Source organism: Oncorhynchus gorbuscha, linkage group LG19, assembly GCF_021184085.1.
Source record: "Oncorhynchus gorbuscha isolate QuinsamMale2020 ecotype Even-year linkage group LG19, OgorEven_v1.0, whole genome shotgun sequence".
In the NCBI taxonomy this organism is placed as follows: domain Eukaryota; kingdom Metazoa; phylum Chordata; class Actinopteri; order Salmoniformes; family Salmonidae; genus Oncorhynchus; species Oncorhynchus gorbuscha.
In genome coordinates this window covers 42315155-42387243 of record NC_060191.1, presented here as the reverse complement: position 1 = coordinate 42387243, position 72089 = coordinate 42315155, and the positions used below count along the sequence as shown (strand labels likewise).

Below are 72089 nucleotides of genomic sequence, written 5' to 3'. Positions count from 1 at the left end.
GCTCTTGTTAACTGACTGCTATTATCTCATATAACAAAACGTATCAAATCTCCTAAACTAGTGTTACCCTCGGACCTTATTTTTGGGCGTTTATACCAAAACCCCATTCTTTTGCCATGAATTTTTCCCATAGGGATGGCTGAATATATAGCTAATTTCCAGGTTTTAGGACTTCAAGCTGGCGAGCTCTATTGCAGCCGACTTTAAAGGCGAGTCGAGACTGACTGATCTACAAATCACCTGGCTTGCATCCTAAATACCTACTCAATATTATTTGTAGATCAGTCAGTCAGTCACAATTTACCCATGCTACATAATGGTCTTGATGCTCTTGAACACGGCCACTGTCTGTGGAGTATGCAGATGGCACTCTAGACCTTTTGAATATTTTATTTTATCGGGATATGTCATCAAAATAATAAAGATATTATACTGTAACAGCATGTGGATAGCAGCTTCTGACATGCTGTAAAATTCCATCAGCCACTGTAAATCATGTATCTACAGTGTAAGTACCATAATCAGGATTTGAATAGAATACCACAGTATGTCATAATACTCATAAAACCTAACGGTCAAACTTAGAAATGGTTCCAATTGATTTTCAACCATTAATTTTCCCCATGGGGGATTTTAGAAACACTTGAAATAAGGGCTGTGTTTCGTGTAGGCTTACTCTGATGTGACGCTTTGATAACGTGTGTAAATCTCTCAGACAAGGTGACTATTATCAAAGAGGAAGAGAGAGGCCCAACTCAGCCGAAAATCTGTCTAAGCCGTTGGTTGTTTTTTCATTGTTTTTGCCCACCAAGTAAGGAGTTTTTGTATGGAGGTCAATAACAGAGTGTCAAATTAGCGCAACAACAAAAATAATGGTTATTTGCTACGTGAGATGTATTTTATCTAATAAAAGTTTTGTAATGCTTAAGTTGTTGCGAGTGTACTGATATAAGTAGGACACGTGACATCCCGGCATATTTGAGAAAAAAAACACTTTCTATTGTAGTTGTCTCGAGATGGCTATGCATATTCATGTCATGAGGCTAGTGGCATAATATTTCTCTCCATTGAATACTGGCGGCTGACGTCAACAATCCTCATCGAATATTTAAAGAAATATTACAATAATAAGATGTATACACCAATCCAAAGAAAGGATAGGCGGGACCTAGACAGCCCGCCATGCCGCTTTGTGGACAACGACTCCCATTGTTAGGACGGAGACACCTGTATCTTGTCAGTATATCCATAATCTTTGATTTGATCAATATATAAACCTGTAGTTAACTAACTAGCTAACTTAGATAGTGAAGCTAGGTGTTCTGGATAATGTTTATTTGTGAATGTGTGTGAGGGATGGGTAGCCTACTTCAAGTACTTATTGACTTGTAGCAGCCCTAGCTAGCAGTATTATTTTGGTCTGGCTTTTTGTGAGGTTTCAGAGATGGACTCATTGATTATCATTCTCTCTTGAGTCAACAGTGTGCTTACTTTACTACAGGAATACATTGATCTGTTTGCTGTTACCCTCTGGACAGCAGATCATTAGTATAGCTAGTAGGCATGGTTATGTAACCTTATTTAGTCCTACCTGCTATGGTGGGTTTTAAATAAATTGGTATTCACACGTCTGTTTGTTTTTTTGGTCAAATTACTGTCATGTTATTGATGCCAAATTGCAAACCTTATTTGAACCTTTTCTATTCCAGAACCAATGTGTGTGCCTGAGTCTTATCACCTCTCAACTAGGTAATCTGTTTCAACCTGGAACACTGTGTTCCTGCTTTGGTCTGTTTTGGTCATTGCAGGAAGTGGTGAAGAGCAGGAGTGTGTGAACGGTTTTGTCCCAGCCCAGCTCTAACACCAGACTTAAATCATCATCATAACGAATCACCGCGATAGGTCTTGATTTGTAATATGGTATAAACTGAACAAAAGTGTATACTGTACAAGCTCCTGCTATTCATATCTGGACCCGCCCACCCCTTTAAGTCATTATTCTGTACTATGGGTACAGCTGAACTTGTTGACTGATACCAAGGAGGCGGATGTTAAGAAGAAGGGAGTAGCTGCGGACCAGAAGACTGCAGTAAAGGCAGCACTGGTCCACACCTGCCCTGTCTTGTCAGATGAGTAGTATTGGTTGGTATTGTATGTGCTTTTAGGTTACTCTTTATGTGTAGGCTATTGTACTGGCCTGTGTGGTACAGTCTTTCATTTTTTTAGTAGTTTGTTGGATCTTATTGCTTAGTTTATAATTTGTGTTAACTTTGAATAAAATATAAGCCACAGATTGTTAACTTCCTCCATTTTGTACTTCACCTTTATACAGTAGATGCAGACCCGAAGACATTCAAGCAGCACTTTGAGAGCAAGCATTCCAAGTCTCCAATGGTCCCAGTACTGGTTGATGTGTAGGTCTAAGTGACCACACACACTGAAATGGACCTACAGCTGAGGTAATATTCTTCCATCATTCACACATAGACATAGTGTAAACCACCAGGTTGTTAACAAAACGCTGTCCTCAATGCCCCCACAGTTCCCCAACCAATAGCTGTCCCTCAACCATTCAAGACCCCTCCCACAGTCTCCCCACCCCCAAATAAAAATTAAAAATACAATTAATTCCATTCCCCACCCCCAATAACCTCTCAATATACCAACAACCAAGAGAATGAACTAAAGAGACAAAGGAAAAAGACAGAAGAAAACAGCAAATAACAATGCAAAAAATATATAATTAAAACAAAATAATACATTTAAAACAAAGGACATCAAGGACAACTAAAATCATAACAGCAATGCCAACTGTATATGTTTGTGTGCATGTGGCACTATTACATGTATGTATGTATGTATGTAATATGTTACATGTTACATGTACATGTATGTGTGTGTTCTTGTATGCGTTTATTTTAATCAGTGTGTGTATATACAGTGGGGCAAAAAAGTATTTAGTCAGCCACCAATTGTGCAAGTTCTCCTTCTTAAAAAGATGAGAGAGGCCTATAATTTTCATCATAGGTACACTTCAACTATGACAGACAAAATGAGGGGGAAAAAACAGAATTAATGATTTAATGATTTTATTTGCAAATTGTTGTGTAAAATAAGTATTTGGTCAGCTACAAACAAGCAAGATTTCTGGCTCTCACAGACCTGTAACTTCTTCTTTAAGAGGCTCCTCTGTCCTCCACTCGTTACCTGTATTAAAGGCACCTGTTTGAACTTGTTGTCAGTATAAAAGACACCTGTCCACAACCTCAAACAGTCACACTCCAAACTCCACTATGGCCAAGACCAAAGAGCTGTCAAAGGACACCAGAAACAAAATTGTAAACCTGCACCAGGTTGGGAAGACTGAATCTGCAATAGGTAAGCAGCTTGGTTTGAAGAAATCAACTGTGGGAGCAATTATTAGGAAATGGAAGACATACAAGACCACTGATAATCTCCCTCGATGTGGGGCTCCACGCAAGATCTCACCCCGTGGGGTCAAAATAATCACAAGAACGGTGAGCAAAAATCCCAGAACCACACGGGGGGACCTAGTGAATGACCTGCAGAGAGCTGGGACCAAAGTAACAAAGCCTACCATCAGTAACACACTACGCCGCCAGGGACTCAAATCCTGCAGTGCCAGACGTGTCCCCCTGCTTAAGCCAGTACATGTCCAGGCCCGTCTGAAGTTTGCTAGCGAGCATTTGGATGATCCAGAAGAAGATTGGGAGAATGTCATATGGTCAGATGAAACCAAAATATAACTTTTTGGTACAAACTCAACTCGTCGTGTATGGAGGACAAAGAATGCTGAGTTGCATCCAAAGAACACCATACCTACTGTGAAGCATGGGGGTGGAAACATCATGCTTTGGGGCTGTTTTTCTGCAAAGGGACCAGGACGACTGATCCATGTAAAGGAAAGAATGAATGGAGCCATGTATCGTGAGATTTTGAGTGAAAACCTCCTTCCATCAGCAAGGGCATTGAAGATGAAACGTGGCTGCGTCTTTCAGCATGACAATGATCCCAAACACACCGCAACGAAGGAGTGGCTTCGTAAAAAGCATTCCAAGGTCCTGGAGTGGCCTAGCCAGTCTCCAGATCTCAACCCCATAGAAAATCTTTGGAGGGAGTTGAACGTCTGTGTTGCCCAGCAACAGCCCCAAAACATCACTGCTCTAGAGGAGATCTGCATGGAGGAATGGGCCAAAATACCAGCAACAGTGTGTGAAAACCTTGTGAAGACTTACAGAAAACATTTGACCTCTGTCATTGCCAACAAAGGGTATATAACAAAGTATTGAGATAAACTTTTGTTTTTGAACAAATACTTATTTTCCACCATAATTTGCGAATAAATTCATTAAAAATCCTACGATGTGATTTTTCTGGATTTTGTTTTCTAATTTTGTCTGTCATAGTTGAAGTGTACTTGTGATGAAAATTACAGGCCTCTCTCATCTTTTTAAGTGGGAGAACCTGCACAATTGGTGGCTGATTAAATACTTTTTTGCCCCACTGTACATGTGTACAAACACCTTCATGGCATCAGCCTCAGGCAAACCGGCATTAGTTGCTTCCTTAACCTGTTCTTCTTCTGATTTGATAGTATCTAGACTCAGTAACACATTTAAAAGTTTTGTGGTGTACTGTTTTTGCGACTTTTTTTCACCTGTGTAGAGCTGTCCTGTCTATTCTGGGGTTCAGTCTGAATGCAGTGGTAAATTGACAGCAGCAACATTCAATCGACAAGATGGGTGTTGATATAGCTGTGTTTAGGCATGGATTCCTTGTTTTGTTTCTCATTCTGCTGGAGTTGACCTAGTATTTTATAATAAACCTACCTTACACATCCAGTTGTTTTTCCATTTGTAACTCACCCACCAAAAATCACAATATGCTGTTTTACATGTTGTGTTATTTGTGCTGGTCTAATTCCTAAAATGGAAAATCAGAAGAATCTGTGGCTCTCTGACTGTAATAACAGTTCATATGGTGCTCTGCGACGTACCAAGATTGTAGCATTGATTAATAAAAAATGTCATCTTTACTTCAAGTCGGATATTTATACAGTATGTTATGTATGAAAGGCATACTGTATGTATGCATTGTTTACCATTTTGATTTCTTTAAAACAATGTCATTGTTGGAGTTCAGGTGTTTGACGTGATCGATGGGAGACTAGGAGCATTCCTGTCAAATAAATATGAATTCCTGATTATGTTTAAATTCTGTAAAAAGTCGGCAAAACTTAACGGAACATGTCCACAAGTTAGTTCTGAATTGCTTTAATACAGACGTGCATTCTGACACCATGAATTTAAATAGATCTCCTCATTCATTTAGTTGGCAGAAATGATAAAGGATTAAATATAGACCTCCACTGGCTGAAGGAGAAAAGGATCTGGTAAAATAAGGGTATGTTGCTAGCATCATTTAGGTAGCTAGCTAGCTAGCTTCTTTGCAAAAGAAATAGTCTAGTATTCATGGCACATTGTAAATATCTGACTGCTACTAGGATACTATTCTGTACAAGACCATATGCATAAATAAGACAACAAATATTAGTTATATAAAATATCTAACAGTAAATGAAAATGTTTGGAACCATTTCCATGTTTGACCGCTAGGTTTTATGGGTATTATGATGCATCCACTGTGGGGCTCTGTTGCTTGAGTGGGCTGGGTACCCCCATAACTATCAAATATATTGACATCGTTGTGCCCCTCCAGAAAAAGAAAGAAACATGTTTTTTTATACATAATTTCCCTTTACATTTAGTATCCCTGTCTGAAGACACATTGTATGCATTAGAATTTTGAAAACTCACCTTATTCCCCTATAATCCACATTTGGTTATATTTTGAGTGAACTATTTCTTTACATTCAATTACAAGCAATTAAATATGTCCTATGATGAAAATGTGTAGTATGACAGGGAAATTGAATTATTTACCAATAATGAAAACACTACAATCGCGTTTAAAAAAAAATTATACTGAAATTAAATTATTCCTATGCAGGTATTCCCAAAACATTTATTTCTTCTTCACCTTTTCAAACAGTCCATTTAGATTTTCCAATGGGTGAGGTTTTTTTTCTCGCCTGAGTAGCCTCGTTTCACTGCCAAAAATAAAATTAAACTATCGAGTGTTCAGCAAAATAACAACACAATGTCAGATACAGGTAGCCTCGTCAAATAATTAACATCCAATCACATTAACCATTACTCTCTCGCGGGAATTCCACTAACAGTCTGTATGTAGCCAAACGTAGCTGCTGCTCATTTCGTTTGCTCGAAAATGGATTGTTAAAATGTTTTTTTTTTTTTGTGTAAAAGGTAAGGCCCTCGTCCATAGAGACACATACCAGCTCCACTGGTAGTACTGCTACTACCAGCAGTACTACACCTGCATCTGTCGACGACACAAGTTGGTCTGCTTCCACGAGCACATCCAATGCTAGCATCAGTAATTCTACATTTGTTGTTAGCCCAGCTAGCATGGACACTGACAGATGTGAATCTGATGTAGCTGAAGAGCTACTGCCCCCTTACCCGGGAAGCACCGAACAACAGACAGGGACGTTGGACCATCAAAGAGGTGCAAATATGATGAGAACTACATTGATTTGGGGTTCACTTATATTGGGAGTAGTGCCTTTCCTCAGCCACAGTGTGTTGCACATGTGCAAAGGCACTATCTCACAACTGAATGAAACCTTCACCCTTGCAAAAACAACAAAGTAACAGATACCATTAATAAGAAGGGTCTAGAAGCGTCTTATAAGCTACCAAGTGGCTATGACAAGCAAGCCCCATACTATTGTGGAGGACTTAATTATTCCTGCTGCTGCGGATATGGCTGTGACAATGCTAGGGGAAAAGGCAACAACAAAAACGATACAGACAATGCCTCTATCAAACAACACCGTTTCACGACACATCAGTGACATGGCAGGAGATGTTTTGAAACAATTGCTGCTTTGCATACAAGCCAGTGAATTCTATGCATTACAGCTGGATGAGTCAACAGGGCCTGGTACAGCTCCTGGTATATGTCCTTTACGTTTATGGGGGGTCAATTAAGGAAGACATCCTCTTCTGCAAACCACTGAAAAACAAGCACAACAGGAGAGGATATTTTTAAAGTACTGGACAGCTTTGTAACATCAAATGAGCTTCGGTGGTCAAGATGTGTTGGTATCAGTACTGATGGCGCAAAAGCCATGACAGGGAGACATAGTGGAGTGGTAATGCATGTGCAAGCAGTTGCTCCCGATGCTACTTGGGTACACTGCAGCATCCACCGAGAGGCTCTTGCTGCCAAGGGAATGCCTGACAGCTTGAAAGATGTTTTGGAAACTACAGTGAAAATGATTAACTTTATTAAAGCAAGGCCCCTGAGCATAAAGTTTTCTTTACTGACCATAATTTTCACTTGTCTGACCGCTTGCATGATGACAAGTTTCTCACACGACTGGCCTTTCTGGGTGATGTTCTCTCTTGCCTGAATGATCTGAATCTAGGATTATAGGGACTCTCCGCAACTACACTGCTCAAAAAAATAAAGGGAACACTTAAACAACACAATGTAACTCCAAGTCAATCACACTTCTGTGAAATCAAACTGTCTACTTAGGAAGCAACACTGATTGACAATAAATTTCACATGCTGTTGTGCAAATGGAATAGACAACAGGTGGAAATTATAGGCAATCAGCAAGACACCCCCAATAAAGGAGTGGTTCTGCAGGTGGTGACCACAGACCACTTCTCAGTTCCTATGCTTCCTGGCTGATGTTTTGGTCACTTTTGAATGCTGGCGGTGCTTTCACTCTAGTGGTAGCATGAGACGGAGTCTACAACCCACACAAGTGGCTCAGGTAGTGCAGCTCATCCAGGATGGCACATCATTGCGAGCTGTGGCAAGGTTTGCTGTGTCTGTCAGCGTAGTGTCCAGAGCATGGAGGTGCTACCAGGAGACAGGCCAGTACATCAGGAGACGTGGAGGAGGCCGTAGGAGGGCAACAACCCAGCAGCAGGACCGCTACCTCCACCTTTGTGCAAGGAGGAGCACTGCCAGAGCCCTGCAAAATGACCTTCAGCAGGCCACAAATGTGCATGTGTCTGCTCAAAAGGTCAGAAACCGACTCCATGAGGGTGGTATGAGGGCCCGATGTCCACAGGTGGGGGTTGTGCTTACAGCCCAACACCTTGCAGGACGTTTGGCATTTGCCAGAGAACACCAAGATTGGCAAATTCTCTACTGGCGCCCTGTGCTCTTCACAGATGAAAGCAGGTTCACACTGAGCACGTGACAGACGTGACAGAGTCTGGAGATGCCGTGGAGAACGTTCTGCTGCCTGCAACATCCTCCAGCATGACCGGTTTGGAGGTGGGTCAGTCATGGTGTGGGGTGGCATTTCTATGGGGGGCCGCACAGCCCTCCAGGTGCTTGCCAGAGGTAGCCTGACTGCCATTAGGTACCGAGATGAGATCTTCAGACCCCTTGTGAGACCATATGCTGGTGCGGTTGTCCCTGGGTTCCTCCTAATGCAAGACAATGCTAGACCTCATGTGGCTAGAGTGTCTCAGCAGTTCCTGCAAGAGGAAGGCATTGATGCTATGGACTGGCCCGCCCGTTCCCCAGACCTGAATCCAATTGAGCACATCTGGGACATCATGTCTCGCTCCATCCACCAACGCCACGTTGCACCACAGACTGTCCAGTAGTTTGTCGGATGCTTTAGTCCAGGTCTGGGAGGAGATCCCTCAGGAGACCATCTGCCACCTCATCAGGAGCATGCCCAGGCGTTGTAGGGATGTCATACAGGGACGTGGAGGCCATACACACTACTGAGCCACATTTGGACTTGTTTTAAGGACGTTACATCAAAGTTGGATCAGCCTGTAGTGTGGTTTTCAACTTTAATTTTGAGTGTGACTCCAAATCCAGACCTCCATGGGTTGATACATTTTATTTACATTGATAATTTTTTTGTGATTTTGTTGTCAGCACATTCAACTATGTAAAGAAAAAATTATTTAATAAGAATATTTCATTCATTCAGATCTAGGATGTGTTGTTTTAGTGTTCCCTTCATTTTTTGAGCAGTGTATATTCAATGTGCGGGACAAAATTGAGGCTATGATAAGAAGTTGGAGCTCTTCTTTGTCTGCATCAACAAGGACAACACACAGGTTGTACAGTGCCTTGCGAAAGTATTCGGCCCCCTTGAACTTTGCAACCTTTTGTCACATTTCAGGCTTCAAACATAAAGATATAAAACTGTATTTTTTGTGAAGAATCAACAACAAGTGGGACACAATCATGAAGTGGAACGACATTTATTGGATATTTCAAACTTTAAAAAAAAACATCAAAAACTGAAAAATTGGGCGTGCAAAATTATTCAGCCCCTTTACTTTCAGTGCAGCAAACTCTCTCCAGAAGTTCAGTGAGGATCTCTGAATGATCCAATGTTGACCTAAATGACTAATGATGACAAATACAATCCACCTGTGTGTAATCAAGTCTCCGTATAAATGCACCTGCACTGTGATAGTCTCAGAGGTCCGTTAAAAGCGCAGAGAGCATCATGAAGAACAAGGAACACACCAGGCAGGTCCGAGATACTGTTGTGAAGAAGTTAAAAGCCGGATTTGGATACAAAAAGATTTAAACATCCCAAGGAGCACTGTGCAAGCGATAATATTGAAATGGAAGGAGTATCAGACCACTGCAAATCTACCAAGACCTGGCCGTCCCTCTAAACTTTCAGCTCATACAAGGAGAAGACTGATCAGAGATGCAGCCAAGAGGCCATTGATCACTCTGGATGAACTGCAGAGATCTACAGCTGAGGTTGGAGACTCTGTCCATAGGACAACAATCAGTCGTATATTGCACAAATCTGGCCTTTATGGAAGAGTGGAAAGAAAGCCATTTCTTAAAGATATCCATAAAAAGTGTTGTTTAAAGTTTGCCACAAGCCACCTGGGAGACACACCAAACATGTGGAAGAAGGTGCTCTGGTCAGATGAAACCAAAATTGAACTTTTTGGCAACAATGCAAAATGTTATGTTTGGCGTAAAAGCAACACAGCCCATCACCCTGAACACACCATCCCCACTGTCAAACATGGTGGTGGCAGCATCATGGTTTGGGCCTGCTTTTCCTCAGCAGGGACAGGGAAGATGGTTCAAATTGATGGGAAGATGGATGGAGCCAAATACAGGACCATTCTGGAAGAAAACCTGATGGAGTCTGCAAAAGACCTGAGACTGGGACGGAGATTTGTCTTCCAACAAGACAATGATCCAAAACATAAAGCAAAATCTACAATGGAATGGTTCAAAAATAAACATATCCAGGTGTTAGAATGGCCAAGTAGTGCTTCCGGGTTGGAGCGAGCGGTCGCATCGGCACTTCGCCCCGCAGGTAGTATAACTTTTTCATTACATTTCATTATAGCACAACGGTTTGATTTGTCTAATCTTAGCAATTTCTTCTTAGCTAGCTACATAGCCGTCTTTGTATCAAAGATAATTGCGTAATTATCGTATTTCGCCGTCCTAACGTAGTCTTCACTAGCCAGCTAGCTAACGTCCACTGATTAGCTGCACTGGAGAAACTATTACACTCAACTGAACGACTTGATTAGTGTAGTGTTAGCTAGCTACATAGCTGTCTTTGCTGTCTTCGTATCCAAGATAATTGTGTAGTTTAGAGTGTGTAGTCTTAGAGTGATTGTCTTAATTTACCGAGGTTAGCTAGCCAGCTATTTGTCGTCCTTAACGTAGGAGACTCTGCTAGCTAGCCAACAGCTAGCCGACAGCTAGCCAACAGCTAGCCAACGTCTACCGAATAGACTCAACAACCCGGTTGCATTCACAGGTAGTATCACATTTTCATTTAATTTCATTACAGTACAACGGTTTGATTTGTTTGATCGTAGCTAGCTACATAGCTAGCTACATAGCCGTCTTTGTATCAAAGATAATTGTGTAGTCTAGAGCGATTTTCTAGGTTAGCTAGCCAGCTATTGTCGTTCTTTTAACGCAACGTAACGTAAACAACACTGCTAGCTAGCCAGCTAGCCCCCGAATAGCAGCACTGTCGAAACTATTACACTCAACGGAACGACTTGATTAGTGTAGTGTCAACAACGCACCCACTGCCAGCTAGCCTACTTCAGCAGTACTGTATCATTTTAATCATTTTAGTCAATAAGATTCTTGCTACGTAAGCTTAACTTTCTGAACATTCAAGACGTGTAGTCCACTTGTCATTCCAATCTCCTTTGCATTAGCGTAGCCTCTTCTGTAGCCTGTCAACTATCTGTCTGTCTATCCCTGTTCTCTCCTCTCTGCACAGACCATACAAACGCTCCAAACCGCGTGGCCGCGGCCACCCTAATCTGGTGGTCCCAGCGCGCACGACCCACGTGGAGTTCCAGGTCTCCGGTAGCCTTTGGAACTGCCGATCTGCGGCCAACAAGGCAGAGTTCATCTCAGCCTATGCCTCCCTCCAGTCCCTCGACTTCTTGGCACTGACGGAAACATGGATCACCACAGACAACACTGCTACTCCTACTGCTCTCTCTTCGTCCGCCCACGTGTTCTCGCACACCCCGAGAGCTTCTGGTCAGCGGGGTGGTGGCACCGGGATCCTCATCTCTCCCAAGTGGTCATTCTCTCTTTCTCCCCTTACCCATCTGTCTATCGCCTCCTTTGAATTCCATGCTGTCACAGTTACCAGCCATTTCAAGCTTAACATCCTTATCATTTATTGCCCTCCAGGTTCCCTCAGAGAGTTCATCAATGAGCTTGATGCCTTGATAAGCTCCTTTCCTGAGGACGGCTCACCTCTCACAGTTCTGGGCGACCTTAACCTCCCCGCGTCTACCTTTGACTCATTCCTCTCTGCCTCCTTCTTTCCACTCCTCTCCTCTTTTGACCTCACCCTCTCACCTTCCCCCCCTACTCACAAGGCAGGCAATACGCTCGACCTCATCTTTACTAGATGCTGTTCTTCCACTAACCTCATTGCAACTCCCCTCCAAGTCTCCGACCACTACCTTGTATCCTTTTCCCTCTCGCTCTCATCCAACACCTCCCACACTGCCCCTACTCGGATGGTATCGCGCCGTCCCAACCTTCGCTCTCTCTCCCCCGCTACTCTCTCCTCTTCCATCCTATCATCTCTTCCCTCCGCTCAAACCTTCTCAAACCTTCTCCAACCTATCTCCTGATTCTGCCTCCTCAACCCTCCTCTCCTCCCTCTCTGCATCCTTTGACTCTCTATGTCCCCTATCCTCCAGGCCGGCTCGGTCCTCCCCTCCCGCTCCGTGGCTCGATGACTCATTGCGAGCTCACAGAACAGGGCTCCGGGCAGCCGAGCGGAAATGGAGGAAAACTCGCCTCCCTGCGGACCTGGCATCCTTTCACTCCCTCCTCTACATTTTCCTCCTGTCTCTGCTGCTAAAGCCACTTTCTACCACTCTAAATTCCAAGCATCTGCCTCTAACCCTAGGAAGCTCTTTGCCACCTTCTCCTCCCTCCTGAATCCCCCCCCCCTCCTCCCTCTCTGCAGACGACTTCGTCAACCATTTTGAAAAGAAGGTCGACGACATCCGATCCTCGTTTGCTAAGTCAAACGACACCGCTGGTTCTGCTCACACTGCCCTACCCTGTGCTCTGACCTCTTTCTCCCCTCTCTCTCCAGATGAAATCTCGCGTCTTGTGACGGCCGGCCGCCCAACAACCTGCCCGCTTGACCCTATCCCCTCCTCTCTTCTCCAGACCATTTCCGGAGACCTTCTCCCTTACCTCACCTCGCTCATCAACTCATCCCTGACCGCTGGCTACGTCCCTTCCGTCTTCAAGAGAGCGAGAGTTGCACCCCTTCTGAAAACCTACACTCGATCCCTCCGATGTCAACAATTACAGACCAGTATCCCTTTCTTTTCTCTCCAAAACTCTTGAACGTGCCGTCCTTGGCCAGCTCTCCCGCTATCTCTCTCTGAATGACCTTCTTGATCCAAATCAGTCAGGTTTCAAGACTAGTCATTCAACTGAGACTGCTCTCCTCTGTATCACGGAGGCGCTCCGCACTGCTAAAGCTAACTCTCTCTCCTCTGCTCTCATCCTTCTAGATCTATCGGCTGCCTTCGATACTGTGAACCATCAGATCCTCCTCTCCAACCGCTCCGAGTTGGGCATCTCCGGCGCGGCCCAAGCTTGGATTGCGTCCTACCTGACAGGTCGCTCCTACCAGGTGGCGTGGCGAGAATCTGTCTCCTCACCACGCGCTCTCACCACTGGTGTCCCCCAGGGCTCTGTTCTAGGCCCTCTCCTATTCTCGCTATACACCAAGTCACTTGGCTCTGTCATAACCTCACATGGTCTCTCCTATCATTGCTATGCAGACGACACACAATTAATCTTCTCCTTTCCCCCTTCTGATGACCAGGTGGCGAATCGCATCTCTGCATGTCTGGCAGACATATCAGTGTGGATGACGGATCACCACCTCAAGCTGAACCTCGGCAAGACAGAGCTGCTCTTCCTCCCGGGGAAGGACTGCCCGTTCCATGATCTCGCCATCACGGTTGACAACTCCATTGTGTCCTCCTCCCAGAGCGCTAAGAACCTTGGTGTGATCCTGGACAACACCCTGTCGTTCTCAACCAACATCAAGGCGGTGGCCCGTTCCTGTAGGTTCATGCTCTACAACATCCGCAGAGTACGACCCTGCCTCACACAGGAAGCGGCGCAGGTCCTAATCCAGGCACTTGTCATCTCCCGTCTGGATTACTGCAACTCGCTGTTGGCTGGGCTCCCTGCCTGTGCCATTAAACCCCTTCAACTCATCCAGAACGCCTCAGCCCGTCTGGTGTTCAACCTTCCCAAGTTCTCACGTCACCCCGCTCCTCCGTTCTCTCCACTGGCTTCCAGTTGAAGCTCGCATCCGCTACAAGACCATGGTGCTTGCCTACGGAGCTGTGAGGGGAACGGCACCTCAGTACCTCCAGGCTCTGATCAGGCCCTACACCCAAACAAGGGCACTGCGTTCATCCACCTCTGGCCTGCTCGCCTCCCTACCACTGAGGAAGTACAGCTCCCGCTCAGCCCAGTCAAAACTGTTCGCTGCTCTGGCCCCCCAATGGTGGAACAAACTTCCTCACGACGCCAGGACAGCGGAGTCAATCACCACCTTCCGGAGACACCTGAAACCCCACCTCTTTAAGGAATACCTAGGATAGGATAAGTAATCCCTCTCACCCCCCCCCCTTTAAGATTTAGATGCACTATTGTAAGTGACTGTTCCACTGGATGTCATAAGGTGAATGCACCTATTTGTAAGTCGCTCTGGATAAGAGCGTCTGCTAAATGACTTAAATGTAAATGTAAAAGTCAAAGTCCAGACCTGAATCCAATCGAGAATCTGTGGAAAGAACTGAACTGCTGTTCACAAATGCTCTCCATCCAACCTCACTGAGCTCGAGCTGTTTTGCAAGGAGGAATGGGAAAAAAATTCAGTCTCTCGATGTGCAAAACTAATAGAGACATATCCCAAGCGACTTACAGCTGTAATCGCAGCAAAAGGTGGCGCTACAAAGTATTAACTTAAGGGGGCTGAATAATTTTGCACGCCCAATTTTTCAGTTTTTGATTTGTTAAAAAAGTTTGAAATATCCAATAAATGTCGTTCCACTTCATGATTGTGTCCCACTTTTTGTTGATTCTTAACAAAAAAAATACAGTTTTATATCTTTATGTTTAAAGCCTGAAATGTGGCAAAAGGTCGCAAAGTTCAAGGGGACCAAATACTTTCGCACGGCACTGTATGATTTTTGTCATTGTAAATCATTGTATGATTTTTGGTGTGCAAATTAACTCAAGCTTGCGGACAATGTCAAATGTGATATAGCGCAGCACCTGGGTGCTTATTTGGGTGCGCAATTACGCATGTACTTTCCCGAAAAGGATGACACAAACAACTAGATTCGTTATACCTTTCATGCCCTGCCTCCAGTCCACTTACTGATATCTGAACGAGACAGCCTCATCAAAATTGCAACAAGCGGTTCTGTGAAAATTTAATTTAATCAAACTGCTGCCAGATTTCTGGATTGGGCTGCGCTCAGTATCATGCCTTGGCAAATCGCACTGTTGAGACACTGATGCCCTTTGCATCCACCTACCTATGTGAGAGTGGATTCTCAGCCAACTCTCCAATACAACCCAACATTGCAGTTTTGTGCATTCTTTAAAGCACACCCTTCTCATTAACCTGTTGTGAGTTATTCACACGGTTTTTACATGTAAGATGGCTAAGTAAAGAGCTAAATTATTGATTATTATTATATTATTATTTGTGCCCTGGTCCTATAAGAGCTCTTGGTCACTTCTCACAAGCCAGGTTGTGACAAATACTCAAGTCATTCTTATGTTTAATAAAATGTATAGTGTGTGTGGCAGGCTTACAATGATGGCAAAAAACAATATTTGAGAGTGCGCTGACCCTGGTGCTAGAGGGGGTATGCAGCCGGAGGTTGAATGTTTGAAGGGGTACGGCTCTATAAACAGTTTAGGAACCACTGTCCTATAGTGATGAGTTACTTACTTCCCATGGATTTTAACGTTCAATCAAGAATAATTCTAGCATCTCTATCAAGTGTCATGATTTTATTTAATGGACTGCTTAAAAAACCCACAGTGCCAAGACTGGCGACGGATGGCCAATCACGGCCCAAGCTTTCTATGTATAAATTGAGGGCCCAAGGCCATGGATTTGCAATCTGATCATTTCCATGAAAGATAAAATGCAACCAAGTCAAGTGGTCATCCTATATGGTGAAAAACATTTTGGACAATTATTTGAGTGTGGGAGTCAAAAGATGCAAAACACTGCAAAACGAAGACACAATATCAACCATATTTTACTATGGAGCAGGGTATATTCCAGCATGTGCATCACTTTTGCAGCAGAAAATAAACACTTGAGAGCATGACCCACCTGACCATAAGAAATTATCTCTGAATAACAATACAAGGTCTTTAACTACTTTTCAACCTCGTTCACCATTCAAACTCATGCTATACCAGTCACATCCAATGCCATATGAACATTTAAGAAGCAAGATAAGAGTATATCAAAAAGGATAGACATGACAAACAGTTGTCTAATCTTATTTGCAAAGCGAAGTACAAATGTAAAAAAATATTCCAAAAACTTCAGCCCATATTCAATAAAATCCAGTGACCGGAATAAGTTTCCCCTCATACTTCCTGTGCTGCTTGGATAAATGTATTTAACAAAACAGCGCTAACCGTGTGAAACAAAAGAAACTCAACAGATTGTTAATTAATATATGCTCAACTTCATCCCTCAGAATTAACAAACCCATTTCATTGAATAGGGGACATAATTATTTAGATCTGTGCAATTTCTACGAATAGCATAACATATGAGACACTTGTCTGACAGAAAATAAATATATAGTGTATATTTCAGAGCGATAGGCACTTTTTTTGAGCACGACTATGTACAGTTGTAACGCATTAAACGGCTTATAATTACTTTCAAAGCTGAGAAAGTAAAATTGTATTTTTAAAAAACAACTTAAAATAATAACTTCAACTTTCTTTTTTAAACGTATTCCATTTGTAGTGACTTGATTAACGAAATGCATATTTTATAATAATGTCTGTAGGGATAACTGCCAAAATAAAGGAAACACCAACAATGTCTTAATAGGGCGTTGGGCCACCACGAGCCAGAACAGCTTCAATGCAACTTGGCATAGATTATATAAGTGTCTGGAAATCTATTGGAGGAAGGCGACACCATTCTTCCATAAGAAATGGCATAATTTGGTGTTTTGTCATACTATGTTTTTTTAAAACATATCCATGGTAGCCAAAATAATGGCCATAACAATGGCCTGCCTGGCATTTTTATACACGACCCTAAGCACATGGGATGTTAATTTCTTAATTAACTCAGGAACCATACCTGGGTGGAAACACCTGCTTTCAATATACTTTGTATCCCTCATTTACTCAAGTGTTTCCATTATTTGGGCAGTTACTCTTATGTCCCATTTGAATCCTTCAATAGAGTGCATGGGTTGCATGCATGTCCATCCAATCAACTAGTTATCTCAGTACAGACTTTTTTTCAGTGTAAATTTTCTTCAGTGGAGGGGCTCCTGATTCCTCTTCTTCTTCCTGTTGGAAATGTTGATATTTAAATACATTGATTGTGGTGATTTCTTTAATGTTATTATTAAGAGCATAAGCAATTACCAATCACAACTTTTCTATAGCAATTTTCTTAACACTAATAAAAATGGTCATATCCTTTATTACTACAGAAAATGACTTACCTCTGTGCATGGAACTCTTACTCGAACACCAAGGGGCAAAACCAGGTCTTCCTTGATCAATGTGGGAGGCTCATCAGCAACTTCATGTGCTGGCTGGGATGGCTCTGCATATAGAGTGAAAGACTGAGTGAAACACTTAAAAGATATTGAGATATTAACTGTAATATAGCCAATATATTATACCTCAGTTACAAGAGTGACATAATGGCTAGGGTTTTTCCTAGTCAGGTTACAGGGTCTGGAAAAGCTCCTGGCCCTACATGGGTGCACTGTGCAGTGCGATGGTGTAGTATGCTAAACTAACTGTACCGTCCACACTCTCCTGGCCCAGCATGGGTGGTTGAGCATCTTCGGCCGTGCGGAGTGTTGTGGTGTGAGGAAGAGGACTGACTGCCTCACTGGCATGCTGGGAGCTTGAGCTGCTGCTGTCCATTTTGGGCTGGTAGACATCAGACAGGAAACTCTGGTTGCTGCATTCATCTGCGGTGAAAGAACAGGAACAGTCTTGAACGGTTTCAGACCAATATAATTTTCAATTGAGGTCAATTTAAATTCCAATTAAAAAGTATGTAAAGGTTTTATCTGCATTCAGTGAATTTCCATAGAATTGCCCACAACCCTGTTATATATAGTATTGCAGTTATTTAAAACCTGCTCCAAATTACTTGTGCTTCTCACAGTCAGTGCCTCACCTAGGAAATCCATGGTAGAGCTGGTGTTTTCCAACACCACATCTTTTAGACCTCGAACCTCTCCAGTTATGGATTTGCTCCGGTATATCTGAAAGAGAAAAAAAGAGGCAGAGTGATAAGGTTGTTCTGTACACAAACTCATTAGATTCATGAACCATAGGATGGTCTGATGCAGTCATCTATTATTAGATACCAAACCTGTTTAGTGTCTGTCACAGGCACCCACTTGAATATGCGTAGGGATGTGTCTCCTACAGTTACCCACTTCTTCTCCCTGAAAATGAAATGTAATAGAACAGAGAATAGATTTACTACATTCAGTAATAAAAGCATGAACCAAAGATGCTGCTCATTTACTGGTGGCTATGCACAGAGCTAGGCTATGTAAATAGCTTATGTTCAAGTGCATTTTTTTTGCCTAATATTCCTGAACCTCGCCGAGGGAACGGATATTTTCAATGTGGGTCACAGTTATATCAGAATGCGTAACGTTGTAACAACATGTGGACAAGTGTAGCCATTTTGACAGAATGAACAATTCCGTTAGTCCTGCCCATAGAATTGCCGGGCTTCGGCAGCTTCGTCTCTCCATTGGCTGTTGTTTCAGTCACTCGCCAACCCTTCTAATATTTTCCGTGTGAAGTTTGTTGTGTGGCGTTGCAGATGTTTACGTTTAATTTACATAATCTCCGCGGTTTTACTTACCATTTACGCACTTTTTCAATTGCTGCCAGCACCTTTTTAATATCATCTTTAGCACGACTTCGTGTCTCCGCGCGACCTGACCGTCCAGACATCTTTAGTTGTTACTTTTTGGAGATGTCTTTTCTTGCAACTCCAATCTTGCAGTGTGCTTACTCCTCCAATAAGCTAATATTCTCGCGAGGTTTTAACACCCATTCCCTTTTCCTAGTGGTTGGTTTGTCTGTTTTCTTCATCCTCCCCATCATCTTTGATACGACGTCATCACATTACCATTGACTGTAAAATAATAAGTTGTTATGATGGAAATGATGTATATCTGGATATTCTAACCCCCATAAATGACATAAACGTAATGAATCAAACTGGATATAGTGTTTTTTTAACGAAGTTGGTTTATAAAGGATTTACAAAATTCACTATTAGATTGAAAGGGTTGATAATCCTTGGGTATGAGAGGAAGTGAGGGTGGTGAAGAAACTACAATAGAGAGGGAGTGATTAGATCCAATTATGCACAGCTGGAGCTCCCTCCCTGCCATCTATCAATCATATGGTCAAATATTTTATTTTTATGTCTTGCAGAGGGTAGGTAGCACTGAACAATAAACACTGATATGGCATGCATTTGTAATTTCAGTTCAATTGAGCAAACCAGTGCTTGACTTGGATTGAAATTGGTGCCAGTACTCATTTTGTGGGCCGTTTCTGTTTATATTTATGTGCAGGAACTCTGCAATAGTTTTAAGCCAATATTATATCAGAGGTGCAGACACTGAAGCAGTAGAACATTTTAGGTGCTGGTACTCAGTTCCGGTGAGCTCCTGCCCAAGTCAAGCATTGGACTAAACAAATATTGATTGGCAGGCTCAATCAGCAGGGTGAGATATTTGGTGTAACATTTATGTATTCTGATCTTATAGCTGTGGCTAATTACTTCAACTAGCTCTAGAAAAGACCCAGAACAGCGTAGCAGCACAGCTAACCTGGATTCTGTGCTTGATTTAGTTTGAGTGGCACAACGGAACCAACTGGAAAATCCTCCAAACTCAATCAAACACACCTCATTTTACATTTCACCCAGGCAGATCAAATCAAATTGTATTCCTCACTTGCTTTGAAAACAACAGCTGTGGACTAACAGTGAAATTCTTACTTACAGGCCCTTCCCAACAATGCAGAGAGAAAGAAAATAGAGAAATAATAAAAAAGTAAAATGCATAATATCAAAAGTAATAGTAGATAGACAATGAGTAATTATAACTTGGCTATATACAAGGGGTACCAGTACCGAGTCGGTGTGCAGGGGTTCGAGGTCATGGAGGTAGATAGCGTATGTAGATACTGTATACATATAACTAGGAATAAAGTGACAGATAGTAAACTGTAGCAGCAGTGTATATGATGAGTCAAAAGGTTAGTGCAAAAAGGGTCAATGCAGACAGTCCAGGGAGCTATTTGGTTTAACTAACTATTTAGCAGTTTTATAGCTTGGAGGTAGAAGCTGTTCAGGGTCCTGTTGGTTCCAGACTTGGTGCATAAGTACCGCTTGCCATGCGGTAGCAGAGAGAACACTATGACTTGGGTGGCTGGAGTCTTTGACCATTTTTAGGGCCTTCCTCTGACACCGCCTGGTATAGAGTTCCTGAATGGCATAGAGCTTGGCCCCAGTGATGTACTGGGCCGTACGCACAACACTCTGTAGCGTCTTGCAGTCGGATGCCAAGCAGTTGCCATATGAAGCGGTAATGCATCCAGTCAAGATGCTCTCAGTGGTCCAGGTGTAGAACTTTTTGAAGATCTGAGGGCCCATGCATTTAGCTCCTCTGGCTGGCTGGTTTATCTGTGATAGTTTGCAAGCCCTGCCACATCCAAGGAGCTTCAGAGCCGGTGAAGTAGGATTCGATCTTAGTCCTGTATTGAAGCTTTGCCTGTTTGATAGTTTGTTGGAGGGCGCAGCTATATTTCTTTTAAGCATCCGGGTTAGTGTCCCGCTCCTTGAATGTTTGAAAACCCAAATCTTGCAATTCTGATGCTGTTAGATATTTTTAAGATGATGGACACACACTTTTCACACACACTACTGTCAAAGTACTGCACAGAAAACCAGCTTCTTGCCAGCTATCAAATATGAGAGGGTCAGCAGAAACCATGGAAATGATCTAATTCAAGGCCCACGGGAGTGGACTGGTGACCTGCAAGCTCCTGTGACCTATATAATAACATATTATAACCATATCCATAAAAACACATATTACACACATATTATTAGATCATATTATAACCACCATATTATTAATTTAGTTCTGGAGATTAATTGTTTACTCTGAATCAAAAATGAATAGGCCACTGGCATTTCTATTATGTAGGCTATTGTAGCAAAAACTCAATTAGACACTGACTGTAGGCCTACAGTCATAACATGGACTTTTCTATATTTACATTATGGTGATAAAGTCTGTACCAACAACCCAAACACTATCATGTGCCTTCAATCATGCGTAATTGCGCCTCATATCAAAATCAATAATGGTCCCATAATATTGATGTAGATGGGCACCAGCAGAATTCTAGCCAGTCGTTCACATTTCTGGGAGGAGTCTGTGACAGTTGCATCTGGGCCATAGAGAATGACAGAGATCTCTAGTGGCCAAAATACCATGTTTAGCATGGGCAGTGCAATTGAGGGCTTCCACAATTTTAATATAGTCAACTGGCTGGGACTTTCCAGTCTGGTCTCATAGACTCGATGTAACATAGTAAATGTGAATCCGGGATACTCAAATTAGTGGAACGGTTAAATAAGACAGAAGGTATAACGCGAAGGTCTAGTGAACATCTAGGAACCCAAAGGTTGTGTGTCCGGATCTCATCGCGGACAACTTTAGCTTTTTAGATAATTAGCAGCTTTGCAACTAATTACATATTTTTAGCTACTTTACACCTACTTAGCATGTTAGCTAACCCTAACATTAACCCTTTTACCTAACTCCTAACCTTAACCCTAACCTTACTTAGCTAATGTTAGCCACAACAAATTGGAATTTGTAACATATCTTACGTTTAGCAGATTTGTAACATACTGTGTGAATTACAATTCGTAACATATCATACAAATTGGAATTCGTAACATATCATATGACATGGTTGACGGACATCCACAAATTAATACCTATCATTCAAAATGTAACATTGGCATGTCCCGGATTTACATGTACTATGTTATGTTGACTTCTGAGTCCAGGTTGGACTTCCAACGTCATTGGCTGATCCCTTCTGGTGACACTGCTGGAGTCATGATCAACCGGGTCATCAGGAAGGTTTAGCCAATCGTGAAGAAGAAAATTGACTACTTCAAAATGGAGATAGCCTCAATGGCACTGCCCATGCTGTCACAGACGCTATAATAGCACAGCTACAAAAATAAGTCCTCTATTTATTTCTATGGTTTGGGTAACTATTGCCCTAGTTCATCAGTGTCAAAACAGTGCAGCACATTTGCAAAAAAGCTGATTTAGACTGCATAGGGAGAAAGGTAATCAACATGAGAGCATTGGGATTATATTTTAAAATCAGCTTAGTGCAACCAGCAACCTCACTCTACATCAGGCTTAATGCTGCATTCTTAACCAAGTGGGAAGTGGGAATTTACTACATACGACTGGGAAAAATCTGCTTGAACGGCCCTCCAATTGATTATTACTAGTGGGAAACTCATCTATCATACTGAGCTCCCATTTCTCCCACATGCTGACATCTTACGTCACATACTAAGAAAACGACCTTGATAATAGCATTTTGGCAGTTTCGTGCAAAAAACAAAGCATTAACTATAAAAAGCAATCTATTAATATGTTTTCTGAACATTATCATTTGTTTATAAGCTTGATAGCTGTAGTTTGAGTTTATGGTTAACACAGCTTGTTGGGCATGAGCGTTTCTCAACGTATTCAAAGCACATGAATTCATTTACGACTTCACAACTAGTAAATTCCCACCTCCTACTTGGTTACGAACGCAGCTTAAAAACATGACATCGTCTACAGAGGGAGACGCGGTGGACAGGCGAAATGACCTCCTGAATTTTGTCGACTGCCTGAACTATTATTGTCCAATTTTATTAATAATTTGACGATATCTCCGTATAAATATTATTTTTCAGTGGAAATTCTAAAGAGACACAATGGACCGAGTGAAGAGCTCCATGCAGCAAGTACCGAACCCAATTCCCAAAGCGCTGATTCGTCGGACTGGTGGTGCCAACAGTTTAGAACTTGAAAAGGAGAACTTTGAACGCGGTCAGGTAAAGCACTTGTTTAGTGGGAATTCTGGATTTCTTGTATAGAATTAGAAGGGACTAAGAAATGTGAAGATATTTTAATTGTTATGGTGAAGCTTCGAGTTGGAACCGTCCGTTGCATTGAAGTTGGCAATGATCTGTTCAGTGTGAAAACTTGCGGACATGTCATGGTTTATCAGCTTGAGTGATTGGTGCTGCCTCGCAGGTTCGGATTTCCATGAAATCTTCTGTGAACATTGATCATGATCTATGCATGAAGGTGTGTGCGCGCGCCAACTTGACCTAAATGATTGAGTGTTTACAGGAATGCATTGTTTCCGATGTTTGTAATACAATGTAGTAATATAGTACCACCACACAACAGCAAGCCAACATCATCATCATCCCTCATTCTTAGCAGTGGGTAACATATTTGATGCGAATGTTTGATTTAGAAAAGGTATCGTCACAAAGTTGATATTGCAAAGATTATAGAGACATTACATCATTGTTGGGTCTTCAGTGCAAGATCAAAATCTGTTGAAATGGGTCAGTCCTAAGAGCACAGATTTAGTTATTTGAGAAAAACTGCCTGATAAAGAGGTCTGATTTACCATCTTTCAGGAGAGGTGACGTCCACAACTGTGGAGAGAGAGGCAAAATGCTGTATGTGTCTGCCTGGACTATCCATAAAACCACTACCGTGTATCGAACTACAATAAAAAGCCTTTAAGTGCATCCTGGACACAGCACTAGAACCAATGGCCTGAGAGATATTGTGATGGGTTCTGGAAAGTACAATCAGCCTACAAACGGGGGTGTGTGAGAGAGAGCTGGGTGGGAGGGACTATCATTGTTGCTTTTATCCAGGGAAATAAGTTTGATGAAAGGGTAGGACTGAGCAGCACTGTTTGTTGATGCCCTTGAAACTGGCAATCCACAGTTAAAACAATAAGTGTTTCGGTAAAACGCTGAGGGATGGGGCTGTAACGACTCTCAAATTCATAGAACAAGCTATGGATGCAAGGACTGACCATCCATGATATCAACATTTTTGTTTTGATCATGTTTTGAGGCTATATAGTGTTTGTTTACAAACATTGGAGTAAAGCAAGCTTATCTTTTGTGTTTTGATGGGGAATCAATGGGTACATATCATTAATTTATAAATAAAAAATGGGATGCAGTGACTGCAGATGGCCCCTTTAATGGTTTGGATGTACTTTGAATTCTCAATCCCATATAGCTGACAGTCTGTTACTCGAGCTGTAGTATAGAAAAAATGCATGCTCATTTTTCATGCAGCGTGGAGAAGACACTTCCTGCTTGGCAGTCTCTTCCCAGATGGGGGGGGGGGGTTAGTCAAAAAGTAGGTCAGATGAATCAAGCCTTTTAAATTACCCTGCTCTGCTGGGGGTTTTTTTTTTAGCGGCAGATGCAACCTGCTTTTCCCCTCTTCTACTACAACCACTGCTAAATTAGCCAATGAGCTTTTGAGCACTCATTTGCGGGACTGACGATTGATCCAGAGAGCAGAGGTTTGCTGTCTCTTGTAGTCATAGTGTGCTATGACTGTGACATTGATTTTAGATTAAAGCCTACATTTATACATTTAGCCTATCATACCATATTCCTCTCAAAATTGCTCAATTCAGATACGATTCCTAATCTGGTTGTAGCAGTTGTTTTTGTTATGGTTGATTTTTGACGGCAGTCCTAAAGCTGTTTCGCCACAGAGGGAAGAATCAATGAAATCTTGTTTGTGCTTTAATACAGGGATTAGCCCCGAGTTAATCTGATCTGTTGTGGCTTGGATCTGCCTGAATCTCCTGGCTTTCACCACTGTCCCAAAACCACCAGTGGCTCTGCTCTAAGACCTCTGTTCAGGCACAAGCACTCTTAATACAATCTATACTGGTCCCAGATCTGTTTGTGCTGTTACACCAATGACCATAAGAGTTTTATGGTGTTTAGAAATGTGCATTGACACAGAACAAGTCTCTAGAGTAGACAGATGGTGGTAAGGGTGAAGTCATGGGTCCCAGGGCTCCTATCTCGGTTTCTTAGAGCCTGAGAGTCGGGTAAACAACAAGGGTGTGTTCAGATTCAGAGTACTCACTACTTCATATTGTCCGCAGAGTTATAAAAATACCTCACCCATGCCCAGATAACACATACAGCATGCATGTAATGACATGTTTAGAGAACTGAAATAAGTAGTGTCCTCTCTAATTGGAGATGGAATGAATCTACAGTGTGCTTGTTTATGAAGGACTGCCATGCCTCTCTGTGGAGTCGCAGTTGTACTGCTACGTAACAGTTTCCCATCGGTCATGAAATGTAACGGCACATTTGTTTTAAAAAAAAGAGCTCAATGACCAGCTTGAGAGAAACTATTTTAGTCGTTTCAACAGTCCACCTCCACTTGAACACCGTACCACTTTAATTAGCCATTTTAACTTCCAGAGCTGCCATCTCTTTCTCTTCTGGAATGACAGGCCCAACTTTGCAGGTAGCCTGGTGGGTAGGAGCATTGGGCCAGTAACCGAAAGGTTGCCGGATCAAATCCCAGAGCTGACACGGTAAAAATCTGTCATTCTGCCCCTGAGCAAGGCAGTTAACCCACTGCCAGAAACCATAGCTCAGTACTGCCTGCTACAATGATGGCGTGTCTGTCTGGATAGTGGTCTGAAATGAGAGAAACATGGCTGCGTCTGTGAGAAAGCTACTTCCGTTCAGCCTGGCACCCCACTTTAGAACCTCTCCTGGGTCTCTCAGCTCCCAGGCGGGGCTTTCTATTGTGGGATACATCCTGAGAGTGACTCCACCACACAGCAATGTGGCTTACATAATTAAGTCTTAAATTTAGATCCAGATTCTTCCTGCCTGTCTCCATCCCACCGCTCTCCAAGACAGGCTGCCTCTGGATATTCAGTACGGTTCGTTGCTTGTCATTTCAGCAAGTCATGACACCCACCATCTCAGATTGTTCTGAAATTGTTTCTGTTAGAAACAGATAAGACTAGCATTCCTGCAACATTATTTGGTTGAAGTCCAATTAGATCTCTGAGAAATTAAGCTAATTGATTGCACCCAAATTGGCAATTTTTAATTTATAGGATTAATATGATATTCAAAGAATCCAAAAGAAATTGTCAAAAGCTCCCCACGGAACCCCTACACCCCACACCAATCAGTTCTCTATGTTTGACAAGGAGCGTGGAGTGTGAAAAGGATAATATTGGCATCATTTCTTCTTTTTTTTTTTTTTTTTAAGTTAGCATTTGAAACCGTGGACAACAAAACCAACACATGGATTGCTGTCATACCTTCTCAATAGACTGCTTACAGGGTAAGGAAACCAATATGTAATTGAGTCATTTTGGTTAACGGTCCCTTTAACATTGAGCAGTCACCTGGAACAGTACCATCTTGTGGCCAGAACCTGGCAATATCAGGGTGTAGGATGGGACATAAACCTAACAACTTCAATGCCTAATTTCACTGAACAGGGGGGAAAAACATCACCAAATTCACTGGGAATACATTACATAGGATGTAGAAACAATACTCTGAGCCGTAGTACCATACTACATGTCAGACATAGAGAACTGATACTATATACTTGTTGTTGGGGATTGGCGTGGAGGGTCTGTGGGTGATAATTTATTTGGATTCCTCATGTCTTACTCATTGTTAGAAAAAGGTTTGGTCCAAATCAGATGTCAGGTACTATATTTATTGAATATTATATGAATCCTATATATTAAAATTGCCAATTTAGATGCAATCAATTAGCTTAATTTCTTAGATCAAATTATATTTGAACTAAATTATGTTGCAGGAATGCTAATCTTATCTGTTTCGAACAACAGAAACTTTCGGAAAAATCTGAGATGGTGGGTGTCAATCCACTTGTGCTTTTTGAGCATGAGTCATTCTGACACTTTTTGAGGATGTTAACAGTTTGCTTCTTAGATGATGTACCTTAGAGATATAGCAGTGCCACAGCATCTCTTAGTCACACTATCTGGTAATCAATGCTGCCCACCCCACTGCCTGTGCCCCCTTTAGTGGAGCACTGTGGTGCTCTGGCAGCTGTGGAATTAGGAGGAGGATCCACGACCATGTCCCTTGGGCACAAGCAGCACAGCATGGCGGACCCAGACAAGCACTCTCTAATCTCTCTCTCTGTTACACACACTCTTGGTCTTCCTTTCTCTTCCTGCCTTTGTAAGATACCCCCACTCTGTGCTTGTACCCTGTCATTATAACCAGGGTGAGTTGGAGAGGGGTAGTTACACACACGCACGCACAGGGAGAACGAAAGCGGCCCGGGCCCATTAAAACCACTGAGGCAGCAAAAACGGCAGGCACTGGCCTGTGACCTCATTGCACCGGCTGTAGATTAAAAACTCCTGGACATGAGTGGCAGGTCAGCCATTGGAACAAAGTACTGAAATGAGATCAAAATGGCATTAACTCTGGCTTTAATTTGGATGGATTAGATATTTTAAAACCTAAAAAAAGAGTTGATTGGACATTGGATGCTTTGGTTACATCATCACAAGGACCTACATTTGTATTATTGACTTTTAGTTCATCATTACAATAATACTTGTGATTTTAGATCTAACTTTCTGACTTCATTATTGCGTAAATCCATTATAGTTTCGGGGATACTGTTCACACACAGTAGTGATTTATTATTTTTTACCTTTATTTTACTATGCCCTAATGTCTGGTCAACTGGATAGAAGGGCCTACTCAGCGATTACATGTCGTTGTGACATACCAGTAAGTAGATTTTTGTTCTGGAACGGTTTTGTCTCAGCTGTGTTCAAGGCCATTTATATGAACTTTGCCCACAGAATTGAGACAGAGAGGCTTTCACCCTTAACTCTGCGTGTGTGGTGTGATTGTGTGTGCTCGGCACCACCCTCGCTAAGGCGGAATTAATGTACGGGAACCCAGACGAAAAGAGAAACACAGTTGTTTCAAACAATCAATATTCTACATCCCTTCTACAATATAAACATGATAGTCATAAAGGCCTAGAGTAGTGTATGTGAGAATTGCAGCCTCTCCATAGAGCCGTGCTCGATGGGTCCACCCACACCATTGGCCCACACCGTACCAGGAAGTGAAGAGACTGTAGTGAAGAGCAGGCTTTGTCTGAAGACAGTCTGTTTGTGTGTAGCGGCCAGTCTGCCATCAGGAGAATGGGTCACATATTGATTACTGTGGACTATGCTCCTCACTTGGCCCAAGTAATAATAAAAATTGTAACTTTAATTGTTAATGTGCTTTTCATGCATGACACACAATGAATTCAGAAAAATACTTAATTCCATATGTTCTGTTCCAAATTGCTGAGGTTATTACTAAAGAATGATATGCATAGTCTAATATTGACTTGTTTGTGCTTTGACAAAGTTGTTTTTTACCTATCTGAAATGATCTGAGCTGTTTGATTTTGTGTGTGAAGATTCCAGACAGTGCAATAATTTCACGATTATGATATAAGCCTCTGTCTGAGAGTAACCAGAGGAGGGCACTATTTACCTAAAATGACTGATGTAAGCTAACATTTATAACCACATTGCCTCAGCATAGTTGAAGACTGAAAACGGCTCCTTTTTGCAGTGTCACCGTATAACTTTGATATTGACAGCGACTTACGTTAATTATGCTACTGTAGGCTACCCTTTTCGTATAGCACATCCTATTTCAATATGGCCCATAAATATAGGCCTATATCAGACAGTAATGTTATGGTCACATGTAAGCAGTCCCCAAATCACAGATGATTTGTTACACTGTTGCACTGGTTGTGGAAAGTTACATTGTTTACCATCATAATGATTTGCAGTGTGCCCGAGCCGCGCTGGTCTGGTGTCTCGCCGTCTCATCATGTATTTGATTTTTTTTCAGGATAGTATAATTTGTTACATGGTGAGGTACGAAGTTAGTTTGGGCGGGGGGTTGTGCCATCCCCAGTCTGCACCTATTGTTTCACAGAGAGAGCACGCTGTTGTTTACACAAAATCCCCGGACAGATATTCAATTCTTGATGTTTAGAACCACCTGCCGTCCTGTTTAGAAATATATTTTAAATATTGCAATCTACAATGCTATACAACATATTCAACAAATACACGAGAGGGAGATGTTCCCGTGTGTAGCCTACTCTAGAAGTAGGTTGTCGTTTTCTAGACAGTTCTGTTCCGCTTCTCGACAGTCGGATGCTGTGGCTGGGAGCCCCCACTGTTAACTGAGCACGTAGGACCGGGAGAAGGGACACGGAAGGAAAGGAATTGGAGAGCATTTGATATCAAATCAAATCGGGACACATGTTGAGTTAACGGGTCCACTCCACCACCCTCTACCGTCTACCTCATAAGCGATTCGAGATTTCTAATTTCCCAGTTGTAGACGATTCTGTCGAAGTATTGCCATCGACCGGATTCGTCTTTGAGCTCACAGCCACCCTGCATTTTTCTGGGACTATGGATCTTAGTAAAATGGTAGGTTTCCAGATATCGATTTATTTTTCCAGTGAACATTGTTACAAAGGCGCAAAAAAAATGTGTGTTCGGGGTGAGAGCGAACTAATTTGTTACCAGGTTTGTTTATTTAGGAAATTACAAGTTAGGATACTGCCTTTGGGATATATGTTCATGGTCGCTCTAAGTAATTTGCTGATCGTGCAACTGTATCGAGTGGTGTTTTTTAAGTTGGCCGTGTATGCTATGGATTGTTCTAGGATAGTCCAGACTCTAGTCGGATGCATGTTTTAGTGTAGGCTATAACTAGTGTATTGGGCTATAGGTTGCTAATGAATTTCCCCCGACTGATCGGATGTTTCCCCCTTATTTTCTCACATTGGCCCGTTTTCTATGGTCATTAGATAACGTAAGCACGCGCACGTTTTCCACGGTGACTAGAATATCAAATAGCTATCTGACTATGGTGTTGTTTTCTTGGAGGAAAGCGATGTCAGTCAGACTTATGGTAGCCCAGCTACTTTGCAATGCGTGTCGTGGGTCAGTTAAATGCTTTCTATAAGGCTACTAGAGACAGCAGCATATCTACCAATCGGTTGGATTGCACAATACATTTAAAATATTTTACTAACCACCAGGGACATAAGATATAGCGTTACAAACCATACATGATTAGTTCTGGAATAATAATCACTCTTATTGATAGAGAACCATCACATTTTTGTTACTTCATGAGTGTTATTGCAAATATAATGGCTGATAGTGATAGAGGCTATGCATGCTGTTTTGTATGATTGATCATGAATGGCCTACAACAGCAGATGGAGAGCATTGATTTAGTCATTTGTGAATAGGGGAATACCCACTTGAGAAATCCCCCCTCAGGGTCAGTTCAACACTGGCTGGACTTGGTGTGAGAGTTCCAGAGCAGGTGCACTAGCAGGGCCAAAGCACCAAGACTGCCCTTTCAATGCCAACATGGTGTAGTAGGCTACTATAGCTCTGTATAGAGGGGTGGGGGAAGGGGGTCAATACCAAGCTTTGTGCTCCTCCTGAAATCTCATTGATGTGGAGGTAACCGTTGAACACGCACACAACAGTTTGTTTGAGGCAAACACCGGTTGTGATGGAATACGTTCCTCCGTTGTTCTTGGAAGCAACACCGGTTGCTCAAAGTCACGTTATAAATATGTTATTGGAGCGCTGTTCACCGCTCTGGATCAAACAGGCGAAGTTAAGGCTGCTCTCTGAGACAAGTTCCTCTCTCTCCACCAAAGGGAGATAAAGGCCTGCCTGCCACCTGCCTGTCAGTGTCCTCTTAGCTCAGACTCCTCTGCGTTGGTTATTTATGTCATGCACTGAGAGACAACGGTATGAAAACATCAACACTCTTGGCAGATGCAAGGATCGAAAGCAGATATCGAATCGTTCTCAAAGAGGGCCCACTACTGTTGTTAAGGTGAACTAAAAACCTAGTCTTGTAAGACTGTATTACATTTCTACAGTGTCATATGTCCATAGAGAAACCACAAACTAATTCAGCGGCTGATGTGCTTGCCCTTTTACTTTTATGACATCGGCACTTCTTCAGGAAGTTAGCTCCACTAGTTACACAAAGCAGATAGGAGGCCTCCCTCACAGGAGGTTGCAGAAAGCTGTCTTGCCAAAGGAGGCTCGTAAACGGACCATGGGGTTTAGGTTTTATTATGCCAGGGCCTTTGGCCCCCAAGGTCCACACTCCGGCCAGTATGTCTCTTCAACCACCTGCCGTCCTGTCTTCCAGCCCAAGCCCCACAGGAACAAAAGCTGTTGTCGGTGAGGTTATAGACTTTGACTAGCTCAATGCTGGCGGTTTTGAACGGATAATCCACCTGGCCGTGCTGCTGCTCCAGTTTCAACTGTTCTGCCTGCGGCTATGCAACCCTGACCTGTTCACCGGACGTGCTACCTGTCCCAGACCTGCTGTTTTCAACTCTCTAGAGACAGCAGGAGCGGTAGAGATACGCTCAATGATCGGCTATTAAAAGCCAACTGACATTTACTCTTGATGTGCTGACCTGTTGCAACCTCGACAACTACTGTGATTATTATTATTTGACCATGCTGGTCATTTATGAACATTTGAACATCTTGGCCATGTTCTGTTATAATCTCTACCCGGCACAGCCAGAAAAGGACTGGCCACCCCTCATAGCCTGGTTCCTCTCTAGGTTTCTTCCTAGGTTTTGGCCTTTCTAGGGAGTTTTTCCTAGCCACCGTGCTTCTACATCTGCATTGCTTGCTGTTTAGGGTTTTAGGCACTTTGAGATATCAGCTGATCTAAGAAGGGCTATATAAATACATTTGATTTGATAATGGAGTCTTAATAGACATGAGACAATGAGAAGTAGGGCGACAATACAGTAGTATATACCTATTCAGTGTACAAAATATTTAGGCCTACCAGTTTGATTCTGGACAGTATATTTCCAATATTTTGTCTTACTTTGGTCCTGAGTAAGGTCCTGTGTTTTGTTTCTGTGCACATGACCTGACCAGGAAAAACTCTGTCCCTCCCCATTTAAGTAAAATCTAAACTTGTCCAATAAGAACATTAAATTTCTGTTGCAAAACATTTTGCTACGGTGTGCCCTAATGAACACAACCCTGGTCTAATCCATGTTTGCTTTATGTTCACATAGACAGGAAGAGTGGCCATGCTGGAGGGATTGTCTTTTATGTTTCCTTTCCCTACCGTGCCAGGCTCTTAGAGGTGTAGAGTGAGTGTTCCATGGGAGTGGAAATCAACGTCAGAAATGTGAGCAAATTTGTCAAATGCTCCTTTACGGAAACAAGTAACATAGAGGGCCCTTTTCAGTGTGCTGACCTTTTAAGATTGGTGGAGTTCCAACCTGAAGAAATAATATAACCTAAACCCTCTCACTTTTACACTCTATGGCTTTTACAACTTGTTGCTTTGAGGGACGTTATTAATATGCTTGGTTTTAGGTTTTCACATTTGCTTCCTAAAAAGGCGTGCTTTTAAGTGCATAGTATGATGACTTGTTTTCACACAGCCTGTCTAGTGTGACGTAATGTGAAGTGAGTAATTTTTCAGGAAGTGGCTATTACATGTTTTTAGTTATTTCAAAATTTCCATCTCAAGCAATCCTTGTCAGCAGGAGAGCACTATTGGTGTCAAACAGCTACAAATTGTGTGTGTGCGTGCGTGACCTCAGGTGGGGAGGTAAAAGTTTAAAACTATGTCCAGTTGACCATTGGCCTGGAAGATGCTGGCAAAGGAAACATTATAAAAGGGGAGCTGTGAGGTCTGTTTGGGTTGGCACCGGGTACTAGGCCTGAGGAGGAGGAGGAATAGTGGAGGAGCTGGGTGCATTTTTCGACAGGCAGGAAATGGGCTGGACAGGGTGTGCCAAGACAGCAAGCCTGACTGAGCACCCCTCTCCCCCTGCTCCCCCCCAGACCCACTGACCCTCTCCCCACCACAGCACCTCTGTGTACAGTGGCGACGCATTCACAGGCAACCATCCATATTTCCTGTTTTCATTCCCTCCCCCCATCCTTCCCTGTTTACCCATTCCTCTTGAGGTGGTGGGCAAGTCTTAGCAGTACCACCGCAGCGGCCCGCCGTGCACCTCCAGTCCACGGTGCCTGATGAAAGCACTGTGGGAACAGGGAATAGTTTGTGCTGCTTGGCCCCTGCTTGTGTTCTGGTGTGGTTTCAGCACAGCGTGAACAGCAAATCATCTGAAACGCTATCTATCAAGACCACTAACCAAAAAGCACTCTTCTTCCCTGTCAGCCATGTAGATTATGTATGGATAGAAGCTCTCCAAACTCATGAGAACCCAGGCTCCTTTATTTAGACTATTATTTTGATTGGATTGATTGAATTAATCCAATCAATGCAGATGTTTTTCAACCATCATTAACTTTATTCTGCTCTTCAACCGTTTTCCTAGAGTAGTGATGAAAATATACTGCGTTGTCGTCAAAATCATCTCGTGTCCTAGTACCGATATGTCTGCAGGAAAAACTTGCAATGCAAAATGTTCCCCATTATGCCATGGGATGGGCCGTTAGTCATGTTCATGTCAAGCAGTCAAAACCATTATTCAAATGCTTTCTTTGGGGAAATGACTCATCAATGAGAGATCGCTGCATTATTAAACAGGCACTGACCAGGCGGCTTTTAGGGCACCGGCTATGTCTTGCTCAGTACTAGACAAGACAGGCTCATACTGAATCCCAATCCACCCCTAAAGCCTGGGCACTCTTGTAGATCTCAAAGGATCTGATAGGTTTAAGCAGTATGGTAATTCCTTCACCTTGTCTTCTGATAGGCTGGGTGGAGTTTTCACCATATTGCTTGCATTTATCCTTTAAGCTCAACAAGTGTGTAGGCCATTTGGGTTTGTTTCTTGACAGTGTCACTGGCACACAGCCAGGCGAGGACTAGCATATCAATGACAACAGGAGAGGCCTCTAGAGTTCTCTGTGCATTACATAGGTGGGCCCAGTCCAGACTCGTCTGTCTGTGAAGCAAGCCTCATCCTCTGTCTAATCTCCCCAACCGCAACACACCCACCACCACAGTCTGTTTCTCACCTACTAATTCAATTTTCTAGCAGTCATCATCTCACTTCATCGGCTGGCCATGCTGCGACGAGACGAGTTAATAGGCCTGTCGATGCCAGCGAGCCGCTCCAGCTTCTAGTCCCATTGGCTTGCCAGGAGTCCTGAGCAGCTGGCACTCTCTTTCAGACGGACGACAAAGTCGCACTGTGGACTAATTGGGTCGTTCCTGTGTGGGAACTGCTTGCACAAGTGCTGGGAGCCTTCCATCGTTCCTTGGAACTTTTTTTTTTACGCAAAGAAATGGTGTGGGGATTTGACTGAAATGTAACGGTAGTGCTATTTTTACACTGAACAAAAACATAAATGCACCATGGAAAGTGTTGGTCCCATGTTTCATGAGCTGAAATTAAATATCCCAGAAATGTTCAATTTTGTATTTCACAAAGTTTGGCACAAATTTGTTTACATCCCGGTTAGTGAGCATTTCTCCTTTGCCAAGATAATCCATCCACCTGATAGGTGTGGCATATCAAGAAGATGATTAAACAGCATGATCATTACACAGGTGCACCTTGTGCTAGGGACAATAAAAGGCCACTCTAAAATGTGTAGTTTTGTCACACAACCCATTTGGCATGTTGACTGCAGGAATGTCCACCAGAGCTGTTGCCAGATAAATGAATGTTCATGTCTCTACCATAAGCCGCCTCCAATGTCATTTGAGAGAATTTGACAGTTTGTCCAACTGGCCTCACAACCGCAGACCCTGTATGGCGTTGTGTGGGCGAGCTGTTTGTTGATGTCAACGTTGTGAACAGAGTGGTGGCCTTGGTTATGGTATGGGCAGGCATAGGCTACTAACACCGATTGGATTTCATCGATGGCAATTTCAATGCATGGAGATAACGTGACGAGATCCTGAGGCCCATTGTCGCGCCATTCATCTGCCGCCATCACCCCATTTCAGCGTAATCCACGGCCCCATGTTGCAAGGATCTGTACACAATCCCTGGATGCTGAAAATATATAATTTCTTCCATGGCCTGCATACTCACCAGACATGTCACCCATTGAGCATGTTTGGTATGCCTTGAATCGACGTATATGACAGTGTGTTCCGGTTCCGGCCAATATCCAGCAACTTTGCACAGCCATTCTAAGAGGAATGGGACAACCTTTCACAGGCCAATCAACTGCCTGATCAACTTTATGCAAAGGAGATGTCAATCTGATGCAAATGGTGGTCACACCAGATACTGACAGTTAATTTGTTTGTTTTTTTCCACACCCCTAGCTTTGAAAAATATATCTGTGACCAACAGATGCATGTCTGTATTCCCATTCATGTGAAATCCATAGATTAGGGACTAATTATTTTTATTTCAATGGACCGATTTCCTTATGAACTGTAACTCAGTAAAATCTTTGAAATTGTTGCGTTTTGTACTTGTTCAGTAAAGAAGATTCTGAATGTTTTGGACTGTATTTGCAAGTGAAATCCAGATATGAGATATTGTCCTTTGTCCAGACTCCTGCAGAGCTGTTTTCAATATGTCTGATCCATCCCGCAGTAGATTCTCAGACAAACAGTGGTGACACTTGAAAAGGTCACATTCGCTTGCCTGTCGTTGTCAATAAACACAGAGGAGGCCACAGGATACTTCGGTCAGATATATGGCTCTGGGTGCAGTGTTGACATCATGGCATACACACAAATCGCTTGGCTTGTGCTTGATTATGTAGCAACAGGTGTTCCACCTGTAGCACCAGTGTCCATATCAACCCTGCAGGTATGTTTAATGATCGAAGGCATGACTCGTAGAGCTGAGCATGTTTTGTGGTTCATCCTCGGCAGGGATACAAGCTAAGCACAGAGACATGGATGGAGTGGAATTTGAACCAGGGAGCAGTGTGTGTTGAGAGATGTTGGCCAGCTCTGCATTCCTCTCTTTATCCTTGTCCTCCTTCTCCTCTTCAGAAGGCACAGCTGTGACTTAATTAGACAGTCACCCTGTGAATCGATCTTGTCAAGACAAAGCCCGTCTTTGTCACCTTGAGCTGTGAATATGCCATTTGTAATGAGGCTGAGAGAAAAAGACAGAAAGAAACAGGCTACTTTGTCTACTCTTATCATGACTCTTGCGTCCTTAGTGTGTGTATAAAGGTTTGTTGATGTGATCACTAGAGAAACAATCTACATGTCCGAATGAACAAGGTGTCTAAATAATCACCAATCCACCATGACTGTGTAGTGCACTACTGCTAGGTTATTCCTCTGAATGCCATGGTCAGCAAGTCATTCCTTCGTGTGAGACCAACGCACTGCCTGCGCTCCCAGTGAACCACCAGTGAAATGAACCTGTGATGATTTATCACCATCTGCTTCCCCTCCCAGAGAGGACTCAGGACATCTGGGGGAAGTGAGGTGATTCAACCTGGCCTGTCCTTTCGTGACCCTCCAGCCACTCCACTTCAGACTTCAATATCACTGTTCTTTATCGGACAACATGCTAGATGTGACACCGGTATTCATTTAAAGCAGAGATGGGCAACTGGTGCCACCCCCCCCCTTTTGTAGGCCCACAGATCAATTTCTAAAAATGGAGAGGGAAAAAAAGTTATAGGAATTCAGTTGGTCTCAACGTACTGTTGAGAGTTAGAGTAGTAGAATACACCAGGTGCGATTTCAAAATGTGGATGTGCATCAGCAGTTTTTCTCTTGTTATATCAGTCAATGATAGTCACTCAATTAGCCCATGTCAGCCCATGTTTGATTGCTAAGTTAGTCTAGCCAGTTATCTAAACTTGTAGAAATCATGGTCGATTTATGGACCGGGGACGGCCCCCGTTTTTGATTTTGTAAATCACTCACTCAGATATCATTTTAACATGGCATAAGTCTGAGCAAAAATGTGTAGAATTGCAGGAAATAAGCATAACAATTGCAAACATTTCTGACTGCCCCATGGCAAAATGTATAGAATAGCATCAAACTTGCTTTAAAACTGCCACATTTTCTCTTTGCCCCTTGGCAAAATGTGTAGAATTGCAGGAAATTAACTCACTTTCTCTCCTCTGTGGGAGGCCGCAAATGTTTTTTTCAAGGTAGGGGAGCCCCCTAACAAAATATAGCATAGGGCCCCCAAAAGAATAGGGCCGGCTCTGACTGCATGTGTGGGTATGGATGTGGGTACATAGACCCGCAAGTCACTGCGGCCCCTTATGATAAATTCAGATTTTTTTTGTGACCACCATCAGAGTTGGCAATCCCTGATTTTAAAGGCTCAGAGAAGAGGTGGAGGTGCATATAGCGGGGCTGCTTTTCCTCTCAGATGGAGGCCGAGATCAAATAGGCCTGAAAGGGATACTCCTAATAGGCCTGAAAGGGATACTGATGTGGCTCTTTACACATAAGTTAAAAGAATGTCTCCTAAATTGAAAAATTACAACCCTGAAGTGAAATGATTCTTCTTCTGTGTGGCTGGTGGTATTTTAGTGGGGCCCATTGTAATGGAAGCACTAGGCTTTATGGGAGTGTGTGTGTGTGTGTCCTTGGCATTTGCTCAGCCCTGTTTGTTTAAACCTCTCGGCTGGAGGTAGGCTACCACCACCCCAAGTGAAGCCCACACTGTGCCAGGATTTACTGAGGATTGTGTTCTTGAATATTCAGTATAAATAAGTAGGCCACAAATATTCTCTTTGTTACTGATCTACTTATATATTTGTATAGTCGCCGTGTGTGTTCCAATGGTTCATTTAGAGTATGGTGTTGGAAACATCAGGGTTAGGCTTTGATTGACACATCATGGGCCACATAGACCTGTAGCCTACTGTATGTGTAACTAATTGTAATTCACTTTGGCATCTGATAATTCATATAAAAAGAGAGAATTCTGAGTGTGGTGTGTGGTGTTCTCATACTCCTCACTCGAGGAAGACAATCAGTGCAATTCTTTTCTCTTTCCTCTCTCCCTCTCCACTTCCTCCTCTGCACAGGCTGTGAGCATCAACAAGGCCATCAACACGCAGGAAGTCGCCGTCAAAGAGAAGCATGCCAGGAATATCCTCTTTGTCGAGCCGGGTGTGTCGCTGTGTGTTTGTGTGTGTGTGGGGCACTGTGTGTGCAGTGTCGATGTTAGTTGTGCAGTGTGTGTGCGTGCGTGCATAGTGGTAGTGTGTGTGTGTGTGTGTGTGTTGGATAGAATCAGTTTCTCTCTGACTATAGAGAAAGGAGAGCTGTGTTTATGTTGACTCCCATGTGTTTGTGCAAGCTCTTGTTCCTTCATGACTCAGGGTTGTGTTCGTGCAAAACAGTAATGGAACGTGACCCTGATGTCTGCCGGGACCAGGCCATTAGTGTGTGTGTGTGTGTGTGTATGAGAGAGAGAGACCAAGAGACAGACTGCTCTGTAACGGTCATTGTGAGATGTGTGGGAGATTTTCAGCCCCTCTTGAGAGAACAATGGAAGTTGAATAGACAAGCAAAACACCTCTCTATGTTAAAACCCCCCAAGCAGCATTCGTCAGAATATGTGTGCTCTCTGTCATCTCCCTCGTGTTTCTCCTTGACTGGTCTGTCTCACCCTGTATCTTGGGGACCCACCATGAGAAGGGCGCCCACACTTTCTGGGCGGCGGTCAACCGGCTGCCGCTCTCCAGCAATGCGGTGCTCTGCTGGAAGTTTTGCCACGTCTTCCACAAGCTGCTGCGAGACGGCCATCCCAACGTAAGTCTGAACCCACCAACACAGCCCTGATGGGACACACACCTGTGTCGCGATCTGTAAGGCGTGCAATGGAAAACATTTTGCAGCAGAACTGAAATTAGCATTTATTATTGGACAAGACGTGTCAGTTCCTCCCTGTTTCACTATGTTTTCTTTTGGTCCCTAATGAACACGACCCTGAACATAGTGCACGCCAGGGACATGCCCATCTCTCCATAGACTTGTGCTCAAGATGTCTCGAATGATACTATATTCCCTGTTTATTACTCTGCTGGATTTGGTTTGAAGCCAAGCAGGGTAGGGCTAAAATGGGAGACTGATGCTCTGTGATCACTAAGATCCCACAACACTTATCCCAAGACTAGGGGTGTTAACCCTGGTCGCCCCGTCTTAATTCCTAATCTGGCCCTCCTCATCCCCAGATTCCAATTGGCTAATTTCAACCCCTCTCCTGTCCTCTCCCCTGCATCTCTTTCCAAGGTCATTGCTGTAAATGAGAATGTGTTTTCAGTTAATTTGCCTGGTAAAAATAAGGTTTAGGTCAACTAAATATAGGGGTGGTTTCCCGGACACAGATTAAGTTTAGTCCTGGACTAAAACCAATTTTTAAATGGAGATTCTCCATTGATCATGCTTTTAAGTCCAGGGCTATGCGTAGTCTGTGTCCAAGAAACCGGCCCATAGGGAATATCATTTAAGATTTGCACTTAATTCAGAATAGCTATTAGTCTGGTCCAAGATCTGGATGTGCTGCCTTGCCAAGTCATGCCAAACACAAACAGTTCTGGGACCAGGCTACATAGCCTCTACTTCTATTAATGTATCCTACCGTACAGTGAGATGACAACCACCAGTTTAGCCACAGTAGCTACTACCTCCAAGAAATAGCATCATCCACCATGCAAAGTATCAGCATAATGCTGTTCACACACCCCCATACACATTCATTCACGCAATCGCTCAACACACTGGCCTTCTAGAACACACCCACACAACGCCTACAGTACAACTTCACGTGTGGTGGTCTCTCTGTTGTATCAGCCTTGTCTAAATGTTCTTTCTGTCTCTGTGTGTTCAGGTGATAAAGGACTCGATGAGGAACAAGGCTGACCTGAGTGACATGAGTAGAATGTGGGTAAGGATCAGGACACCGCACTGATGGTTGGCATTACGGCCCTAAGGCCCTTCCCAACCAGACCAGGAACAATTCTCAGCCCCAGTCATCATGTCTACCACTCTTAACCGGCAGGCTGGCATGGACACATTGGCCGCGTCGGAAATGGCACCAATTTCCTATATACTGCACTAGATCCCAAATTAATACATACAACCACTAGCATAAAAAAACAAACATTTTTTACACAATGTGGCTGACGCAACAGATCAGAACATTTAGCTTCAAACGTTGGTAAACTATTATATTAACACATTATGAGTGCAGCAATGTGCACACAGAAGCACAGATGTTCCAATAGCAGGAAAACACCATTATCAAACGTGACCGCAAATGCGACTATGCATGTAATGCTTTTATTATTAAGGTGGAATTTTTATGGTGAAAATGATCTTCTTAAAGCTCACGCGCTGCTTATGTATGCCAGTTAGGCTCTACACCCCTTGTAAAACAGATTAATGTGCTTCATTTTAAGATATTTGCCCACCTAAGGTATGATACAAGCCTATGGGCTAGGTGTGTGACTATGATTCGAAAAAGTCGAGGGGGAGAAAAAAGGCATTGTCTCTTGCCTTACGCTGGTCATAATTCACAAGGGATAGTGTATAATTTGCAAGTGATAGGCTAACATTGTCACCCAATCAGGCTATTCTTGATTTAATCTTGTTTTTACATATACTAAATAATATATGTGTGAAATTTGTTTTGATTTAGAATGGACCGTTGTCATGCACTTATCCTGAAACAGGGACATGGGGAAAAAAATGTCATCTATGCACTTAAAAAGGGAATGGAGGACAGCTATCCCCTTGGTTCAATTTCTATGTATTTTCTTTTGTCATTGTTACCCCAGCCAGGTAGGCTATACTCCTGTTGTAAAGAGAAGCAATTTGTTGAGTATTAGGAAAGTTGAGGAATAAATATAGTAGGCCTAGCCTTTAGAAAGCTGATGGGATCCTGCTCTTTTTAATAGAGGCCATAACTCTGTTTTCTTGCGCAATTGCATGGCCAATGAAAATGTTGCACAACATGAGCTCATGGGGGCTCATGAAGTGCTTGATTAAATTTTCGATCACATTTGCATTGATGCCAGAGTGATTAGAGGAACAATGGAGTGCTGAGTATCAGGCCGGTAGCAAGTTTGGTAGGCTGCTTATGACCATCGGCAGCATCAGAGCTGGGCGAAGCCGAATTACCGTGACTAAACGGACACGTGAAATTTGACTGCCTTCATGTGTGTCAGTAATACGGTCACCGCAACAGCCCTAGACCCAACTTAATAGTTGATATAATGTTTCAAGTTCGTTGCAGGCAGGCCATGCATGGCCAATGTGATTCATAGGATATTTATTTTCAACGGGATATTTTTACCTGCAGGCTGCAATGTTTTTATTTGTTTGCTTTATGTGGGCTATTTTTTTTACATAGATAGCAATAGAAGTTACTTTTTTAGGTTTGTATCATTTTCATTTAGATAGAATTTTGATTAACCACTTGACAATGATTTTGATATACGAAGACGTTATTAAATTAAACTTTTCCACACATGTGCATATGAAAACCATAACTGGCACACAGATTGGTAGAAATGGTAAGATACATTGGCATTCCACATGAAAAAAGTTGTTTACTGACCAATTCAGGATAATAACGGCAGAATCTGCGAAGCCAGCAGGAGCAGGAGGAGGATGGTTGCGTCAAGTTAAGGTTTTTTTCTTCTGGTTATCTTGATCTCTGGCTCCCTTTTTGAGTAATTTGTGTCTTATTTCATCAAACAGTGCGCTTAAAGCATCAGACAAGCTCAATGCACATGCATTGAACAAAATATAAATGCAACATGTTTCATTTCATATAAGGAAATCAGTCATTAGGCCCTAATCTATGGATTTCATATGACTGGGCAGGGGTGCAGCCCAGTCTGGGAGTTCATAGGCCCGGCCAATCAGAATGAGTTTTTCCCCACAAAAGGGCTTTATTACAGACAAATACTCCTCAGTTTCATCAGCTGTCCGGGAGGCTGGTCTCAGATGATCCCACAGGTGAAGAAGCCTGATGTGGAGGTCCTGGGCTGGTGTGATTTTATTTATTTATTTTTTTAAGGTTGAAGGCGGCTTATGGTAGAGAAATTAACATTCAATTATTTGGCAACAGCTCTGGTGTACATTCCTGCAGTCAGCATGCCAATTGCACGCTACCTCAATGGATTATCTTGGCAAAGGAGAAATGCTCACTAACAGAGATGTAAACTCATTTGTGCAGAACATTTGAGAGAAAAGTTTTTTGTGCGTATGTAAAAATGCATAAATCTTTTATTTCAGCTCATGAAACATGGGACGGACACTTTACATGTTACGTTTATACTTTAATTCAGTATAGTTGATTTTATAAAAAACACATAGGGGTGTGTCTATATATGGAAAGATACACGAATAACAAACTTTCGGTCTACCAATATTTATTTATTTGGGGACAATCCTAATATAGGGAATATGGTGTGATTTTTAGAACACGCATGTCATATACTGTACATTGACTGGGGGGTAAAATCATGATCACCCTCATTATTTCCCCTCAACGCAATATCAGTGTGGTGCGTCCATGCCGGTCTGCTGTCAGTTAGTGTTGCCATCGCCATCTGAGTAATAAACATTCTAATAGGTGACAGTCACCCAGCAATGTGGTCCTGCTAAACCGGAGTCAGACTCAACAACACACACGCTGTTGTTATGGTATCCTAATGGTGCTACTGTGTATAGACAATATATTTACACTCTTTTGGAGGGCTGACTGTGGACTGAAACAAATGTTTCCATCCAGTTAAAGGATTGATTTAGGACTGTTAATTTGGCATCCGTAAAACGTTTACATTAAATAACCACATTTCAACAAAAGAGTTGCCTCTGGGTTGCAACAGTGGAAAAGCCAAACCGTTTACTGCCCGTGCATTCAGTGGGCAGGATGGACGGGGGAGCAGTAGAGGCTAATGCTGACAAGTAACCTTTTCCTGGAAGTACACTAAGTTGGGTCTCTCTTGGTATTTACTGATGGTACAAAATATACTAGGACTCTGGTAGAGTGACCTTGATGACCAGTCAGTACTGCCTCCTTCCTGTTGTGACAACACACTGAGGGCCCAAAGAAAGGGAAGTGAGAAGAAGCTATTTACTTTATAGCTGGCTATTCATTCTGACACACACACATGCACACTAGTGATGCATGGGTTGACACATAACCCGCAGTCACCGTGGTTATATCTGCGGGCGTGTGGGTTTAGGGTCATGAAATATTGTGTGGTTGAATAAAGAGAAAACAATACCTTAAAAAATCCATATGTATCATTCTATAGGCTACATAAAATGTTTAGTTCATTATTTTAGGCTATCTGGCATTAGTGCATGAGCCTAACTTTAGGGCCTGACTGTGTGCACGCCATAGGCCTATGGCATGTCAAGGGAACTGTAACCTACTGTTCAGATGGGTTCAATAGTAACTGAAATCTGGACACTGACTGTAGGTCTATAACATCTCACAGCCTTAATATTAACTCCTGCAGAATGAAGCATTACTTACAGTAAAATGATACACCAATTGTACATTTACATTTACATTTCATTTAGCAGACGCTCTTATCCAGAGCGACTTACAAATTAGTGCATTCACCTTATGACATCCAGTGGAACAGTCACTTTACAATAGTGCATCTAAATCTTAAAGGGGGGGGGGAAAGAGGGAAGAGGGAATACTTATCCTATCCTTGTAGGCAACATTTTGACTGGGAAACCAGATTTAGATCTTTTAGCATCTTGAGAGAATGTGAATGTGCATTTCGCCCCTTTACAGACGATACATATCTTTATATAATGTGTTTCAAATCTGTTGTCTGTATTCTGTCTCTAAGTGTTGTCTTTCACTAGCAGCACCATATCGCCAAGTAAAATTGAGTTAAATGCACTTGGCAAATAAAGGTGATTCTGATCAGCGTCATAAAAGCTGATTTAGTATTTCAACCACACAAAATCTGCATCCAAGCCGAACTGAAAACTTATCAGAAACATGTTGGGTTGTTTTCACAGCTTTCTCTTTCCTTACAACCGGTCAAACTGATCTACAGAAAATCTTTCCCGTTTAAAAAAAGAATAATTATTGCATTTTCTCCCCGGTCTATAAACGTCTTTGCTCCGTGAAAGGAGCAGAGATGACGAAGAGAACCTTACCGACGTCAACTAGATTCAAACATTCGTTCTATCCACTTATTACATTATTCTGGTGAGCAAAAGTTTTAGTCTTCTAGGCCAACATTTAATGACAGAAGAGAAGCTAAATGTATCTAATTATAGATTATAACAATTACAAGCAGAAATATGTCTAAATCGGGCTAAACAAATCCTGCACCCCTTGTCAAAAATCGTTTTTGCCGTCATTGACTAGCCTACAGTGCATTTGCTTTATTAAGGTGTTAGGGTCGGGTGTGGCCTCAAATTGTCACATAGTCGGGCGGTTGCGGATGGGTTAGCAATTGCGAGGGGGTGCAGGTGAACAACAAGCTGACCTGCGTACCACTAACAAACAAACACACACACAGGCCTGCACTCATGCAGTGCAAGACATTGCAGAAGAAGATCAATTTGATTTAATGATAAAATACCTTCTGCAACGTCAGCAACTAGCGACTCCTTTGGAACTCTCCCAAGGCCCTGGAGAAGACCATGTCGATCTCACTTTGATCTGGTCTCTCTCTCAGGCCTCTGACTCCATCTGTTCCCCTTTTCCCCTCTGCCCTCAGGGTCACCTGAGTGAAGGATATGGGAAGTTGTGCAGCATCTACCTCAAACTGCTTATCACCAAGATGGAGTTCCACATCAAAGTGAGTAGTACCCCAACCTGTATGAACGACAGGCTGACCAGTCTCCCTCGTCTGTCTGTCTCTGTCTCTCGCATATACCCTCCTCTAAGGATATTCCTCACACAGAAACACTATTCTAAAACTAATTGCCTTTTAGAAATCAGTAGTTAATAGATAGCTAAGCTCAGTGAAATACTGCAGGCAGCAGACTTGGTGTTGCTCTGGGGTTTTTAGTCATTGTTCCTGGAGATGGAGATGCCTACTGAAGTGAAAAAAACGAGGTTAAATCTAAATTGTATTTCTTTGAATCCTCACGTCCTCTCTCCTCATATCCTTCTCAAAGCACATTGGAGCAGAAGATCTGAGGTTCCTCCCCTCGAATCTTCTCCTCCGAGAAGGACAAGGAGAGATGAGACGAGGGAGCAAGAAAATACAATTGAGATTCAGCCCATTCTGATATGACTCGTTCTTCTCTCTCCCCTCAGAATCCCCGTTTCCCCGGCAACCTTCAGATGTCAAACAGGCAGCTTGACGAGGCGGGAGAGAACGACGTCAACAACTTGTGAGTGTCGCTTGCCCTTGTTGTTTTCACCAAACCACAGAGGGCTGGATCTATAATGATACATATTCTAATATATCCCCAATGTTCCCTTGTAATCATAATTAAAAGTATTGAAAATGACAAGAAAATGAAGAATGTATTAGTTATTGCCTTCTATTAGATACTCTTTAGCATATGACTATTGTTATATGTAGACAAACCAACTCTGGTTCATTGCTACATAGGTCTTACAGCCTCCTCCACTTTGTACATGCCGTGAACACTCCAATCCAACCCCTCTCTGCGTTTGTGTGTGTCCTCTCACTACAGCTTCCAGTTGACAGTAGAGATGTTCGACTACCTGGAGTGTGAGCTCAACCTATTCCTCGGTGGTAAGCTATTCCTGTCTCTCTCTCTCCATCTCTCCTCTGCAACCACGCTTATCTAAAGATGTTGTGACATAACATGACCCTCAGTGTTCACTAACAACAATCTGGTTCTAGCTTTTATATGTCAGGGTCATGTTCATCCGCGTAGTCAACGGAAAAAGTTTTGCAACGGAAAACAAACATGAGTGTTTCTTATTGGACAAGTCTAGGTAGTCCCTTTCTGTACTTGTCCATTCTCTTCCGTTTGGTGCCTAATGAACATAACCCTGGTTTTGGCTTCATAGGCTACGTCCCAATATCCACACTAGCATACCACTTAGATTGTGTGCCCAATAAATTGCTTAATTGAAAGTAGTATACTAGTATGGACATTAAAACAGAGCTATACAGTACTCTCCTGTCTCTCGGCCACTATAAGCTCTTCACAAAGTAAAACACACATCTTCCATCTATCTCAACATGAGTGCCCTTCTTCCTCCATTTGAACACTCAGTTGGACTAATTTCTCCCTGTTTCCACCTCTTCTCATCACACACACACACACACACACACACACACACACACACACACACACACACACACACACACACACACACACACACACACACACACACACACACACACACACACACACACACACACACACACACACACACACACACACACACACACCCCTTGCCTCCCATCAGGAGAGATGTTTTGCAGGCTAAAGCATCACGTCACCCAGGAGCTGAGAGGTGTGTGTGTCTGGGTTTGACTGTACAGGAAACCACACCTCTGTGTGGAGGGAACGACTGGGTCTGTAGGGACTGGCATCAGAGCGGGAGGGAGGGAGTGCAAAGGAGATGGAGGGACTGAAAGAGAGCTGTAATGAGAGAGGAAGAAAGAGAGACTTGGAGTACATACTCATTGGTTGATTCAGTCTAGAGCAGCGGTTCCTAACCACCTGCATGCACAAACAGTGTGTGCCTTTTTTGTGTGTGTGTGTGTGTGTGTGTGTGTGTGTGTGTGTGTGTGTGTGTGTGTGTGTGTGTGTGTGTGTGTGTGTGTGTGTGTGTGTGTGTGTGTGTGTGTGTGTGTGTGTGTGTGAGAGAGTGATAGAGCGAGATGATCACTGATGTGTGTGTGTGTGTGTGTGTCATCCCTTGCAGTGTTCAGCTCCCTGGACATGTCGCGGTCTGTCTCGGTGACGGCGGCGGGCCAGTGTCGCCTGGCTCCCCTGATCCAGGTCATCCTGGACAGCAGCCACCTGTACGACTACACCGTCAAGCTGCTCTTCAAGCTGCACTCCTGTGAGTCCAACACACACGCCCCCCGCTGGACAAATGGCAGAGTGACAGGCTGAATAACTCATACTTGACTACTAATCTAGGGCCAACAGTTTTTCCTGTGACTGTCCCAGAAAAACTGTGGCTATTCCAAGGGCACGTCATTCACATAATTTTCCTGGTCATATCATGGGGTTAGGAAATGGCTAAAACCTTAGTACACACACATTTTCAGTAGTTTCATACACACACATTCCACAACTCTGATCTGTTTGCCTGTCTGTTCCAGGCCTTCCTGCTGACACACTCCAGGGCCACAGAGACCGCTTCCAGGAGCAGTTCAAGAAGTGAGTTCACGCACAAGTCATGGACAGCGTCTCAAATAGCACCCTATTCCCTATATGGTGCACTAGTTTTGACCAGAGCAGGGCTGAAGGTGTGATGATGAAGGTGGAGTGTTTCATCCGTGTGTGTGTCGTCTCTGCTAGGCTGAAGAGTCTGTTCTACCGCTCCAGTAACCTGCAGTACTTCAAGAGGCTCATTCAGATCCCACAGTTACCTGAGGTAAGGCCTGGAGTCCTCCTGAACTAGCCTGTAGAATAGACAGGATCTCTGTTGTGTATTATCAAGTAAATACTGTATCATTCACACGCTCACACCCATGCACATGCACATGCACGTAGTCTCCTATTTTCTCTGTTGCCCTTGCTTCCTCTTGAGGAATTTGGGCCCAGGTTGCTGTTCAGCTACTTGGGTTAAGTGCTATACAAACACAATTTGATTAATTGTCTTGTGTGTGACTCTCTCTCCGCTGTCAGAACCCACCTAACTTCTTGCGGGCGTCGGCGTTGTCGGAGCACATCAGTCCGGTGGTAGTCATCCCGGCTGAGTCGTCCTCCCCCGAGACGGAACACATGGTGGACCTGGTGACAGAGGACCTGGTGGATACCGACATCCCCGTCCAGCCGGTAGCCCATCTGAACATGTCCCAGTACTGCTTTCGTTTGTAACGTTTGTAGCATGCGCCGTTTGTAACATGCCATATTGTGTGTGAAAGATGAGTTTTGTGCGCTCGCTGACTCAAACTTATCCCATTCCTGTGGCATGGAATATTTTTTATTACATTTTTTTACAGAATATGGCATGTTTCAAACGGTGCCCCTTCTGTCCTCGGTCTTAGTTGTACAGTATCTGTGTCTGTCAACTTAGTCTAATGAAACCTAAAGCCTATAGAACGGCTGGCTGGCTGGCTGGCTGGCTGGCTGGCTGGCTGGCTGGCTGGCTGGCTGGCTGGCTGGCTGGCTGGCTGGCTGGCTGGCTGACTGTCTGTCTTGCTGTGTTGGTTCCGACTAGGCTACTGTGGTAGAGCCCAGGTTCGACGACCTCTTTGGCACGTCCGCCGCCACGGACCCCTTCAATTTCAACAGTCAGAACGGGATGCGCAAGGACGACAAGTAAGACACCAGAACCAAACTGGCTGCACTCTGGATGACCGAATTTGACATTTGTAGGATATCCTTTGTCTGTACAGATTGGTCTGAATTGTGTGACAAACTGAAAGCCCTGCAGCTGAGGTATGGCCTGGGCACACAGTACCAAAACGTTTTGCAACGGAAAATACACTTTTACCATTGGCCATGTCCAGTTAGTCCTTTTTCTGTTTTGGGCCATTTTCTTCCATTTATTTTTTGCCTAATGAACACAACCTTGTCCTGTCCTGTTTCCATTAGGGACCGCCTGATTGAGCAGCTGACACGGGAGATCCAGGCCCTCAGGGAGGAACTGGAGTCCTTCAGATTGGAGGTGAGGAGGTTTAATAAGGCACTTGAGTCACTACAGAGGCAGTTCTCCATCATGCCTGAACTTCTGAGTGTTTACACACTGTTGAACCATAACATTCTGTCCCTCCTCTCTCTCTCTCTCTCTCTCTCTCTCTCTTCTCTCTCTCTCTCTCTCTCTCTCTCTCTCTCTCTCTCTCTCTCTCTCTCTCTCTCTCTCTCTCTCTCTCTCTCTCTCTCTCTCTCTCTCTCTCTCTCTCTCTCTCTCTCTCTCTCTCTCTCTCTCACAGAGTGGGCGTCTGTGCCAGGCGCTACGTGGGCGTGTCAATGAGCTAGAGGCGGAGCTAGCAGAGCAGAGCCACCTGAGAATGCAGGCGTTGGGAGAGAGCGAGTTCCTGAGGGCGGAGCTTGACGACCTGCGCCGGGTCAAAGAGGACACAGAGAAAGAGCAGCGAAGCCTCACCGAGATCGAGAGTGAGTCCAGAGACAGCCCGGGCACATCTGCACAACTCCACCTTCTAGCAGTTACCCACTACCATCCGACACTCCAGTACCCATCTATACCACTTCACATGTGTTTTGTTAGTTAACGTGTGTTCAGCCCTCTGTGACTGTTGTGACAGTAACAGCGCTGTCTGTCCATGTGTCTCAGGGAAAGCGGTGGCCAACGAGCAGCGTTACGTCAAGCTGAAAGAGAAGTACACAGAGCTGGTGCAGAGTCACGCTGACCTGCTGAGGAAGGTAGGTCCATCCAGACCCCTTACGATCAAAGAACCTCACCCCCCAGACTCATGGTGCAGGCTGACTCCTACCCCTCTCAGCCCCTCTCAGCCAGTGCCCTTTTGCTCCCTCACCCTTGGCCCTCACCCTTGTTTGCAGATCTGAAGGGTCTGGATATGTATGAACAGTGTAGTGGTGGATATTTCACTATATTGCTTCCAACTTAGCGAACTGCAAACATCTGGGGTGTTTTGGCCAAGGGAGAGTGGTCAGGAGTAGGGTGTGAACAGGGACCCCCTATCCATGCTGCACTACAACATTTCTATGGAGAATACACTTCTAGCAGCAATGCTCACACGTTTCCTCCAAATTTCTTGTTTGTAATTCTAAAAGCTCTTCCCTCCCCTAAAAAAATCTTGTGTTTTTCTGTTTGTGGCTTTAGAACGCGGAGGTGACTCGTCAGATGACGGTGGCGCGGGCGGCTCAGGACGAGGTGGACAGCGTGAGGAGAGAGATGCAGGAGAAGGTCAAGGCTGCCCAGGAGGTCGCGGAGAGACAGGTGAGGGCAAGGCACACGTTGTCCTGAAATACCGTTTCCCCCTCTCTCTCTCTCTTTCCCCTTCTCTCGCTCTCTTCCCCCCCTCTCTCTCTCGCTCTCTCTCTCTCTCTCTCGCTCGCTCTCTTTCCCCTTCTCTCGCTCTCTTTTCCCTCTCTCTCTCTCTCTCGCTCGCTCTCTTTCCCCTTCTCTCGCTCTCTTTTCCCTCTCTCTCTCTCTCGCTCGCTCTCTTTCCCCTTCTCTCGCTCTCGCTCTCGCTCACTCTCTTTCCCCTTCTCTCGCTCTCTTTTTTCTCTCTCTCTCTCTCTCTCTCTCTCTCTCTCTCTCTCTCTCTCTCTCTCTCTCTCTCTCGCTCGCTCTCTTTCCCCTTCTCTCTCTCTCTCTCGCTCGCTCTCTTTCCCCTTCTCTCGATCTCTTTTCCTCTCTCTCTCTCTCTCTCTCTCTCTCTCTCTCTCGCTCGCTTTCCCCTTCTCTCTCTCGCTCTCGCTCTCTCTCGCTCTCTCTCTCTCTCGCTCACTCTCTTTCCCCTTCTCTCGCTCTCTTTTCTCTCTCGCTCGCTCTCTTTCCCCTTCTCTCGCTCTCTTTTCTCTCTCGCTCGCTCTCTTTCCCCTTCTCTCGCTCTCTTTTCTCTCGCTCTCTTTCCCCTTCTCTCGCTCTCTTTTCCCCCTCTCTCGCTCTCTCTCTCTCTCTCTCTCGCTCTCTTTCCCCTTCTCTCTCTCTCTCTCGCTCTCTTTTTCCCCCTCTCTCGCTCTCTTTTTCTCTCTCTCTCTCTCTTTCCCCTTCTCTCGCTCTCTTTTTCTCTCTCTTTCCCCTTCTCTCGCTTTCTTTTCCCTCTCTCTCTCTCTCTTTCCCCTTCTCTCGCTCTCTCTCTCTCTCTCGCTCTCTTTTTCCCCCTCTCTCGCTCTCTTTTTCTCTCGCTCTCTCTTTCCCCTTCTCTCGCTCTCTTTTTCTCTCTCTCTCTCTTTCCCCTTCTCTCGCTCTCTTTTTCTCTCTCTCTCTCTTTCCCCTTCTCTCGCTCTCTTTCCCCCTCTCTCGCTCTCTTTTCCCCCTCTCTCGCTCTCGTTTCCCTCTCTCTCGCTCTCGTTTCCCTCTCTCTCTCTCTTTCCCCTTCTCTCGCGCTCTCTCTCTCTCTCTCTCGCTCTCTTTTTCCCCCTCTCTCGCTCTCTTTTTCTCTCGCTCTCTCTTTCCCCTTCTCTCGCTCTCTTTTTCTCTCTCTCTCTCTTTCCCCTTCTCTCGCTCTCTTTTTCTCTCTCCCTCTCTTTCCCCTTCTCTCGCTCTCTTTCCCCTTCTCTCGCGCTCTCCCTCTCTCTCTCTCGCTCTCTTTTTCCCCCTCTCTCGCTCTCTCCCCCCCCTCTCTCTCTTTCCCCTTCTCTCGCTCTCTTTTCCCCCTCTCGCTCTCTTTTCCCCCTCTCTCGCTCTCTCTCGCTCTCGCTCTCTTTTCCCTCTCGCTCTCTCTCTTTCCCCTTCTCTCGCTCTCTCTCTCTCTCGCTCTCTTTTTCCCCCTCTCTCGCTCTCTTCCCCCCTCTCTCTCTCTCTCTTTCCCCTTCTCTCGCTCTCTTTTCCCCCTCTCTCTCTTTCCCCTTTCCCCTTCTCTCGCTCTCTTTTCCCCCCCTCTCTTTCCCCTTCTCTCTCTCTTTTCCCCCTCTCTCTCTCTCTCTCTCTCTCTCTCTCTCTCTCTCTCTCTCTCTCTCTCTCTCTCTCTCTCTCTCTCTCTCTCTCTCTCTTTCCCCTTCTCTCGCTCTCTTTTCCCCCCTCTCCAATGTAATACACTTAACATCTTTATACTACAGTACATTGAAACCTTCTCTCTCGATCTCATTGTGTAACTGAGATGCCTTGCTGTACATGTAGGTGTTAGAGAGGTAGGAAAACCCCTCAGAATAAACTGAGGTAGAGGGATGGAGACCTAGCAGATGACATCTCTCTCCCCCTCCTTTCTCCGTCTCTCTCGCCTCTGTCCCCCTTCAGGAGCAGGAACAGGTGGAGCAGCTGCAGGAGCTGCAGAGGGAGCTGATCTCCAGTAGGGTGGAGCTAGACACCCTGAAAAGCACCATGGCCTCATCCCAACAGGTGGCCACCTCTCTAGCCAAAAACACTCACCCAACAGTACACTCCTCTCCACTCTACTCCACTTGACCTCACCCTGACACCTTCACGTTTTCTTTACTCTGTCTTCTATCTTTACATTCCCCAACTCCATGTTACTCTTCTACCCATCTGTTTGTGTGTGTGTGTGTGTGTGTGTGGAGGGGGGGGGGGGTTGTGTGGAGCGTGATCCGACAGTGTGTAGGCAGGCCTACCACTCTTCACTCCTGCCAACCCTATTTCTGAATCAACACACTCACTTCTCTCTCGCCCTACCCCCTTCTTTTCTAATTCTCCCTCACACAACCACTCCCTCCTGTCCTCACACACGTACTCTGTCACACATTTCACTTACAAACTCTTTCTTCCCGTTTCACATTCCTGTTCGCATGCTCAGGAGGGTGCCCACAAACAGGTGAGGGAGAGTAGAAGAATGGCAGTTGTCATATCCACATCTCCTAGCACTTAGGGTGTAGTCACCATTAAAAAGGTGTTATTAGGAGTGTATAGTGTGTGAGCCTTGTTGTTAATTTCAGCAGATAAACACAGAGATAGGTACGATCCTAAAATACTGTATGTGTATCATACTGTTTCTTCCCCCCCCCCCCCCCCCCCACTTAAATCAAAGTTAATTTGTCACGTGTGCCGAATACAACAGGTGTAGCCCTTATAGTGAAATGCTTACTTACAGGCCCTAACCAACAGTGCAATTTTTAAGTAAAAAATTGGCATTAGGTAAAGAAATAAAAACAACAGTAAAACGACTATACAGTAGCGAGGCTTTATACAGACACCGGTTAGTCAGGCTGATTGAGGTAGTATGTACATGTAGGTATGGTTAAAGTGACTATGCATATATGATAAACAGAGCAGCAGTAGCGTAAAAGGGGGGAGTGGGGGATGGCGGGACACAATGCAGATAGTCCCGGGTAGCCAATGTGCGGGGGCACCGGTTAGTCGGGCTGATTGAGGTAGTATGTACATGAATGTATAGTTAGTGACTATGCATATATGATAAACAGAGAGTAGCAGCAGCGTAAAAGGGGGGGGGGGTTGGTGGGGGAGGGACACAATGCAAATAGTCCAGGTAGCCTTTTGTTTACCTGTTCAGGAATCTTATGGCTCGGGGGGTAGAAGATGTTAAGGAGCCTTTTGGTCCTAGACTTGGCGCTCCGGTACCACTTGCCACGCAGTAGCAGAGAGAACAGTCTATGACTGGGGTGGCTGGGATCTTTGACAATTGACAATTCACTCACTTTCCTTCTCTCTGTCTCTCTCAATCTCAGTCGAGTGAGGAGCTCAGTTCGCAGCTCTCGACTGTGGAATCGGAGAAGGTGGAGCTAGCGGGATCCTTGTTGAAGAAAGAGGAGGAGCTTGCAGGCCTAGGGGAGGAGCTAGAGCGTGTTCAGAGCAGCCTGGCCTGTGAGAGGGAAAGTGGAGTGAAGACTGCCGAGGCCCTACAGAACCAACTCAATGAGAAGGTGCGTTTCAGGGGAGGTAGCTGTTTGTGTGCGTGTGGCCTGTGTTTCAGCCTCTCAGTGAGCGTGTGTGATATCTGATTCTCTCACTAACCCTGTGTGGATAGGAGAGCAGGGAGCAGGCCCTGGAGAGGCAGCTGGTGGCAGCCCGCTGGTCCACCCTACAGGGGGCTGTGGAGGAGGCAGAGAGGATAGTCCAGGACTCACTGGCCCAGCTTGACGACCCAGCACATATCAGCTGCACCAGCTCTGCAGGTCAGCCTCTAACCCTCTCCAACCTCTATCTTAGACACACCTGATTACAGCTTTGTTCCTGTCTGTCCCTCCGACCGTCTGAGATGATGCTACATTGTGAAACCCGTGCTGTGTGTGATGTTGGATGATGTCCCTTCATAGTGGTGTGTTTGTATGATGGAAGATGCCTCCCCCTTACTGTGTACCCTCCTTGTGTGTAGACTACCTGGCGTCCAGGTGTCAGGCATCTCTGGCCTGTATGGACAGACTTCACTCTGCCAGAGACGGCTACCTGGCAGACAACACAGGTCAGATTCAGATCTGCTCTCTTACTCCCTTTGTGTGTGTGTGATGGCACAAAGCTGACTATCTACTTTCAGGCATCTATCGAAGCCGTCGTCGTTCTTGTGTAGCAGGTCAAAAGGTCGCTGTGCAGTTTGACAGTAATTAACTCGGCAACATTAACGGGAAGAACGTGTGTGTGTGTGTGTGTGTGTGTGTGTGTGTGTGTGTGTGTGTGTGTGTGTGTGTGTGTGTGTGTGTGTGTGTGTGTGTGTGTGTGTGTGTGTGTGTGTGTGTGTGTGTTTGCTTGCCATTGCGTGTGTGTCTGGTGGTGTCCATCCATCCCCAATGACATCCTCCTCCAGTCCAGACACACACAGAGCGTACGTGTACGTACACACACGTGTACGTACACACACACACAGTACCAGTCAAAAGGGGGTTTTCTTTATTTTTACTATTTTCTACAACAATTATAGTGAAGTTATCAAAACTATGAAATAACACATGGAATCATGTAGTAACCAAAAAAGTGTTAAACAAATCATATATATTTTAGATTCTTCAAAGTAGCCACCTTTTGCCTTGATGACAGCTTTGCACACTCATGGCATTCTCTCAACCAGCTTCATGAGGTAGTAATCTGGAATGCATTTCAATTAACGGGTGTGCCTTGTTTAAAGTTAATTTGTGGAATTTCTTTCCTTAATGCATTTGAGCCAATCAGTTGTTTGTGACAAGGTAAAGGTAGGGTGGTATACAGAAGATGGCCCTATTTGGTAAAAGACCAAGTCATTATTATGGAAAGAACAGCTCAAATAAGCAAAGATAAATGACAGTCCATCTTTAAGACATGAAGGTCAGTGAATTTGGAACATTTCAAGAACATCTTTCACTTTCTTCAAGTGTTAGCGCTGGATGGTGTTTGCGATATGATGAAACTGGCTCTCATGAGGACCGCCACAGGAAAGGAAGACCCAGAGTTACCTCTGCTGCAGAGGATATGTTCATTAGAGTTACCAGCCTCAGAAATTGCAGCCTTAATATATGCTTCACAGAGTTCAGGTGACAGACACATCTCAACATCAACTGTTCAGGAGACTGGGTGAATCAGGCCTTCTTGGCTGAATTGCTGCAAAGAAACCACTACTGAAGGACACTAATAAGAAGAAGAGAATTGCTTGGGCCAAGAAACACGAGCAATGGACATTAGACCGGTGGAAATCTGTCTGTTGGTCTAATGAATCCAAATTTGAGATTTTTGGTTCCATCTGCCGTGACTTTGTGAGACACAGAGTAGGTGAACGGATGACCTCCGCATGTGTGGTTCCCACCGTGAAGCATGGAGGATGAGGTGTGATGGTGTGGGGATGCTTTGCTGGAGACACTGTCAGTGATTTATTTAGAATTCAAGGCACAATTAACCAGCATGGTTACCACAGCATTCTGCAGCGATACACCATCCCATCTGGTTTGCGCTTTGTGGGACAATCATTGCTGGTTGAGAGAATGCCAAGAGTGTGCAAAGCTGTCATCAAGGCAAAGGGTGGCTACTTTGAAGAATCTAAAATATATTTTTTGGTGACTACATGATTCCATACGTGTTATTTAGTTTTGATGTCTTTACTATTATTCTAAATGAGAAAATAGTCAAAAAATAAAGAAAAATCCTGGAATGAGTAGGTGTGTCCAAACTTTTGACTGGTGCTGTGGTAAAAATGTGTATTTTATTGTTCAAATACTGTGTTTTTCAGCATTACAGCCTTCAAGTACTTCATATAAAAGTGGCATATCCTGTTTATTTGTATATAGACTTTTATCAGTTTGACCTTTGACCCTTGTTTCTCCAGGTGTGTCGGAGCTGGTGCGGGCAGTGACCCATCTTGCACACCTGGTGGGCGACACCATTGTTCAGGGCAGTGCCACCTCTCACATGGTGCCAGTGGAGCAAGCGGACGGTGAGTGTGAGCTGTCCCTGTGTCTTTTCAACTGAAATGTGCACTCACAGGACAGGACAGGAATGCGCCATGATTTTAAATAAAGTTTGATTTGATCCATGTCTTTTAAAAACCACTACGCCCCTATATACATGTTAGAGAAGTACTGATAATGCGCAGACAGGCGTCGATAGCCTGATTCCCTATCTGTTTGTGCTGTCTGTCACCGGGTGCCGGCGTTGGGAGGACGGCACAAACAGATGAAGGACCAGGATAGCAGTTAACCCACTTCCTCTAAGTCTCCGTACTGTGTGTGCATCTCTGACCGTCCTCTCTGTCCCCCGTCTCTTTCCACAGCGTTGTCAGACAGTGTGAAGGCGTGTGGGGCTGAAGCCCTGGCCCTGCTGGGTCAGATGAAGGAGCAGGAAAGCCTGGCTACGGCAGACAGTGCAACGTTGAGGGCAGCGCTGGATGGCATCCTGGCCACCGCAGAGGTCAGTCCAGTCTTTATGGTCATACAAGTTTTGTTGTTATTGCTTTATTCTTAAGAGTAAAACATTGTAATTTGCACCTAAACTGTACTGTCATTTGATTTCATGAAAACATGAGATTATTACACAATTACTAGCGAGTTAAAGGGAGGAGGATGTCTCTGACGATGATACTGATGATACAGAACCATTGAAAGCCTCAGTCAGGCTGCAGGGACGGAGGGATTCATGGATAAACTAGAATAGGCTACATGTCCAGTTGCTCTTAAGGTGAACTACAGAAAGTAAACAATAAGGCTGTCATTAAACACTCATCAGAAGAATCACAATCGAAAAAGAACAATCACAATTTGACTACGTGTTCAAAAGATTTTTTAGCAATCTGTACTATACCTACTGGCAAGGATATCAATCTGTACTATACCTACTGGCAAGGATATCAATCTGTACTATACCTACTGGCAAGGATATCAATCTGCTTTCAGCCCTGGTTTCTAGCAACAACCTGCCGCTCGCAAAAAATCTGCGATATCTCTCTGTCTGCGTATCTCTCTGTCTATGATATCTCTCTGTCTGCGTATCTCTCTGTCTGCGTATCTCTCTGTCTGCGATATCTCTCTGTCTGCGTATCTCTCTATCTGCGTATCTCTCTCAAGAGGCCGACTCTGATCTTGTAGGTATTCGCCTGGTCGTAGAATTCGTCTCCCCGGGCGGCTGCCGGTTGGTGCCGTGTTATGTACACGTCTTCCACAACGAGCCGGTCGTAGGGGATCTTGACAATGATCCGATCCATGTTCTTTTCGGGAGTAAAGGGTTGTCTGTTATCATAAACAACATCATTTGGCAGGCTGCCTGCACCGGGGTTGCTTATTGTATTGAGGTTGCCCACTGCAAAGTAGAGTCGTGTGGCGTAATTAATTGCTGGGAGTAGCCTCTCTGTGTTTCCAAAGGAATGGAAGCCATATTCCAGCCGGCGTTGAAACCAACAGAAATGGCGTCTGTGCGGGCATGGATGGTCAGCTGTTGAGCGAACCAGTAGAGCAGCTTGAGACCGTGACGTGTATAGCTGTGGACAAACTCTATGGTTCTCAGTTCATTGATTGATTGGAGTTCTCTGATGATGGCTGAAGAGACTAGGAGCAGGGACAGCAACAGGAGGACAGAGCAAACCAGGCCTTTTCTGTCCATGGTGAATGTCGGTGTAGTTAGAATCTTGGCTGGAGGATGCTGGAATCTGGATGATCTGGAATGCAAATCTCGTCTCCAACTCACCATTTTATAGAATAATTTTGGTGTGTCACAACAGTACTTACTCAACCAGTTACTGTTATTGAGATGAGAAGCAATCTCTGATATTCTGCTGAAACTGCAGATCCCATGTTTATTGTCTTGGTAATAATGAGGGGGGGGGGAGTCCTATGACTTTCCCGTAAACGTAAGTTCCAGAAAATGTTAGGTCCAGGGTTCTAGTGCTGCCGTACCGCACCGGAGCAAAACGCCGCCACTACTCAGAATTTGGGTTGTTTAATAGTCTGGGTAAAAGTTTAGATCAAAGGTCAATCAATGTTTTGGCAAGATCACTTAATGATTAATTTGTATTCTACACAACAGACCCAATTTAATAGCATAGTTTAACGTTAATGTTAGACTACACTACATAACATAATTACACTACATAACCAGAAGTATGTGGACACCCGCTCGTCCAACAGCTAATTTCAACATCATGGGCATTAATATGCTCTCCTTTGCTGCTATAACAGCCTCCACTCTTCTGGGAAGGCGTTCCACTTGCTTCCATTCAGCCACGAGCATTAGTGAAGTCAGGCACTGATGTTGGACAATTAAGTCTGGCTCGCAGTAGGCATTCCAATTCATCCCAAAGGTGTTTGATGGGGTTGAGGTCAGGGCTCTGTGCAGGCCAGTCAAATTCTTCCACACCGATATCGACAAATCATTTCTGTATGGACCTCGCATTGTGCACGGGGGCATTGTCATGCTGAAACAGGGAAGGGCCTTCTCAAAACTGTTGCCTCAAACTTGGAAGCGCAGAATCTTCTAGAATGTCATTGTATGCTGTAGGGATAAGATTTCCCTTTACTGGAACTAAGGGGCCTTGGCCGTACCATGAAAAACAGCCCCAGACCATTATTCCTCCTCCACCAAACTTTACAGGTGGCAGGACGCTTGGCATTGCACATGGTGATCTTGGGCTTGTGTGCAGCTGCTTGGCCATGGAAACCCATTTCATGAAGCTCCCGACGAACAGTTATTGTGCCGATGTTGCTTCCAGAGGCAGTTTGGAACTCGGTAGTGAGTGTTGCAAACGAGGACAGATGATTCTTAAGTGCTACGGGCTTCGGCACTCGATGGTCCCGTTCTGTGAGCTTGTGTGGCCTTCCACTTCGTGGCTGAGCCGTTGTTACTCCGAGAAGTTTACACTTCACAATATCAGCACTTACAGTTGACCGGAGCAGCTCTAGCAGGGCATACATTTGACGAGCTCTGAAAGTCACTGAGCTTTTTAGTAATGCCATTCTACTGTCAATGTGTCTATGGCGATTGCGTGGCTATGTGCTCGATTTTTATACACCTGTCCGCAATGGGTGTGACTGAAATAGCCGAATCCACTAATTTGAGGAGGTTTCAACATACTTTTGTATGTATAGTGTATGATGTAGCATGTTAACACAATCTGCTCGTATATTTGCTCAAACAGTAGAAGATCTGAATTCATATTCCCATGAAACTGATTGAGATCAAATGGTTGTCATGCAGATGCAGCTTGGGCATTTCACCGATTAAAACCAGAGGAATTATCATTCACAATTGACAGTATGTATTTGAGCCGATATGTGTTGGTATAGGCAGATGATGCATTTCTGCATATTTTAAAATGGTATTATTCAATGGTCTACGTCGGTACAAACTTTGATTGAGAAACTAGAGGTCGACCGATTATGCTTTTTCAACACCGCTACCGATTTATTGGAGGACCAAAAAAGCAGATTTTAAATTTTGTATTTATTTATTTATTTGTAATAATGACAATTACAACAATACTGAATGAACACTTATTTTAACTTAATATAATACATCAATAAAATCAATTATGAAACGTTCAATTTGGTTTAAATAATGCAAAAACAAAGTGTTGGTGAAGAAAGTAAAAGTGCAATATGTTCCATGTAAGAAAGCTAACATTTAAGTTCCTTGCTCAGAACATGAGAACATATGAAAGCTGGTGGTTCCTTTTAACACGAGTCTTCAATATTCCCAGGTAAGCCGTTTTAGGTTGTAGTTATTATAGGAATTATAGGACTATTTCTCTCTATACGATTTGTATTTCATGTACCTTTGACTTTTGGATATTCTTATAGGCACATTAGTATTGCCAGTGTAACAGTATAGCTTCCGTCCCTCTCCTCGCTCCTACCTGGGCTCGAACCAGGAACACATCGACAACAGCCACCCTCGAAGCAGCGTTACCCATCGCTCCACAAAAGCCGCTGCCCTTGCAGAGCAAGGGGAACAACTACTCCAAGTCTCAGAGTGAGTGATGTTTTAAACGCTATTAGCGCGTATCCCGCTAACTAGCTAGCCATTTCACATCGGTTACACCAGCCTAATCTCGGGAGTTGATAGGCTTGAAGTCATAAACAGCTGCTGGCAAACGCACGAAAGTGCTGTTTGAATGAATGCTTACGAGCCTTGCTGGTGCCTACCATCGCTCAGTCAGACTCCTCTATCAAATCATAGACTTAGTTATAACATGATAACACACAGAAATACGAGACTTAGGTCATTAATATGGTTGTATCCGGAAACTATCATCTCGGAAACAAGACGTTTATTCTTTCAGTGAAATACGGAACCGTTCGGTATTTTATCTAACGGATGACATCCATAAGTCTAAATATTCCTGTTACATTGCACAACCTTCAATGTTATGTCATAATTACGTACAATTCTGGCAAATTAGGCGGCCCAAACTGTTGCATATACACTGACTCTGCATGCAATGAACGCAAGAGAAGTAACACAATTTCACCTGGTTAATATTGCCTGCTAACCTGGATTTATTTTAGCAAAATATGCAGGTTTAAGAATATATACTTCTGTGTATTGATTTTAAGAAAGGCATTGATGTTTATGGTTAGGTACACATTGGAGCAATGATACGCACCGCATCGATTATATGCAACGCAGGACACGCTAGATAAACTAGTAATATCATCAACCATGTGTAGTTAACTAGTGATTATGATTGATTGATTAATAGTTTTTTTATAAGATAAGTTTAATGCTAGCTAGCAACTTACCTTGGCTTACTGCATTCGCGTAACAGGCAGGCTCCTCGTGGAGTGCAATGAGAGGCAGGTGGTTAGATCATTGGACTAGTTAACTGTAAGGTTGCAAGATTGAATCCCCCGAGCTGACAAGGTAAAAATCTGCCGTTCTGCCCCTGAACGAGGCAGTTAACCCACCATTCCTAGGCCGTCATTGAAAATAAGAATGTGTTCTTAACTGACTTGCCTAGTTAAATAAAGATTAAATAAAGGTGTCATTTTTTTTTGTTGTTGCCAAATCGGTCTCCAAAAATACAGATTTCCGATTGTTATGAAAACCTGAAATCGGCCCTAATTAATCGGCCACTCCGATTAATCGGTCGACCTCTAGTGCTGACCTGACATGGTTGTGAAATTATCTGACATGGTTGTGACATCGGTCTACTACATTTAGTGGAAGTCCACACCCTGCAATCATACTGAGAACCTCAATGTCTTCATAATGCCTATTTGTGCACATTTAAACCAGGAGATGTCATCATGATAAGATGAGTCTCAGTGCTTCTTATCCTTTCAACAAAGTATGTGACCCGTGGAGGGGAAATCACAACACTAGAAGTTGACCTTCAGGCACAGGTCAGCTCCCCCAACACTCTTTCTCTCTCCCTCTCTGGTCTGTAGAAACTGCGTCCTCGGGGTCTGGAGCTGCAGCAGGGGGAGCTGGGAGATCTGGTGGAGCAGGAAATGGCTGCCACATCAGCCGCCGTGGAGTCAGCAGCCGCCAGGATAGAGGTAACCAGCTCAATTTGTGTATGTGTGTGTGTGTCACCATCATCACCAAGGAGGATCCAGGAAAAAACAGAAGTGTGTGTGTGTGAAAAGAACCCTCTGGTTTCATTTTACAAAAGGTGTCTAATTTCCTCTATTTGTTCTATTCCATTGACAGGATATGCTCAACAAGTCGCGTGCAGTCGACACAGGGGTTAAGATGGAGGTCAACGAGAGGTGAGTCTCCTGGACATGTCCAGTAAGAAAAGCTATTTTTTTTCCCGTCCCCTTTTTAAAACATTTCCATGGCGTGCCCTAATGAACACAACCCTGGCTTTGAGAATCACATAACTTTCAAATGAGTGAAACGTTTCAGATCAAGATGTAGAGCTGCCGAACTAATGTGTCCTCTATCGCCCCCCATAGGATCTTGGCCTCCTGTACAGACCTGATGCAGGCCATCAAAGAGCTCGTTCTGTCTTCCAAAGATCTGCAAAGGGACATTGTGGATAGTGGCAGGGTGAGAAACAGAAACCTATCATATGTGCATCATAATGTATAATAATATAATATACGGAGTGGCTGACTCCGCTATTGATGCAGAGATTAATGCGCATGTACTGTATTTAAATGTAGCTGCTGCCCTCTTTGCTGCCTATATAGCTTCTGCTCAGTGCTCCCACTGCTGCTTCCCCCTCATTGACATGGAGGGGGAAACTTCAGTGTTCCTAATGTTTTGCGCACTCAGTGTATATTCCAATATAATATATATTTGTTCCACCAGGGGGCAGCATCCATGAAGGAGTTCTATGTCAAGAACTCTCGCTGGACTGAAGGCCTGATCTCAGCCTCCAAAGCCGTGGGCTGGGGTGCCACGGTAATGGTGTAAGTAGTATCACACTTCTTCTTCTAACGTAACCTCGTATTACTGCACCGGAGCACTGTTACAGCAGTGTTGTTACTACTCTACAACACCATGGTATTCTGGAATACACTCATTTAGGCCACAGGTTTTTCCTGACTACACGACTCCAGCTCCTTACTGTATAGCCTATAACCGTTGAAATAGTAGCATGATGTACTACATTACCCATAATGCTCTGCGTAATGTTTCCCATAGAGATGCAGCAGACCTGGTGGTGCAGGGCAAGGGCAAGTACGAGGAGCTGATGGTGTGTTCGCATGAGATTGCAGCCAGCACTGCACAACTGGTGGCCGCATCCAAGGTGAGACGGTACTTCTTGTGTGGTGATATCAATCAATCAAATATATTTATAAAGCCCTTTTTACATCAGCCGATATCACAAAATGCTGTACAGAAACCCAGCCTAAAACCCCAAACAGCAAATTATGCAGATGTTAGAAGCACAGTGGGTAGGAAAAACTCCCTAGAAAGGCCAAAACCTTGGAAGAAGAGGATTCAGGCTCTGAGGGGTGGCCAGCCCTCTTCTGGCTGTGCCGGGTGGAGATTATAACAGAACATGGCCAAGATGTTCAAACGTTCATAGATGACCAGCAGGGTCAGATAATAATAATCACAGTGGTTGTAGAGGGTGCAACAGGACAGCACCTCAGGAGTAAATGTCAGTTGGCTTTGCTTCACCGATCATTCAGAGTTAGAGACAGCAGGTGTGGTAGAGAGAGTCCAAAACAGCAGGTCCGGGACAAGGTAGCACGTCCGGTGAACAGGTCAGGATTCCATAGCCACAGGCAGAACAGTTGAAACTGGAGCAGCAGCATGACCAGGTGGACTGGGGACAGCAAGGAGTCATCATGCCAGGTAGTCCTGAGGCATGTTCCCAGGGCTCAGGTCCTCTGAGAGAAGATAAATAATTAGAGGGAGCATACTTAAATTCACACAGGACACCGGATAAGACAGGAGAAATAGTCCATATATAACAGACTTACCCAAGTTCCTCTACACATAAACTATTGCAGCATAAATACTGGAGACTGAGACAGGAGGGGCCGGGAGACACTGGCCCTGTCCGACGATACCCCCGGACAGGGACAAACAGGCAGGATAAAACCCCCCCCACTTTACCATGTGGTAACTGAAACTGTGCATGTGTGCGTGAGACACTCACAACCGGATGTACATATGCCAACCTACATCTCTCATCACTTGGTGTGTCAACCATATCTCTACATGTGTTTAAGACACACCCATGTCCCATTCGTGTTGGTAACCCAGCCACTCTCTGGTCTGTTGGGCAGGTGAAGGCAGACAAAGACAACGCCAACCTGGGCCGCCTGAAGCTGGCATCCAAAGGGGTCACACAGGCCACCGCCGGAGTTGTAGCCTCCACCAAGTCCGGGAAGTCCCAGATCGAGGAGAAAGGTGAGTGGATTAACATTAGTGTGGCCATGGATTTACAGTGAGAGATCAACATGACTTAATGTTTTGTGACTGAATGCTGATTGTCTTTCTTTCTCTCTCCCTCCTATGACTGTGTGCTTCAGACACCATGGATTTCTCCAGTATGACCCTCACTCAGATCAAGAGGCAGGAGATGGACTCTCAGGTAAGAGGTGTGTGTGTGTGTGTGTGTGTGTGTGTGTGTGTGTGTGTGTGTGTGTGTGTGTGTGTGTGTGTGTGTGTGTGTGTGTGTGTGTGTGTGTGTGTGTGTGTGTGTGTGTGTGTGTGTGTGTGTGTGTGTGTGTGTGTGTGTGTGTGTGTGTGTGTTATAGGTCTAAGTAAACAGTGTTTTTGTGTGTGTTGTCAGGTTTCGGTTCTAGAGCTGGAGACAAAGCTGCAGAAGGAGCGAGAGCGTCTAGGAGAGCTAAGGAAGAAGCACTACGAGCTGGCCGGGGTGGCCGAGGGCTGGGGGGAGGAGGGTGAAGGTGCGTATGTGTGTCTCAACATGATTACTCAGAGGCACTATGGCAGAAATAGCGGTTGTGTGTGTGATTTCCTTTTGGCCTTTTGGTTGTGTTGAAGCCCAGTCTAATATTCCTCTACTCTTCTCACAGGTACAGGTTGAGGTCTGCTCCCCACCTCTCCTCCAACCACAAGACTGACTTCTCTCTCGCTCTGCCTCTTGCCTCATTTATACTCTTCAGTCTTTCTCTTCCTATTTATTTTTGAATTTTTATGAAAGCCAAATAAAAAGGTGCTTTTTTTAAATGCTCCTCTTGCTCCCGGTGGCCTCCAATGGGACAGTGATGAGGAGGGAAAGTGACGGGGGATGGATTGACTACCTCCCTGGCCCCTCTCCCTCCACTGTTGAGGAATAGCACACCTGCTGATGGATCCTTTGTCTTCTACCAACGGTTCGTTTTGTCCCAGTGGGAGCACCACTAGTGTGTGTGTGGAGCGACCAACCACGAGCACAAGTTCTTCACAACCAGACATCCTACAATGCATTGCACAAGGGCCAATCCCTCATCAGAGGGAGACTTGACTGATTGCCAGTTAGACCCCACCCCTTGCCCACCCAATGTCTCATCAGTGCAACAAAAACAGGCGTGTGTGTTTTTCTCCCACTAAACAGTTGTTGCGTTGTTATTCTAAGTCGTAGAGTTGTTGCCCTCGCCAGTTTTCTTTTCTCCTGGGTCCTCTTTTTTCCTCTCACTGTGAGCTTTTATCTCTCTAACCCAAACCCCGTCTGAGCTATATGCCCACTGAGATACGGACTTCTGCCTTTTCGCCTCCTGTTTTAAAGACCATGATGACTGTTGTTGTTGTTATTATTAGAGTTGACTGTTTAGACACCCAGCTACCCTGAGGATACACTAGAAATAGATCTGTCCCTGAAGTGAGCTCTGTCGGTTGAAATGAATGGGGTTTAGGTTCTCTAAAGACAGTAGTGTGGCGTGTCTGACCAGAGAGGACTGCTGCTGATGTTGAAGTGGTGTGTGATGCTCTGGGGCTGCTTTGAACCCCTGGTTGTGTTCATTAGGCACAACACGGAAGAAAACGGAGTGAATCTAAAAGGTACTACCTGAACGTGTCCAATAAGAAACACTTGTTTTAGTTTTCCTTTGCAAAACTGTATCCTACACCGTGTCCTATTGAACACGACCCTGATCATGCTGGACCGTTGATTGGCTGTGTGGCTGTGAGCTTCCTGGTCTCTGTAACGTAGCTGGAAAATGGACTTCAATAAGCTGCCATCTGATAATTTACTATTTTCTTCCCTCGAGGGGCTCCCCCACATTGATTTGAAAGGAATGGACTTAAGAAAGATGGTGGAGTGATGAGCAAGTAACAAGCAGAAAGGCAGGGAATTGGAATGCAGCCATACACACCCACACTGCTGGGTTCCCATCAGCTTCACCAGACGACGTAGCTGTAAAGCCTAGACAGAGAAACCTCCATCTGTCTGCAATAGCAATAACACCTGGGCCGTGTTCATTAGGCACCAAACGGAAGAAAACTAAAACGGGGAGTTTAAACCTAGACCTGTCCAATAAGTTACATTGACACAAGAGGGCAGTGTTTCACAGCATGACAGAGACTCGTCATGAATTCTCCACCTCTCTCTTGCTAGTGGACACTAGTGCTCTTCAATCTGGCTTTATGAAAAGAAATGGGAACATCGTATGTTGTCGAGTACACAATGAGTTAGGTTAGTAGGGTTTCATCCGGTATTTGTTTTCCTTTGAAGTACTTCAGCTTCTCTTGAGCTTGTCTGGCGCAATGGAACCAATGAAATAGTCCCAAATGTGCTTCAAAACACGCCCATCTGGCACTCCAGGCTCAATGAAAAGCAATGCAATTCAAAAATGTATGAATCCTATTTGGACCCAGATCTGGTTTAATCATAGCATACTTTCTCTGTGTGTGATGCTCTTTTGAGTTTCTCTTCCTGTGTGTCTTAATGCCCCTTTGAGTATTTAATATTCTGCTATGCTTTTGGCTGTTTTCTATAAAAAGTTGTGACACTGGGTATTTAATGACGATTTAGCGGTGTACTTCCGTCACTACTTCCTGGTTATTAACCTCTCACCCTTTGGTTTGTGTCTGTAGTCCAACCAGCTCAGCCAGCCTTTCAAACTGCCGCTCACTGTAGTCGATGAGAAACAAACAGTACTCAAAATAACATTTGAAATAATGTCTTTTTATGATATACTAAAAACTATGTATGTGGGTTTGTTTTATTTTTTCAGTTTTTAAAATAAATATTTCAACTCATTAATATGACCAAAGCTTGTTTGTTTAGTTATTTTGCTCACTTCCATGAGAACTGGTCAAGGTAAGCTGCTGCAATTTTTTCAGTCCTTGAAATTTTCATGAATATTTCATTAGTTCATATTTAATTAGTTCATGAACCCTTAAGTGATTAGGAAAATGTATCATTCAAATGATTAAGTGAGAGACTCGTAGGCTATTTCCAGATAGCCCGCCCCATTCCTCTTGTAGGACGCTATCTCATCATGTACTCTTTCTAAGGATTCTATGAGATGTAATGCACTGGGGAAAATGGGGATAATTATTATGACCCTTTTTAATCATTGTGATTTGTGATTGATACAGGAGCTGTAGGATGGATATCTGTCCCTGTACTGTCTAGCGTGGATTAATGTCAACATTTAATTATTGTTTAAATGTAGGAAGATTACCAAAATTCCTTCTGTGTGAGTTGTGCAGTAATACTGTTATATAAGTGTGATTAGTTGTGGCCCGGAACACTGTGTTGTTCAATCTCAAGACAATGGGACTAAAGGTAGATGGGGGGGGGGGGGGGTTGTAGTCATATTAACCCAGTATTTACCAGTGTTGTGGAGAAATGTCTCCCTCTTCTCAATAATAAGGTTTCTACTATGTGAGGGAGCCCACAATATCACAAAACAATTACATTGTGTCAAACCATATCTTTCATATCACTCAATCTATTCAGCACAGTATTGAATAGTAGGCCCCTAGTATTTACACAGTTCCCTTCCTACCATTGTTACTGCTATACTATACACAATAAGATTACGTTATGCCTGGACTGGAGAAAGAACATATCCTCTTTCAATGTTCAGCTAGAGCCTTTGTGGAGAGTATTGATTTTATTTATTGCATGGAAAACAAAGTTGTGGTCGAATAAACTCTCCAATTGATCTGAGTAGACTAATGCACCAATATCCTGCTGCCTTTTCCACTCATTAAAGAAAGACCTGTTTACAAATACCGACAGTCATACCTGATTAAAGTGAATTCCTTGACGTCTGTACAGGACCTTGCTGTCAACATCAATGCCCAAGTAAGTACACTGTTGGTTGAAGTTATGTACAGCCGTTTAGCATTTGTCTTTTGCATTCTTTGAACACCGCTCCTTATTGTAACACAAGGCTTCTGTGGGGTTTGCCTGTCATGTAGAACAGAGAATCATGTCTGTCTGCTCTATTCATTATGTTTCTGTCTGCAACGTTCTGAACGTTTCACATCATGACATAGACCCCTGTGTCCAGCGTAATGATCAGTCTATAACTGTTCTGATAGCCCTTCATTATCAACTCAGCAAATAAAGAAACGTCCTCTCACTGTCAACTGAGTGTATTTTCAGGGAACTTAACATGTGTAAATATTTGTATGAACATAACAAGATTCAAAAACTGAGACAAACTGAACAAGTTCCACAGACATGTGACTAACAGAAATGGAAGAATGTGTACTGAACAAAGGGGGTCAAAATAAAAATAACAGGTCAGTGTCTGGTGTGGCCACCAGCTGCATTAAGTACTGCAGTGCATCTCCTCCTCATGGACTGCACCAGATTTGCCAGTTCTTGCTGTGAGATGTTACCCCACTATTCCACCAAGGCACCTGCAAGTCCCTGGACATTTCTGGAGGGAATGGCCCTCACCCTCCAATCCAACAGGTCCCAGACGTGCTCAATGGGGTTGAGATCCGGGCTCTTTGCTGGCCATTGCAGAACACTGACATTCCTGTCTTGCAGGAAATCACCCACAGAATGAGCAGTATGGCTGGTGGCATTGTCATGCTGGAGGGTCATGTCAGGAAGAGCCTGCAGGAAGGGTACCACATGAGGGAGGAGGATGTCTTCCCTGTAACGCACAGCGTTGAGATTGTCTGCAATGACAACAAGCTCAGTCCGATGATGCTGTGACCTTAATTGCCTAACGTCTGTAAACTGTTAGTGTCTTAACGACCGTTCCACAGGTGCATGTTCATTCATTGTTTATGGTTCATTGATCAAGCATGGGAAATAGTGTTTAAACCTTTTACAATGAAGAGCTATTTGGATTTTTACGAATTATCTTTGAGACTTATCCTGAAAAAGGGACGTTTCTTTTTTTGCTGAGTTTATTTTCCAGGTAGACTGCATGGCAAGGAAGTCCGACAGTCTCAATCAATCTCTCAATCTGGAGATCACTGCAATTCCATAGAACTCTCAGCCCGCTTCAGTCCTGGAGGGAAGACTTAGTTCTACATGTGTATATGAGTCCCTTTCACACGCTCGCACATACAATCTAAAAATATACATTTTCAAAGTGGAAATTGAGCGTGAATCAATCTGTATAATCTGAAATAAATGAGGAAGTTACAGCAAACTCTAACCTAAAGGGATTAGACCCTACAGTAACTCCTGGACCTGTTTTCTATCTGCCACACACACTTCTATACTGCATACACAGACAGCCGTACAGTACCAGTGAATCCCACCATTTATTGCTAATCGAACACAACAGAGTTGTGTTCATTAGGGTACACAACAGAAAGTGTTTTTCAACAGAATGCAAAGGCAAATGTTTCTTATTTAGTCCCTCCCTGTTTCTGTCCATTTTCTCCCATTTGGTGCCAGGAGAGCATGCTGGTTTATTTATTTCAGTCTTCATTGTGAACAGGTGTCAGGCCCTACATGTGGTCCTCTCTCTGTGGGTGTTTCTGAGCAACTAGAGGTAAACATTCCTTCCCCCCTATGCTGTGCTGTGTACTGTACTGTTGGCCTCAGCTATGGGTGATCTGTGTTGGGATCTCGTCCTAACTGAGACCAGACCTGAGCACCCAGCGAAGACATCTGACCAGACTGACCACACACACACCACCGTGTCAGTATTAATTTTTCTTTGGTTAATGTAAAAAAAAAAAGTTTACCCAATGCATTAATTTATTTCCAATTGTTCATTATCAATGTCCTGTACAACAATGTGGAGGATGCTGTTTGCTCGGCTGTTGTTTGGCTGATTTGTGTTGTAGGACACAACACGGCATCAGCCTCTCTAATCCATTACAAGCAGGGAGGGGAGGAGTGATTCCATGGCTCCAAGTGAGGCTGAGCTATTTTTAGTTCCCTGCGGTTGGTTGGGAGCTGAGCAGGCACTAGGCTCCATCAGGTCCCCTGGCAGAGGGCGAGAGTGAGAGCGGCCTCTCTCCCCCTATACTCCGATGACTGAGGTTCTCGTCATGAGGCCTGGACGGACCCCACCCCCACATCCCAAACAAACACATCCATTCAGACACACTACAACCCCCCCCCCCCCCGGTTGCTCTCATCACAGATGTTAATCTTGACAGGATTGTTTTTGGTTTTTTTCCGCTGAAGTAAACAAGGTCTGGATCCTTTACATTGTCATTTTATTTATCGGATAGTGACTGTGGTTCTGATGCATAGTGCTTTGGATATAGGAGGGGAAAACGATATATTCCACTGAGGAAAACTGGACAATAACAGTAGAACGATGCCCATAACCGCATGTGCAGAATCACAATATGTAATGGATTCTAATGAACCATCACATGCTAGGTCATTCATAGGATGCGTGTGATCTGTTATCAGTCGGGTAGGTTTTTTTTTTTTTTGACCACATGACCTGACCAGGAAAATGTCTTGGGTCTACCCGCATCACAAGACTTTAGTGTGGAGTTGACCTGTTCATCTACTTGGAGCCAGGAGGAGCTATAGTCTTTGTGTGCCTTTACAGGGTTAAAGCTCTAAAAAGGAGCCCTTATTGTTAAGGACTCTTAATGTGAAGCCAGGCCATGTGAATGTAATCACTGTTCCAATGTTTGTGTGAATAAGGGAGTCAGCCATAGGAACAATAAACTATGATCAAACCCAGCCTGCCTCACTGGAGGCCTTTGCTTACTTTGTTTTCTCTTGCCTTGCACGTTGAACACCAGTCATTATGCTAACGCTAGTCAGCGTTAGAGGCTAACTTCCTTCATACTGGACCCATAGACATAGAAATGGTATTCACAAGTTCATCTGACTGGGAGCGTAGTTAAAGGGCATCAATGCCAAAATCCCGAAGTATCTCTATAAGTGACTGACACAGACATGTGGTCACTGGACAATAAAATAAAGAGCTTTCCTTTTCTCGGTCTCTCCTCTAAGGGCTGTGGTTCTTGAAAGCAAACAAGCAAAACGGCAAATGATACTGCTTTCTCAGGGGCGATGATGTTTCACCAACACAGACTGAGACAGAGTGCCCGCTGTTCATTGGACAGCTTTTAGAGGTTAGCCGAGTCCCCGGTGACCTTATGGTGAGATATCACACCAATATACCCTTAAACAGCTAGGAAAGCAGTGTTGCTGTTCGTTTTTATTAACTCCCAATAAAGAGCATACACCTTTAAGAACAAGGGGAAAGTTCCCAGCTACAGTCGCAGTTCACAGGCACAGGATCGTTTGAGTGTTGTTTCTGTTCACAGAAAGATGATTTGACGCTTGTGGGTTTGTAATGAAGCCTTGTATGGCTAAAAGACACAAACAAACAAGGCCATGAATTAAGTGGGAGTGTAAACTGCATTCATTGTGTTTTCTTCTATCCCTGCTATAGACAGCCAGTCTGTGTGGGTTGGTTTCTGTCCTCAGGCCGGAGCAGGGAAATGTCAAGAAGTGAGTCCTAACTCGCCCTCTGGGTCGGCCGAGGGCTGTTCATGAGAAAGCTGATGGGAGGATCGGGGGAGGCGATGATCACACAATGATATGAATGAACAAGTCCAATCATTCATTCAACCTCTTCAGGTGTGTGCATCCTCTTTCTGTAGGTGTAGCTGTACCTCCACGAAGGCTCTGTGAGTGAGACAGTATGGCTCACATACTTTCATAAAAGTTTTGGGACAATAGTTGAATGCAGCCACAGGTTAAACTGAAGCACTTGGGAGAAGCAAATGCTTTCTTTCTTACTTTATTCATAGTACAGAGTAACTCTATGCATTTGTTTCACAACACCATATTCATGGCCCGTTGGTCTGAAGCTGGGAGTAAAGGCTGGGTCCAGACAGACAGACAGACAGACAGACAGACAGACAGACAGACAGACAGACAGACAGACAGACAGACAGACAGACAGACAGACAGACAGACAGACAGACAGACAGACAGACAGACAGACAGACAGACAGACAGACAGACAGACAGACAGACAGACAGACAGACAGACAGACAGACAGACAGACAGACAGACAGAC

The 72089-nt window shown here is 44.0% G+C and overlaps 2 protein-coding genes across 3 annotated transcripts; one reads left to right on the top strand and one right to left on the bottom strand.

Annotated features, from left to right (window-relative positions):
* Window positions 1–15938: 15938 nt before the first annotated feature.
* Window positions 15939–18992, bottom strand: LOC124005556 (B-cell CLL/lymphoma 7 protein family member B-B-like). Its single transcript, XM_046314934.1, has 6 exons — window positions 18803–18992; window positions 18296–18371; window positions 18098–18185; window positions 17715–17885; window positions 17406–17509; window positions 15939–17247 (listed from the first exon to the last, which is right to left on the bottom strand). Exons 1-6 carry the CDS (start codon window positions 18892–18894, stop codon window positions 17176–17178), a joined length of 603 nt encoding a protein of 200 aa, XP_046170890.1. The 5' UTR covers window positions 18895–18992; the 3' UTR covers window positions 15939–17175.
* Window positions 18993–22819: 3827 nt separating this feature from the next.
* Window positions 22820–66866, top strand: LOC124005212 (huntingtin-interacting protein 1-like). Of its 2 annotated transcripts, none has more exons than XM_046314243.1 (31): window positions 22820–23101; window positions 38158–38221; window positions 38745–38887; window positions 39966–40022; window positions 44845–44925; window positions 45390–45466; window positions 45776–45837; window positions 46986–47126; window positions 47392–47449; window positions 47591–47666; window positions 47921–48070; window positions 48456–48556; window positions 48833–48905; window positions 49171–49354; window positions 49533–49621; window positions 50043–50159; window positions 52125–52226; window positions 53528–53722; window positions 53827–53974; window positions 54175–54261; window positions 56086–56193; window positions 56530–56666; window positions 61634–61744; window positions 61899–61957; window positions 62147–62240; window positions 62505–62605; window positions 62841–62946; window positions 63938–64061; window positions 64184–64245; window positions 64447–64564; window positions 64694–66866. In XM_046314243.1, the coding sequence occupies exons 1-31, from the start codon at window positions 22982–22984 to the stop codon at window positions 64702–64704; spliced, it is 3156 nt and encodes a 1051-aa protein (XP_046170199.1). In that variant the 5' UTR covers window positions 22820–22981; the 3' UTR covers window positions 64705–66866. The 2 variants fall into 2 exon arrangements, with proteins under 2 accessions (XP_046170199.1, XP_046170200.1); XM_046314244.1 differs by lacking the exon at window positions 22820–23101 and adding an exon at window positions 29128–29604.
* Window positions 66867–72089: the final 5223 nt, after the last annotated feature.

Coding starts and splice junctions, on each gene's coding strand:
- LOC124005556 (XM_046314934.1), bottom strand. CDS start 18,894: ATGTCTGGACGGTCAGGTCGCGCGGAGACACGAAGTCGTGCTAAAGAT. Junction 18,372..18,802: donor ATTGAAAAAGTGCGTAAATG/GTAAGTAAAACC, acceptor TTTCATTTTCAG/GGAGAAGAAGTGGGTAACTG. Junction 18,186..18,295: donor CTGTGACAGACACTAAACAG/GTTTGGTATCTA, acceptor TTTCTCTTTCAG/ATATACCGGAGCAAATCCAT.
- LOC124005212 (XM_046314243.1), top strand. CDS start 22,982: ATGGACCGAGTGAAGAGCTCCATGCAGCAAGTACCGAACCCAATTCCC. Junction 38,222..38,744: donor CAAAGAGAAGCATGCCAGGA/ATATCCTCTTTG, acceptor GGTCTGTCTCAC/CCTGTATCTTGGGGACCCAC. Junction 53,975..54,174: donor CAGCTGCACCAGCTCTGCAG/GTCAGCCTCTAA, acceptor CCTTGTGTGTAG/ACTACCTGGCGTCCAGGTGT.